This window comes from Lactuca sativa, chromosome 2 (genome assembly GCF_002870075.4).
Source record: "Lactuca sativa cultivar Salinas chromosome 2, Lsat_Salinas_v11, whole genome shotgun sequence".
In the NCBI taxonomy this organism is placed as follows: Eukaryota; Viridiplantae; Streptophyta; class Magnoliopsida; order Asterales; family Asteraceae; genus Lactuca; species Lactuca sativa.
The window spans coordinates 119492165-119564253 of record NC_056624.2 but is presented as its reverse complement, the minus strand read 5'-3'; the positions used below and the strand labels follow the sequence as shown (position 1 = coordinate 119564253).

Genomic DNA, 72089 nt, shown 5'->3' with positions numbered 1-72089 from the left:
AAACCCAATCATTCTGAAATAATGATTGATTGTATATTCTTGAACTAGTATTCTTAACATGTATTTGAACGCTGTATACTCTTTATTAGTTTTGAATCAAACCTCCGTTCTTGTAAAACTGTGTATTCTAGTATTCTTGAATCGTGAATTAATATTCTATGTATCATAAATTATACCTATTATAATATATATTTGACTTTCTGAATTGGTACTAACTGTTCATGAATGCAACCCCTTGCTCAACATGTTACAAAGGGTATGTAAACTGAATGAAATAACTTTTATATTTATATACATATACAATAATACATAAGTAAAATTAAACGACATTCGAACAAATAACTGATACTATAAGCCCACATCCAAACAAGGAAAAGAAACCAAAGTGAGTTACCAGCCCTAAGCCTTCTTATATATATATATATATATATATATATATATATATATATATATATATATATATATATATACATACATACATACATACATACATACATATATATATATATATATATATATATATATATATATATATATATATATATATATATATATGTAATTTTTAGGAAAAACATTAGTTTATAAAATCATTTAAAGAGTTTAATATTCGGAAATACTTTAGATGACTTGATGTCATTTTAACACAATTTGAAACTATTTGATTTAATGATAATTGAAATCCATTTTTGATAAAATAATTGAAATCCATTTATTTGTAACACAAAATCCTTGTGTTAGATTTGTATCCCCCCCCCCTTCAAAACAGTAAAAGCTATGAAAATACGGGGGTATGAACTCACCTTTTGGAGTGTGATTCAACTGATGATTTGGTGTAGGATGTTTAGTTCCACGAGTGAAATCCTGCAACAAAACATGTCCTATATAATAATTTGTATAACATATTTGCATCCAATTAACTAAAACAATCATAGGAATGATTGGACATTGGATTAATTTGTAAGTGTAACTTACAAAATTGGAGTGTTAGAAGCTAAATGGGAAGCTGATAGGTGTTCACGGCCAGGAGAGGGGTGTTCACAACCCAAGAGTATGAAGGGTTCACGGCCCTAAAGGTGTTCACAGCCAGAAGTTCTTGAGGAATGAAGAACACTTGATGATCTTAAACAAATTCTAAGAAGATTCAAAGGTTTTGAGGTGCTTGTTCTCCGTGTTTTTCTCGTGTTCTTCGTGAAAAATAGATGAAATTAACGGGTTTGAGTCTAATATAAGAAGATTGAAAGATGTTCTTGGAGTGTTAACAATATCAAGAAATGATACCTATTAGATATTGTGAAGAACTAGTGATTATTACTTGAATATGATGAGAAGGGATGGTTATAGCATGCTCTTGAGGAGAGAGGTTGTTCTTCGTGTTATTGGCTGATGAAACTTGAGAGAAAATAGCTTGGATTTGTGTTTGAATGTGTAAAAAGTGAGGAAAAATCGGCTAAAATGAATATATATATATATATATATATATATATATATATATATATATATATATATGCGAGGGTTCACGGTCTGAGGGGTTCACGGTCGTGAACCTCGTATACGGTCCAAGCTGATTACGGTCGAAGTCGTTTACGGTCCGAGGTCGGCTAGTGTTTACGGTCCGAAGGCGGTTTGCGACCAAGAAGGTGCCCCAATGCGATAAGGTTTGGTTTTCGAGACGATAAGATTTTGAGGTGTTTGCGGCTGTGACGGTTCACGGTCCGAGGAGTTTACGGTAGTGAACCTTTTGCGGCCCGAAGGTTTGCGGTCCGAAGCGAAGGAATAAGATGCATAATATATCGGTTTTTAAGCCTTTTCCTTCTAAATTCAATTGTAATTATTTTAAGGATTTTTAACAAGTAAAGGTTAGTATTATAACCTAAATAAAACCCAAACAATAAAAAGGACCTTAGTTGACCCTCATTTGACTTTGGTTGACTGGTGTTGATTTTACAAACAGAAAATAACGGGATGTTATAGTTTTAAGTGCTTTGGGTGTTTTTGGTGCATCTTGGAGTAGAAGGAGCTCATTTGAGAAGTTATGGTTGCATTGGAACTTGTAGATCCAAACTTTTTTCACATTGATCTTTTTTCTAGAGGTATAAAGCTTGAATCTTGATGATGAATTTGTTAAATCTAGCTAGTTTTGGGTGTTATGAGCTTTTGGTCACTTTAGTGCATAAAGTTTAGATCTTGAAAGTTTGTGACCTTGTTACGGATAAATTTGGAAACTTTATCCATCTAAACATCATATTGATTCAGATCTAAAGGTTGAAGACTTGGACTAAATGGATTAAGTTGAAAAAGATGAACTTTTGGTCGTTTGGACCATTCTAATGGATAAAGTTGGAAAATTTATCCATTATGGAGTTATTAGGAACCATTAAATTAAATGTCATCTTGATTGTTAGTTACCTCCCATGCATGAGTTACAAGGTCTTAATGGGTTAAGTAGTTAGGGTTTTGGTGTTTGGGCACTTAATGGCCATGCTAGATCATAAAGTTGGAAACTCTATGGTTAAGGACGTTATTCTAAGACTAGATCTGGATTATGGGTAAAATATATTAAGGATTAAGATCTTATCAAGAAAAAGGAACTCAACCGCGTATGTTGGGCATCCCCAGGAACGTTGGGCGTTCGCAGCCATGTTGAACAACTTTGACTTTTGGAATTTTTGACATAGACCTGGATATGACCAAGTTTGACCTAAGGATATTTTGAGTATTTTGAGTTGTATTTGAGTTTGGTCACTGTTTGATGAATAGGTAAAGGGTAGAGCTGATATTCGGAGTCAGGACCTATTCAATTATTTGTTCAGACTGAGAGGTAAGTCTCTTCACTGTACCCGTAGGTTGAAGGGACCAATATCGGCCCATTAGGATCTATTATATGCTAGTTGTCTTTGTGACTGTTGCATGTTATGTTGGGCTAGGCCTATTGTATGACGGGCTAGGCCCATTTTATGATGGGTTGGGCCCATGGATCAAGAAGGGCTAGGCCGAATGTATGTTATGTAGGATGCTAATTGTCTCTGTGACTCTTGCATTGTATGTCGGCCTAGGCCCAAATGTATGATGGGTTGGGCCTAATGTTTAGAAAGGGCTAGGCCCATTATTATAAGTTAGGCCCAATGTGTGGGCTACGCCCGATGATATGTATGGTATTTGGTATTTCAGGGAACTCACTAAGCTTTGTGCTTACAATTTATGTTTATGGTTTTAGGTACTTCCGATTCGGAAGGGAAGGTCCTGGCGTGACTGCATAGCATCCCCCAGAGTTTATTCCCCATTTGATTAATTAAGATTTTACTCTGATGTTTAATCACTATTTTCTATAATGAATGATTGATAAACGGAATGTTATTAGTACTTAAAAAATGAAAATTTTTCCTTATGATTTTCGGGACGTTACAAGTTGGTATCAGAGTCTTGGTTTGATGGATTCGGGCACACTCTCGAGTGTGACTGAACTCAAATTGAGGAGTTGGTAATCTTTTAAAAGAAAATATATTTCTTAGAAGACTATTATGAAGAAAAAGGGGGTGTGGTGTGTGTAATCAACCGAGCTCAAGTAAGTGATTCCCAGAATACCCATACATGTTGATATGTTATATGATATGAATGTTTGCAAGCTAGAATAAGGCTAGGGATACCTTCAGGAATTGCATGATAGAATGGCTTGATATCTGATGCCTTGTAGCCTAGGAAGCATTGAATGCTATGATTGGGAATATTTATTGGTAACAATAATTGCTAGGTGTATGCTTTAAAAATTCTATATGATTAGGATCATATAGCTCTAGAATGACTCAATTGACCTTATTTCCTATTCCTTGTTTAGTTGTGGTCCTTGGGTAAAATCTTTTATTCGACAGTCTATTTGATCCTGTATTATGTATAATTTGAATGCATAAGGCAGCCGTTAGTGAGAGTGGAGGTTCCTAGGATGGATAGTAGTAAGGGAGCTTGGGATGTCCTTTATTTGTTCTGTGGCTTGGAGTGTTACTGTATGAATGTTGCTTGCTTTGTGCTTTGTGGAACAATTTATGATGTGCGTTAACTATTAAGTAAATATGTCTAGTAACATGTTGCAAAGGTTAATTAATTTGAGAATGATGGATTGGACTCTATTACGCATCTCTCATTTGAGTCTAACTGTTGTAGGGTTGAGTTTGTTACTCAAAGGATTATTTAAGCTTTATGTCATGTGATTATATTCATGAAGTAATTAGCTGATATTAGTGGGAGTTATTCAGCAGCTGATGGGAGGGTGAGGTCGGGACCTAGGAGAGCTTAGGAAGTGCTTTAGTGGGTTTTTGTTGTGTTGTTTAGCAAGTACTTTGGGTACCAGTTTGAGAAGGTGACTTAGAGGACTCAGGATAATTCTTGAGGAAAGTATGGATAGGTGTTGAAGGAAGTATTGGGCCTGTACTATTGAAAGCGCGAGATCCATACTCGAATCAAGAAAGGATCACGGAGAATCTAGGAAGCCTGAAGGTTGAGGAATTCCATGGGAATGATCTGATTATTATATGGTTGCTTTTCAGAATGGTGATGATCACAAGTGGAGGAGATTCAGGTTTTGGTTCAGGCTCAGGTGTTGGCACTGAGCCGATAGATGAGCGGATGCGGGAGTTCATTTCGTTATAGATTACCCATTGTATTTTGGAGCAGACTCCTATGATTTTTGGTTCGGTCAAGGAGGGGATCTTGGAGATTATGGAGGAGAGCCAGGAAGTGTATTGTTCTAGGATTATGGAGTTACTGGATGAGCGACTCGAGGTCTTTTGGGCCAAGATCGCGGCAGGACAGTTAGAAACGCGAACTCAATCACTTTGGGAGTTCAAAGCTTGTGGAGCTCCTGAGTTCTTTGGGGCTAAGGAAGCCATTGCTAGCTACCAATGAATCGCTGACATGGAGAATGCTCAGTGGACGAGCTTCTGTCCTAAGGAGGCGAAGGTGGGATTTGTATCTTGTCTTTTGAGGGACTGAGTCTGTGATTGGTGGGAGAAGGTCGGTAGAGCATTGGGATATGTCGCCGTGGTGGCTATGTCTTGGGAGGAGTTTGTCATGAGATTCGAGGAGTATTTTGCACCATCTATTAAGGTGCAACAACTAGTGAGGGAGTTGTAGGACCTTCTCCAATCTACTGAGACTGTGGCAAAGATCACTGCCTAGTTTAGGGAGAGGGCCTTATTGGTTCTGCAGTATGCAACGGATGAGGATATGAAGAAAGCAAGGTACCATGATATGTTGAGGGATGATATTAGAGAGTTTGTGAGCTTGTCACGGTGCAAGACCCTGAATAATATGATTTCTAGAGCCCGTGAGCGGGAGATTGATTTGGAGCAGCTTGGGAAGAAGAATTCATAACATATTCAAATAGCAGTGGCTAGGCGAAGAAGCCCATGACTGAGGATTCCAGAGTAGGAGTCCATCAGGGTCGGGGCCGTTGTGCCAAGTGTGGGAGGACTCACGAGGGGAGCTTTCGGGAGACAGGAAGAGGATGTTTTAGTTGCGGTCACGCATGTCATTTTAGTAGAGATTGTCCACAGGGTTCAGGTCCGATTTTTTTCATTGCAACCAGGTGGGCCACAAGAAGACGGATTGACTGATATTGATGAGTGGAGCGGTGAGGGCACCCACTCCCGCTACACTGAGGATTATAGATGGACGTGAGGGCAGGAAAGTGGCTCCAGCAGTGTGGGGCCGAACGTTTCAGATGCAAACCGAGGAGAATCGAGTTCCACCGGGTGTTGTAGGAGTATAGTGCATTCATCTTTCTTGTGCTCTTGGTTTTGTACTTATTATCCTGAATTGGTGTATGTGGAATATTATGTTTGATTTTTTGGGAATGGTAGTACTCTTGTGGTTGGTTAATTATTTTTCTTTTATATTTATTTGGAGTTTTATGTTATATCATTTTGCATACCAAAGGTCTTGGTTAGTGTGTGTGCCTGTTTTGTGACAGTTAAATTCTTCTTGTTATCGGATAAGTTTATGTAAGGATTCGGGAAGTGCATTGGATATGTTAACCTTTTCTTCAAAAATTGTGTTGTGGTTATTCCGCTTGAAATAGGAGGTTATGGGTTGTTTACACATGGAATTTTAGTTCTTGCAGACTCTGGTTGGCAGCAGTATTGAGTAGCGAAGGTGTAGATGGATTAGACATTCGAATGGGTACGAGATTGAAAGATTTTAGATGATTCCAAGTGGGGGAGAATCTCTAAGTATTAGTGAAAATGTTCCAATGCGAGTCAACTTGGAATAACATGCCAAGGGCAAGTGGATAGCCAGTTCTAATCTTAGAATAAGCCAAAATTTTGCTAAGAATAAGGTTCGTTGGGCAGTTGTAATAAGAAAAGAAAGGGTGTAAATAAGGTTATCGCATTTGAGGACATGAACCATCAGTAGTGGCGCATTTTGGGTTGTGGTTAGTCTCAAGTTGGGGGTTGTGTAGGATCTCTCTGCCTGTTCTCGTCTAATTAAGGTCTTGAGGTTCAAAGCACGACCCGAACGCCTGTTAGGATCAACATATTAAAGTTTAGATTGGTATTGATTCATGGCGAAGTTTTCTCAAATATAGTTGGCAATAGCATAATTTATAGCCATGGTAGAATAGGAGTGTTGTAAGACTGCAGGGTGGCCCGTAATTTTCACCGAATTTGTAAGCAGTTACGAAAGTGATTGTAAGACCACTGGGTGACCGTAGCATACGCAAGGATCATAGGTTAGCGGGGAAGTGTTGTAGGTGTGCGATATAGTCATAACATTCACCAGAATGATGTAGGCCATTATAGGAATGGTCATCGGGCTGAAGGAGGATTAGCGCTTGCCTGGGTTGAGACGGACTATATTGTCAGAGGATTCTCTTATTTTGGTCTGAGGGTCGTTAGATCCAAGGCAAAGGATAAAGGTTTGTGCAACACTCATTTGGGTGAGAGGCGTGGGCAAGGCCTATTCAATTGTGCAGGCTAAGTGAGATTCGTGGGTGAGGCCCATAGGGTTATGATAGTATGGATGAGACCTGGTAAAAAGCTACTTAAGTAAGGTATGGGATCATATTTAGAATAGGATGACTCAATGATCAAGGGATGGCATCTATGTGGTGTTTAAATTCAAGTAGTTATGTGATCGTGTGTGAGGTTGTTGGACGATTGGGGAAAATCTATATCTTAGTTTAGTAGAAGGTCGCCATGGAAATCGATAGAATTCGGATAAAATACATGTATTGATCTATGGATTTTAATTATGAGATATGTTCTGGTTTGGCTCAAAGGGATGAGACTAACCTTGTGAGTCCCCATTTTTAATATGAGTGGTCTTTTCAACAGCAATATATGGTCAGGAATTCTGTCCGCCAAGGGTATCAGTTGGATAATTTAGCATCAGAAGATGTTTTTTAGTTCAGATTGCAGAGAGAAGTCCTATTGGTTGTGTTTCAGAAAGGTTTTGCCTGTGAGGAGGTCAGGTAAAGTTTTGGATTCCAGAATTATAGCAGTGAAGTGCTAGTTTTTTCCGTATTGAATAAGTTAGTGGACCAATAATTCGATCACCATCGGGGTGTGTGGGTCCTGCTATGTTTGGGTTTTGATGGTAGCATTGGAACGTCGTCGTAAGTATGAGTCAACCTTCTCATCGAAGAAGGGTTAGAGAGGTTTTGGTCAGATCTTCTGGTTTCCTGGAAGGTAGTAAAAAGTGATTTCAGGGACAAAGTCTAATTTAAGTGGGGGAGAATTACAACACTTTGTTTTGAGTCGTTTCATAATACGGGGCCGTGACCAGAAGATAAACTATCATAAGGTTTCAGGCATTGAGGAAAATGAGGTTTAGACCTATTTGGATGTGGATAATGTAGATTATGTGATCCAAGAGTTGGTTTGTGCTTTGGAGCCCAACAGTATAATGGGAAAAGTGGTGTTTCAGACTTCTTTTATGAATTAAGGATTTTAGTTTGAAGTGCTTTAAGTTAAAAGTAATTAGATAAGGTGTAGATAACCTCAATAACTTTTTGTGGATATAAATATCATCGAAATCGGAGTTGAAACGCAGAAGTTATGACCGTTTGAAGTTAGAAAAATTTTAGGTTAGGCCGCATACACTGGGCGTACTAGGTTATCCCTGAGTATGCTAGGCATACAAGGAGTACGTCGGATGTAGGCGATCAGTGTCCAAACCCTATTTTTGTGGTTTCAGCTCTATTTAAGCTCCTTAACTTCTCCAAACCCATTCCATTCTTAGCCTCCACCTCTCCAACACCCTCCCTTGAAACCCTAACCCTAGTTTGATCCTTATGAGAAAAAAGAAGATGTTTTAAGTGCTTTGGGGTGTTCTTGGTGCATCTTGGAGAAGAAGGAACTCATTTGAGAAGTGTTGGTTGCATTCGAGCTTGTAGATCCAGACTTTGTTCACCTTGATCTTTCTTCTATTGGTATAAAGCTTGAATCTTGATGATGAATTTGCTAGATCTAGCTAGTTTTGGGTGTTATGAGCTTTTGGTCACTTTAGTGCATACAGTTTAGATCTTGAAACTTTGTGACCTTGTTATGGATAAATTTGGAAACTTTATCCCTCTAAATATCATATTGATTCAGATCTAAAGGTTGGAGACTTGGATTTAATTGATTAAGTTGAAAAACATGAACTTTTGGTCCCTTTGAGACTTAAAGACTAGATCTTGTTCGTTTGGGCCATTTTAATGAATACAGTTGGAAACTATATCCATTATGGAGTTATTAGGAACCATAAAAATGTGATCTTGATTGTTAGTTTCCACCTATGCATGAGTTACAAGGTCTTAATGGGTTAAGTAGTTAGGGTTTTTGGTATTTGGGCATGTAATGGCCATGCTAGACCATAAATTTGGAAACTTTATGGTTAAGGAAAATATTCTAAGAGTAGATCTGGATTATTGGCAAAATATCTTAAGGATTAAGCTCTTAACAAGAAAAAGGAACTCAGCCACGTACGAAGGGCGTTCACAGCCATGTTGACCATCTTTGACTTTTGGAATTTTTGCCTTTGACCAGGATTTGAAGAAGTTTGACCTAAGGATATTTTGAGTATTTTGATTTGTTTTTGAGGTTGGTCACTATTTGATGAATAGGTGACAGGTAAAGTTGATATTCGGAGCCAGGACCCATTGAGCTATTTGTTCAAACTGAGAGGTGAGTCTCCTCACTGTACCCGGGGGTCAAAGGCACCAATGCCAACTCACTAGGATCTGTTATATGCTAGTTGGTTTTGTGAATCTTGCACGGTATGTTGGGCTAGGCCCATTGTATGACAGGATAGGCCCATTGTATGATGGGTTGGGTCTATGGATCAGGAAGGGCTTGGCCTAATGTATGTTATGTAGGATGCTAGTTGTCTATGTGACTCTTCCATTGTACGTCAGCCTAGGCCCATTGTATGACAGGCTAGGCCCAAATATATGATTGGCTGGACCCAATGTATAGGAAGGACTAGGCCCATTATTTTGGGTTAGGCTCAATGTGCGGGCTAGGCTCAATGATTTGTATCGTATATAGTATTTTACGGAAATCACTAAGCTTTGTGCTTACAGTTTATGTTTATGGTTTCAGGTATTCCCATAAGGGAAGGGCCCGATGTGACTGCACAGCATCGCCCAAAGTTTATTCCACATTTGTTTAATTTAGATTTTACTCTGATGTTTAATTACTATTTTCCACAATGAATGATATGGAAATGGAATGTTATAAGAATTAATACTTTAAAAATGAAAATTTTTCTTATGATTTTCGGAATGTTACACCAACGTTGAGCGAGTTGCTGAATTATAGACGTGAGTTTAATGACTTAAGCTAAGCGTAGTGTATGCTATGCTAAGCATAGCCACTGTTGGCCAAAACCCTACCCCTAATGTTTTGAGCCATATGTAATGGCTCTAACTTCTTGCGATCCTTCCCATGACCAACCTCCATCACCTTATATCATTTTGAAACCTAGCCACCAATTATGAGGTTTGGAGATTTTAGAGAGTTTTATGTGCTATTTGAAGGAAGAAAGTGTTTGTAGAACCAAATGGGAAGCTTCAAGGTGTGTAGATCTGGTATTTGTAAGCCAAAATCTATCTCTGGAATGTATAAAGCTTTCATCTTGATGTTTGCGTATGCTAGATTTAGTATGGTTGTGAGTTTTATGCTTTTGTCCCCATAATATTGGTCCTTATGAGTATGGGTTACTCCAGACCATTTGAATGCCTCCTTCTGATTTTTTTAGGTTATAAAGTCATAAAAGTGAGAGTTTAGGCACTCTCATCCACCCATGCATGTGTTCTTGAGCAAAAGGTGATATTATGGACATAGAATTTGGTTTTGTGCTCTTCTTGACCATGCAAAGGGATAAAGTCAGAGCTTTTATCCATTAAGACATTCATTTAGATCAAATCTGGAAGTTTTAGGGTTTGGCATTCCGTATTATGATCTTAATAGAAGTTTTTGGGAAATAGGGGATCTATGATGAGCGTAGCCATCTATATGCTAATCGTAGCCTTATGTATGCTAAGTGTAGCTCTATGCTGAGCGTAGATTAAAGTGCAACACTAAACGTAAGTCAATTGAGTGTTGGCCGTTGACTTTTTGACCAGTTTGACTTTTGGTCAACCATGTTGGGACTTAGTAGTAGAAGGGAAAAATGGTCTTTTGCCCAAAGTTGGTTTAATTATGACCCTATACCTTTTGGGAGCTAGTTATTACCTTAATCATTATTTAAGGTTTTGTTGTGAATATAATTAGTGAGAGAAGTTCTAGTACATCAACTCGAGTGTGAGATTTTTCTGTCTACAGATTGTGGTGAGTCTTATCACTACATTGTGTAGGATGTTATCTGTCTTTGTGACTCTTGCATATGTAAGTTAGGCTGGGCTCATTTGCATATCCGGTTGGGCTCATTTGTAAGTATGTATACTGGGTTGGGCCCATTTGCATGTTAGGTTGGTCCCATTTGTATGTATGTTGGGTTGGGCCCATTTGTATGGTATGTGGTATTTTAGGGATCTCGCTAAGCTTTATGCTTACGGTTTTGTGGTTTAACATTTTCAGGTACTTCCAGTTCCTAGGGGAATGACCCAACTTGACTGCACAACATCCCTTGATGGCTTTTTCCGGACTGATTATTATTGTTTTACTCTGATGTTTGAAACATATTTTTTTAATCTAATTAATTTTGGAACAAATGGTTATATGGAATTAATGATTTAAAATTGAAAATTTTATTGGAATTTTTGGGATGTTATAGGTTGTGGGTTTCGGGCATCCTCTCGGGTGGGTCTGAACTAAAACTGAGGTATTGATAATCTTTCAAAAAGACAATAAGTTTTCTAAAAAGGTTTTTCAAGAAAGGGTTGCAATGTGTGCAATTAGTCGTGATCTAGTAAGTGATTCCCAAAATAACTATACATGAGTATTATGTTTAGTATGTTATTATGCGAATTGTATGCTAAAGTAGGGCAAAGGATACCTTCAGCAATCATATGATATAATTTCTTGATTTTTGTGATGCCTTGTAGCCTAAGAGGAGCTGGGATGTTAGGTATTACTTGGAATCTATATTGGAAGAGTTAATTGCTAAATGTATGTTTAAAAATTGTATACAATTAGGATCATATAGCCCAAGAATGATTGATTTAGCCTTATTTCATGTTTCTTGTTTGGTAGTGGGCTTAGGGTAGAATCATTTATTCAACCGTCTATCTGGTTCCGTATTGTATACAATTTGCATCCATAGAGCAACTGGCAGTGTTGATAGAAGTTCCTAGTATCACAAAAGCAAGTGAGAGGAGGATTCCTAGGAGAATCCAAGGGACTGCTATTTTGGGATATGTATGTTGTTTAGCACAAGGATTATGTGAGTTTCCATGGTAAAGTGACTTAGAGGATTCAAGATGATTCTTGAGGAAAGTATGGATATGTGTAGAAGGTAGTATTGGACCCATACTACTGAAAGCACAAGATCGGTACTCCAATCAAGGAAGGTCACGAGGATTCTAAGGAGCTGGTTGAGGGTGGAGAGCATGGTTTGGCATCATGATTCTTTGTAGTATTGTGGTATTTATAGGTCTTCGGATATGGCTGTTCAGGATGAAGATGAGTTTGGTATTTTGTTCGGTTCGTAATGGCCATGGCAGTTTCGATCTGAGTTGTACAGTTCTGTACGAGTTAGTTGATCTTAAGGTGTCGAAGACCTTTTCCAAAGTAGTGCCAGTTTGAGTTGTGGGACTCGTGTAGGAGATGATTGTGATGATCGTCCTGAGGGTTGTAGCCTGTGGATGGGTGGTCAACCGATTGATTGGGATGACGTTCTCTATGACAGGGTTATGTTCTTCCATTCTTATGTGTTTAAGGGGAGTAGAGATTAGATGTGTAATAGTCGATATATGGAAGAAAGGGGGTGTTCTCCACATCAGTTTTTGTCGCGAGGGAGTATTGTTCAGTTCATAGTGAATTGTTTCTGTCTTTCAGCGAGCGAATGTTCAAGCCTCGACCGTTCTTTTGGTTCAGTGACGTAGGTGAAGACCTTATTGCAAGTCAGACAGGTGGCATAGTTTTGAAAGGACCGAGATGTTCCTGACTCGGAAAATAGAGTTCTATTGGCATGCTGAGTTTTTCTGAGATATTATTTAAGCATTTGTAAGGGATTCTTGAAGCTTTAGAGGAGGATAAGGTTGTAGGTAAATTCTATAAATGCAAGTTTTGGTTACGCAAAGTGCAGTTCGCATGGTACCTCATCAATCCAATGATATATCGTTCAACTTTTCTAGGAACGAGGCGATGATATTGGGGAGAGTTGTCGAGGTCCCCATCTAAGGTTTAAGGTTTTTTTATGAGTGTTCAGTCATTATTCGAAGGATCATCATAAGCCATATTGCATAACAGGAGTCAAGGTCAGCATGTGCCTGACTGAGCTGGTCTGAGGCTTTGGGATTGCATACGTCAGTTGATAGTGGTTCGAACCCTAAGTAGGGGAGAACTAGTTATTCTTCTTGGAAGCTTATCAGTCTGCTCAATTTTATGGGCTCACTGTAATGGGTTGAAGGAATCTACGATTCAAGTGTATAAGGTTTTGGTGCATGGTGATTGTTGCATGGTGATTGTTGCATAAGAGGACGAAGTTGAGCTACCATTAAAGTACTTGTGGTTACGAAGTTTTCTCGTGGCAATTATCAAGGATTTGGCGAAGTCCTCCATCGTCGCGAATAATTTAAGGATGTGTCAGGCTGTAAGTGTAGAGCAAGTTGCCGTCAGTATTTTGTCTTCAAGAACTCATATGTTATCCTCTCAGCAGGAAGTTGATAGCCAAGAATCTCGTTGTGGTTAGCGGTTCCTTATGGAAGCGCCCGGGTATCTTAAGTGAGGAGCATTTGAACCGTTCACGGTGAGTATCTGTTGTTAAGGGATTGGTTAGCTTGTCATATAGATCGCTATCTATAGTCTAGGTTGGGCAGTCGTTAATCTATCAAGCAGCTTCCGATCAATCGATCATTTCATTCCTCATCGACATCTGAGATTCATTTTGAGGATTTCCAACTAGTAATAGTGGAAGGACGCGTCAACCCTTCGTCAAGTTTTATAAGACGTATATATTGGTCTCTGTGTATGTGTTCTCTTGATTTTTTGGTTGAGGAATCATTTTCTCTAGTAGGATCAAACTTGGAATCTGTCCTTGTTTATTGGAAGTTCGGATATCGAGGCGGTGTTTTTCCGTTTTTTCAGATATGATTTTGGGATCTATGTAGAGTCCAGTTTTGGCAAGTTGTGTCGGCATGGTTGGCATTTGGTTTAGTAGCTTAGGGTTTTGACAACATTCTGGGTCATTTTGGAATCTTCCTCCGATTGGGGAATTTTATTAGAAGAGTTGTGCATTAGTATGATCTATTCAGTTTATCTAAGATTGATATATTGCTTTGAGGTTGGAAGGTTTTATGGTTGGGGGTGCTTATTGATAGGGATTGTAATAACAAGTTGGAACTCTTGGGATCTTTTCATTATGGGTTGTAGTCATACGTTGGAGCTCTTGAGTGTTGATCGACGAATTCATATTCTCTTATGTTTAGTGATGTATGCTAAGAACCAAATAGTGAGGTGGTTGGGTTGTCTTGGATATTAGAGTAGATATGAAGTTGTCAGATTCTATCCAATCCAAGTAGGGGAGAACCGCTTGGGTTAGATGGAGATATTTCCCAAATACATGTCATCCTAGAGACTCATATTCACAGAAAGAAGGATAGTTGGTTTTAGTTGTGTCTGAATTAAAGCTTATGCAAGGAACGATGTTCAATATTCAATTGTAATCGTGAAAATGTTGTAATACTACGATTTGTGTTGTATCATTCTTATGGCTGAAATAGGCCGAAAGTTACTATAAGACTATGCTTGGACCATACCATTCACATATCGAAGACCATGGTTGGACCATGGATGGAAAGAGTACAACTGGGCTGTTGCAACGGAAGTGATTGTAAGACTGTAGGAGGACCACAACGTTCACAGAGGTTGAAACATACCCGCCTTTGTTTGGTTAGTTATATCCTTTGATCAGTCATGGGAGTTGTTAGATCAGAGTGATTATATAGACAAGTTTAGTCTTTTTTGTTCGATTTTTGGTTTAGAGTTCGATCTTGTGTCAGTATGCGAGGTTGGCGTTGACGACGGTTGGCCATGAAATTTGTTGTTCAATTGACTGGTAGGCGGCATGAGGTCGGGAAGATCTTGTAAAATAGATCTAAGAGCTTTTGGTCAAGCATGGTTAATGTGTGGTGTGGAATTGTTTTCTTGGATTATCAGGAATGAACTTTGAGTCTTCTAATTGTGGTTAAAAAAATTATCTCCTCTCGATGAGGATTAGATAGAATGTGTTGGTGTTGCTACTGGTGGCTTAGTGGTCGCAGGTTTGGGTCGGGCATTGGTAGGATGCTGAATTTTTGGAAAAGTCATGGTTATTTATCAGTAGTTCCTTGATAAGTTTCTTCTTTTAGGGTTCTTGTTCATTTTATGAAAATGGTTTTGCATGAGTTAAGACATAATTGATCAAAAGGTTTTGAATTTCCATTCTGCATGGTTTGGGTGGTGTTGCCAGTCAGAAACTAGGTGTAGGTTCGACAAAAGGACGATCATCTGTCTTAGAGTATGGTTTTTATAGTTTACATTGATGGGTTCCCGATTTTGGGTGTATATTTTTAGAATTGGGTTTTAGTTCCAGTTTTGAGTGTTTCCCCGGTTTGAATGGTTTTCGTTGTGAATTTGGTCTTTCAGTTAGGGAGGGGGAGATAGTTGTGTAGTCATGTGTTTTCAAGTTATTGAGTTGTTTGTTGGTAGTTGTGGGGTTCCAGGTGGTCTCTCTAGTTTCTTCATGTATGCCTGAATTCGAAGTAGTGGAGGGAGCTTATGGAATTCCTTGGTGTTGTTTCCGTATATTTTGACCAATACGGATTTCAAGGATGAAATTCAAATTAAGTGGGGGGAGAGTTGTCACACCAAAGTTTCATGATTTTTCTTAAGTCAGGAATGTGGACTGTAATTCAATCATATAAAGGCTTTGGGCTTCAAGGAAATAAATTTTAGACCTTATTGAATGTTGATGATATTGGTTATCAGATCTAAGCCCTTGATTTGTGTGTTGGAACCAAAGGGTAAAATGGAAAAAGTTATATGTCGAGCTCCTTGCATGGATTATGGTTTTATTTCGACATGTATTAAGCCAAAATTAACTAGATATAATTGTAGGGCACGCCAATACCTTTCTATGCATATAAAGAACGCCGAAAACGGAGTTGAAACGAAGAACTTATCGTTGTTTGAAGTTGAACTAGAAATGGGGAATTTTTCCCTACGTTGAGAATAGGAAAGATCTTACGCTGAGCGTAAGTGATGAATTTTGGATGCGAGTTTAATAACCTACACTAAGCGTAGGATATGTTATGTTGAGCGTAGCCGCTGCAGACCAAAACCCTAACCCTTAGGTTTTGAGCCATATTTAAGGGCTCTAACTTCTTGGGATCCTTCCCATGACCAGCCTCCATCACCTCATATTGTTCCTTTGAAACCCTAACTACCAATTGTGATTTTTGGAGCTTTTATAGATTTTTGTGTTCTCTTTGAATGAAGAAAGCATTTGTAGAACCAAGTGTGAAGCTTCAAGGTGTGTAGATCAGGGATTTGCAAGCCAACATCTATCTAGGCATTCTCATCCATCCATGCATGAGTTCTTAAGAAAAAGGTGATAATATGGACTTAGAACTTGGTTTTTTGCTATTCTTGGCCATGCAAATGGATAAAGTCAGAGACTTTATCCATTTAGACATTCATGTAGATCAGATCTGGAAGTTTAAGGGTTTACTTTTTGTATTAAGAGCTTAATAGGAATTTTTAGGAAACAGGGGTTTTACGTAGAGTGTAGCCTTCTGTACGCTAAGCGTAGCTCTATGTTGAGTGTAACTTTCTATATGCTAAGCGTAACTCTATGCTGAGCGTAGATCATTTTGCTATGCTAACTGTAAGTAAACTAAGGGTTGACCGTTGACTTTTTGACCAGTTTGACTTTTGGTCAACCATGTTAGGACTTAGTATTGGAAGGGCAAAATAGTCTTTTTCCCAAAAGAGGTTTAATTTTGAGCTTAAACCTCTTGAGAGTTAGTTATTACCTTAATCGTTAATTAAGGTTTTGTTGTGTATATGATTAGTGGGAGGATTTCTAATATCAACAACTCGAGTGTGAGATTTGTCTGTCTGTGGATTGAGGTGAGACTTCTGACTATACTATGTAGGATGCTAGTTGTCTTGGTGAGTCTTGCATATGTATGTTGGGCTGGTCCTATTTGTAAGTATGTATGTTGGGCTAAGCTTGTTTGCGTGTTGGGTTGGGACAATTTGTATGTATGTTGGGATGGGTTGATTTGTATGGTATGTGGTATTTTGGGGAACTCACTAAGCTTTGTGCTTACAGTTTGGTGGTTTAACATTTTTAGGTACTTCCAGTTCCAAAAGGAATGCCCAGCTTGACTAAACAACATCCCTTGATAGCTTTTCCTGCACTGACTATTATTGTTTTACTCTAATGTTTGAAAGATACATATTACTCTACTTAATATTATGTGACAACCAAAAATGTTTTTCTGTAAGTCAAAATTCAATCAATAAAAGTAAGACTTGTTTCTGCTATCACTTTATTGTGTTCATGGTCAGTTTGAGAGTCTTTAAGCCTAGTGCACTTAAGAGTTGGATGTTGAGAAGTGTTAGCTTGGGATTAGAGGGATGAAATCGAATCAGAAAACTTTTCAAAGGGTGTTCACGGCCGAAAACTAGGTTCACGGTAGTGAACCCATGTTGGGCCGTGAACCCCTCTCCACACACACACACACACACACACACATATATATATATATATATATATCCTTCATTTTTCCTCATTTCTTCTCTCCTTGGCCGAAAACTCCTCAAGATTCTCTCAAGTCTCATCCAGCAAAAGCTCTCTTTTCACCCCCACAAACGTAAGTAATTCATCGCTTTTCACTTGTTATTCATCTTATTCATGTAAAGTGCTTCATATTCATCCATTGATTCATCACTTTCACCACCATCATTATGATCTTGAAGAGTTCACGGTCGAGAACCCTTCATAGGGCCATGAACCCTTCATAGATGGGCCGTAAACCCTTCAAGCCTTCATAGATGGGTCGTAAACCCTTCATGTGTTCACGGGCCATGAACACATCTTGGGTCGTAAACCCATGGTGGTTGGCCGTAAACTCCTTTTTGTCCCTCATTCTTGATTCTAACACTTCATTGTAAGTGTTTTCTAGGCTTGTTAGTCGTTTTAGATACTAATTGTAGGCCTATACATGTTAATATGTGCTTATTAGGACCGTATTGTGCTCGGGACTTCACTTAGAATACCAAGCGTCCTACCTTTGTCATTCATCCAAGTCACTCACAAACAGGTGAGTTCATACCCCTATACCTTTACTGTTTTTAACGTTTTCGGGGGGGGGGGGGGGGGGGGGAATACAAGCTAAATATCAATAACCTTGTGAAATTATACAAAAAGGTTTTCAATACACTTAGAACTGATACAATTATACAATTTCTATGCTTTTACAAAATATTTAGATATTTGATCCCTTTTGTATTACCCACAGCATAAGGGAAGTTTTCAACATAATCGCAGAGTTTTCAATGTAAAACATGATTTGAATACATTAACGAACATATGAACTATAATAGGTATAGTTTATGCAACAATCATTTTATCAGTATACAAAACATAGATTAAATGTGATCAAACATATAAGCTATTTAGAGTATAGTTTATGGAACATATAGACAGTAAGAAAATTCAATGGATTCATTTTATTCTACATCTAATCATTAGAATAGCATTTTATGAGTGAGCATTCTTTGTGTACTTAAGTACTAACAAAAGTCCTGAGATTATAACCAGAGTCTCCTTGCGGGGGAACGTGAGTTTGTGTATAGATCTATACGGGATTGACAATCCCGCACCATAACTGTTAGCTACAGTTAGGCTGGTAGGCCTGGGTGACAAAGTCATTTCGATTCCCACACCTGAAGAACGTCGTTCAAGCAATTCAATGGTCAAGTATGGTTATAGCAACTCATAAATTTGGTACTAAGAATATACGATTAATATATGAATGGTAATAAATTCAATTAGTTTTATTATAAATAATAGAAATACTATACATACTAGAGTTTTCCAAAGTTTCTCCAAACTTACTATACATACTGGTGATAGCCAGGGTTTTCATGAAAAAGGGGATTTTCCATACAAAACAATAAAATAGAACACATCTAGTGGTAACTATGTTTATCAACTAATACATTATGTGATACAGTAACAAACACACTCATATTAGAAAATATTGGATTTTCTTGGACACTTACAAATATTTTCAATGATGCATTAACAATTTTTCCTTACAAAAGCATGCTTATGAAATCACCAGCTTTATGCTGATATTCTTTCAAAACTGCTTGTATTCTCAGGAAACCAGTAGACAGGTACCCCCACAGCTTTTGAGAAGATGGAGCGTATAGAGTCACGTCTTTTACATTTTGTTATACTTTTATTGTATATAAATATAAATGAAACAAATGTAAATATTTTACTTATTTAATGTAATGGTTGTGTTTACTTTGATTACTATGATGTAATTGTTATGATACTATACATGACGTCCTCCACCCCCGAACGATTCCGCCATTACGGTTTGGGGTGTGACATTTTGGAACAAATGATTGTATGGATTTAATGATTTTAAAATGAAAATCTTATTGGCATTTTTGGGACGTTACATCATTCATGTCTTTTCCTTCACATTTTGATGATAATTCTGTTGACCACTGTTTGATTTGTGCTCAATCTAAGCAATTTCGATTACTATTTCCACATATTATTTCTAAAACAAAATCTCCATTTGATTTAATTCATGTGGATGTATGGGGGCCTTATAAACACTTAACACATGATGGTTTAAAATATTTTTAACCATTGTGGATGATCATACACGACATACATGGGTTCATTTACTAAATCACAAAAGTTATGTTTTCTCACTTCTTCAAGCATTTATTGAAATGGTTGAAACTCAATTTCATGTGGTTGTTAAGCGTTTATGTATTGATAGTTCCATGGAACTTGGATCAAGTAATGTTGGCAAACAATATTTTCAAGATCAAACAATTTTACATCAAATTTCTACTGCTTATACTCTTCAACAAAACATATTAGTTGAGAGAAAACGTAGACACATGTTGAATGTTGCAAGAGCATTGTACAACCAAACATGTGTTGGTCATTCTTTTTTTAGGATAGTGTGTAAAAACTACAACTTATTTGATCAATCGTACACAATCTCATGTCTTGCATAATAAGAATCTGTTTGAAGTCTTGTACAAAACTACACCTTTATGGGATACTCTTAAAGCATTTGAATGTTTATGCTTCATTTCCACTATTGCTAATGATCATGATAAAATCATGAGTAACGCTCAACCATGTATCTTTTTAGGATACCCATTTTAGTCAAAGAACATATCAAGTTTACAATTTTATGACCAAAGCCTTTTCTATTTCATGAGAAATGAAATTTTTTGAAGATGTTTTTCCCCTTCATGATCAAAAGAATCCTTCTTTGCATTCCAATCCACTTTCCTACATGCCTTTTAATGCTTCAGATAGTTCTACATCTTCCAGGACTCTGTATCCTTTCACTAATCCTTCAACAAATACCAACACACAAACCTTAAGGAGACCAATTCTAAATCTTGTTCCTCCTACATACTTGTAAGACTATATCTGTAACAATGTTACTTTTGATGCTTTTTGTAACCATACTGTTACAAATCATTACATTAATCCCATAATTCCCAAAACACCCTTTTGTTCCACTTCTTGTAATCCTTCATATGCTTTTCATGTTTCCAATCATCCTACTGAACCTGCCTTTTATCATCAAGCCATGGGGATTCTTAAATGGGAAGATGCTATGAAGCTTAAATTAGATGCCTTACAAGCTAATAGTGCATGGGATATTGTTAACCTACCAAAAGGAAACCGACCAATTGCATGTAGGTGGGTTTACAAAGTGAAATACTGTTATGATGGATCAATTGAACTTCAAAAGGAACATTTATTTGTCAAAGGTTTCACTCAGAAGGAAGGCATTGACTACCATGAGACATTTTCACCGGTAGTCAAGTTAACAACTGTACGTAGACTTGTAGCATTGGTAGTGAAAAATTAGTGGAATATACATCACTTTGGCTAGAATAACGCCTTTTTGCATGGAGAATTACATGAAGAAGTTTACATGAAGATTCCACCTTGATATGAAACTTCATCATCATCTCTTGTTTGTCGATTAAAGAAGTCTCTATACGGTTTGGAGCAAGCTAGTCGGTAATGGTATGCCAAGTTGACTTCTGCCTTATGAATTCAAGGATATTCACATTCTCATAATGATTACTCTCTATTTCTCAAGAAGTTTGGTTCAATAATTGTTATTGTTGCTATATATGTCGATGACATATTAGTATAGGGAATAATCTTGAAGAAATTACAAAGTTAAAAACTTTTCTTGATGAACAGTTCAAAATCAAGGATTTAGGATTCCTTCATTATGTTCTGGGAATTGAATTTGACTCAACTGATAAAGGAATGGTGGTTCATCAAACCAAAACTATTAAAGAGTTGCTAGCTTCATACGAAATGTGGGATTCATCTTCATCAACAACTCCCCTACCATCCAATCTCAGGTTGTTACAAGTCATGGATGATCTCATTTCTGATGCTACTATCTATTGACAACTTATTAATTTTTTTGTTAGACACACGACCTGATCTTGCTTTCACCATTTAGCATTTGAGTCAATTTAAAAAAACACCTTGTCAAGCTCATTATCAAGCTGCTGTTCATGTTCTCAAGTATCTCAAAAGAATAATTGATCAAGCTATTCTCATTAATAATGATTCATCTTATCAATTAGAGGCCTATTATGATTCCGATTAGGTTGTGTGTTTAGTTACTAGATGATCAATCAATTGGTTCTTAATCATGTTTGGTGGATCACCTATCTCTTGGAAGTCTAAAAAGCAAGTCATTATTTCTTTGTCTTCTGTAGAAGTAGAGTATCGCTCTATGAGAAGTGTCACATCAGAGCTTGCATGGATCAATCGTCTTTATGTAGAATTTGAGCTTACCAATATCACTCATGTTCCTTTGAAGTGTTATAATATAGATGCTATATACATTGCAACAAATCCTGTTTTCCATGAGCGAACTAAACACATCGAAGTAGATTGTCATTTTGTTCGTGAGAGAGTACAATTAGGATTAATTCGTTTGTCTCATGTTTCAACTGATGAACAAAGAGCAGATGTTCTCACAAAAACTCTCTCTAGTTCTAAACATATAGATGCAACATCCAAGCTTGGATTTTTTTCTTATGGATCCAAGCTTGCGGGGGGCTGTTAGCTAGAGTGTCATCCTAGCTAATATAATTGTTATAACCGTTTCTAACTACCAAGGGTAGTATTGTCTTTTCAAGTTAGAATTTTGTTTTGGTTAGTTAGTGGTAGTTAGGGTACTTTTTTATGTAATGTTAGTCATATATATATATATATATATATATATATATATATATATATATATATATATATATATATATATATATATATATAATAGTCATAGACTGTAATGAAGTAATGTGAAGAAATATTTCAAATCAATTCATCTTCTTTGTTCATTTTCTCTGTGATCTTAACGATCGTGAGAGGTTGAGTGGAGGATAGTTAGTAGAGCTTTTAAGAGTCAAGATCTAATACCATATTATTAAACGGTATTTCATTCTTTTCAAATAACACATCACACATATTAATACAAAATGCAGTACTCTTTGGTCCATACAACATGAGCCGCTGTCATTTCTTTTAAGACTTAGGTTATACCCATATAATATAAACTGAGAGTATACGGTGTGGGTCACAACGAGAAACGAATCAGGTGATTTGGCACACGAAAACAGCGTCACGACGCGGGGAACACCGCCCCCCAACTCGTTGAAGCTCGTTATGGCGAATCTCATGGACGTTAAGACGGAATGCAACGCATAAATTCGAACGTTTTCTTCACTCGGCCGTTTGAAAACGGTCAAAATTAAATAATAAAAAAATTACCTTTTATCCTTATTATAAAACATATTTATTTTCAAAAAGTTGGTGTTGCATCTTATTATCCATTTTCCCACTTGGTGTTAATACAAATTGCTTATGTGGCATGTGAGATGACACAACTTGATGTTGCACCTTGTTGCCCACATCCAATGCTCTAACACTCAACTATCTAGTTTTTCTATCCATCGTGAACCATAACCACAAAGTTTAAAGTTAAAACACCCTTCTAGTTTTTAAAATCTTTGATATTTATTTTTTCCTATTTAATTTTTGTAATCAACTGTACTCGTATATAATCTAGTTCAAATAATATAAATTTAATCTTTTTTAAAGGTTTCACGGATTGAAACGGCAAGCCCTATGTGATCCTCTAAATATAATTACATAAACTAAAGACTAAAGTGTGCAACAACACTGACTTCATACTGGTAAACAGAACCACCATGAATCACCCACATGTCCTTCTCGTTTCTCAACACGCCTACGGCCATCTCAACCCAACCATTGAGCTCGCCAAGAACCTGCGACGCGCCGGTGCACGTGTCACCATTGCCACCACCGTCAGCGGCTTCAACAACAAGCTCAAATCTCTGTCTTTCTTCCATGACATCTCTTGTGTTTCCTTCTCCGACGGCCATGATGATGACATCAACCCAGACAAGATCCCCGGCTACTTTCAAGACCTAGAGCGCGTGGGCTCCGAGAGCCTTGCATGTGTTATTCAAACTTTGTCAGAAAGCGGCAAGCAGGTAACATTGCTAGTTTACACACTCTTCATACCTTGGGCAGCGGTGGTGGCGCGTGAGCTAAACGTGCCTTCTGCCATCCTCGTCATCCAAAGCGCCACTTGCTTTTCGATTTATAACCATTTCTGCAACAGTCGTGATGGTATTGCTGTTGTAAACAAAGATATCGAAACCTCCATTTCTCTAAAGTTACCAGGATTACCTTTGTTGAAATGGAATGATTTTCCGACGTATCTATTGCCGACAGATCCGACTTTTTCCGAAATGACTTCTCTTTGTCAAGAACACCTTAAGTTTCTTGAGGAAGAACCTAATCCACGTGTGCTGGTGAACACTATGGATGACCTGGAGTCTGATTCCATAAAATCCATCAAGAACGCCGTTATCGTCGGCCCATTGGTTCCTTCTTCTTTCTCCGACAATCATGGCTCATATTTTCGATGGCTAGATTCAAAACCAGAAAACTCGGTGATATACGTGTCATTTGGGAGCAAGGCTGTGCTAAGCAAAGCTCAAAAGGAAGAGATTCTACATGGATTGATAGAATCGAGTCGGCCATTTCTGTTGGTTTTACGTGACAACTGTGAAGATGAAGACGAAGAGATAAAGGAATTGAAGGAGAAAATAGGAGACGATGGGCTGGTAGTGGGGTGGTGTTCACAAATGGAGGTCTTGAGACACGGTGCTGTCGGGTGTTTTGTGACGCATTGTGGGTGGAACTCGACATTGGAGAGTATGGTGGCCGGAGTGGCAGTTGTGGCGTGTCCACAATTTTCCGATCAGCCGACGAATGCAAAGATGGTGGAGGAAGTGTGGGGGAATGGTGTCAGAGCGGTGGTGGATGAGAAAATGGTGGTGAGGAGAGAAGAGATGAAGAGGTGTTTGGAAGCGGTGATGGGAGGCGGCGAGAGGGCGGAAGAAATAAAGAAGAGTGTTGAGAAATGGAAAAAGGTTGCCATGGAATCTCTCAAAGATGGTGGTTCGTCACAGATAAATCTAAAAGTATTTTTGGAAAGCATTTTATAAAGCTAATGAATATTTATAATTTAGTAAATGATTATCAAAAAAAAAAAAAAAAAAAAAGAAAGGTAAATCATTATCAAAACTTTTAATTTGACTAAATTTTTTGCATTTATTATATGTTGAGACTTGAGATATGTATTTTAGGTGGTCGTTCTAATATTCGTTTCTTTGATTTCGTTTCTTACTTGATGCAATATGTTGGTTTTATCATTAAGCTCTTCTGCAACACGACCTGCAGAACTTTTCGATTACAAAGTGTTCGAAAAATCTAGCAACTATTTGCTATAGCATACTTCCTAATATTCGGTATCTAGGTTTCTTCATTTCATTTAAATCGCGTTATTTATTCTTATCATCAAATGGCAATCTAACAATTTCCATTTTGACTTGATTTGTCTTTGACCATCAAAGATTCCAAAGAGTCATCTCCTTCCTCCTAGTTGGCGTCGAACAAACTTAACTTCTACCAACGTTCACCAATTCAAAGCAATATATGAACTTCTACATTGGTAGAATCTTTGTTAACGTATTCGGTGGGTTCTCTTATGTAGTTAGCTTCTCAATTAAGAACATGTCTTCTTAAACTCACATCAGTATCCTTAGTCTTTCTCATGATAGACTCAATTATTTGCGATACTTAACACACTCTAAGTGTCAAAATACTTCTGGCATCAATATTTCTAGCATCATAAATTAGATGGATATTAGATGTTCTCTTCAATAATCCATTTGAACGCCTCCCAGTGAGCCTTCTCCACCACATTAAGTTCATCGGCCAGATCAAGTATAATGCATATCATAATATATATGCGACTTCCATAAACACTCAAATGTGGAACTCTCCACATGCAATCCTTAACCTCATCTATAGACAGTATAGTGCTACGATCATGTTTATAATGTGCCCATAAACGGTACACCAAGTTATGTAGAATCTATATTACTAATGAATATCAACAATCAGAGTATCCCAGCTATTGGAAGTTATGGTAGGCCTAAATGCTGCAAAATAAAAAGAGGACATGGAGAGCGAGATTAAGTCCGTGTATGTTGAAACATGGTTGATCAAGCACGCAGCCTTAACCGTTATGTATAATGGATCTTCAAGAAGAGACAAACATCTATATCAACAAACACATAATCAAACCAATATAGGTTTAAAGGATGTCTAATCTTGAGAGGTTCATTTATGGACCGAAAAGAGCACCTTGTAATTGGAATCTTTATTTTTAATGAGAAAGTTTAAAGAGTTTGAATTTCAAGAGTTGAAGATGAGTCATATATATGTCAAAGCTAGTAGGATTAGAATCTTTATTTCAATGAGAAAATTTAAATAGTTTGAGTTTTGAGAAATGAAGATGGGATATATATATATATATATATATATATATATATATATATATATATATATATATATATATATATATATATATGTGTATATATATATATATATATATATATACACACATATATATATATATATATATATATATATATATATATATATATATATATATATATATATATATATATATATATATATATATATATATTAGATTTGTGCCCGCATAAAGTGACAGTGATAAATAATTTTTGTTTTTGCGAAATAGTTTCGTATGTGGAAATAATTATTACATTTTATTATTAGTCCTTATATAATAAAAAATTACTATTTTTAAATAAAATATTTATGTTTATACATTATGTTTATATTATATGTTTATACTATTGATGTAAATTAATTAATATTGGTGACTAGTTTAAAAAATGCAAATTGATTTATATAAATGAATTTTATATTTTAAAATTTTCATTTTGCTCCAAATTGAAATTTTAATTATTTTCCTTCATTTTAAGTTTTCAAATTTTTGGTAAGTTTTAATGAATTATTTATGTATATTGGATTTGTACAAAAAACTTTATAACTTATACCTCTTAAAATTCAAGATATGACAAATATGCTTTATAATATAGTATAAGATATATATATATATATATATATATATATATATATATATATATATATATATATATATATATATATATATATATATATATATATATATATATATATATATATATATATATCAAAGCTAGTGGGAGCAATTAGAATCCTTGTTTCAATGATAGAATTTAAGAGTATGAATTTCGAGAAACGAGCACGAGCCATAAATACATGTCAATGCTAATATGAGCATTGTTGTCTCTTTTGTAATATACATGGATTATGTACACATTCATAGGAACCTATGTTCTAACTTAGTAAATGTAAAATATGGGCTTGGTAAGGGGATTATTTTGCTATGTTACACATAGGAGATACAACACACGTACAAAATATTAGGACCTATAGTGATCACTAGATTAAGACAAAATACATGAAATATTGAGGAAACTCGACATGTAGAAATCTAAAAGGTTTCATGCTTAATAAAATATGGCATGACACAGAGCGATGCTAGTATCCAAGGTTGTAAAACTCGTTACTCGGTACCTGTTCGACCGACTACCGAGTAACGAGTACTCGGAGAGTAATCGGATTCAGTAATTCATGTAGAAATAATTTTAAAGAAATTATATATGTCAAAATCATAAGTTCAAATCAAAAGTTGATTGAAATATTTAACAAAATAGATACACATGAATACACAAAAACATAAAAACGCATAATGGTCTCTCTTCGTAAATAATTGCTGATTTAAGATACATATGTAGTAATAATCACAAGTGTGTTTGTTAAATAATAAATCATTAAGTATATTATACATATTAATCACCAAGTTGATCGGGTTTTACAACACCGCTCAGTTCAGTAAGGGGTCGATCGGGGAGTACTTGGGATTCTGCAACTCGCCTCGGAAAAGGGCCGAGTAGCGAGTACTCAGAGGAATAGTTAGACAACTTGGCGAGTTTTAAAACACTGCTAATATCCTAGTTATACTATTGAGCTAGATGAAATGATTCGTATCCCAAATGTTTCTATTATGGGATCAATTATATATGTCATGACATGTACTATATCTGACGACTCGTATGCCTTGGAATGAATAAACAAATTGAAATCAAGAACATTCCTTAATGTCCTAGGAGGACAAAGGAGATGATCTTATTAGTATGGGAGAGATCAACGTAAAAGTTACATTGATGTTAAGTTCCAGGCTAATATAGACGATTATATCCATAGTCGGAATTGGTCTTTTACTAAATAATGAAGTATTAGCTTCGAAGAGTACCGAGTAATTCACCATAGTGGATCTAACAATAAACTTATAGTATATTGTATCTAGTTAGACTACAAAGAGAAACTATATGACCAAAGGAGATTCATTAAAGAGTAAAGTAATTAGTGTTGAAATTCAATCATTAATGGTCCTTTTGAAGTTTCTTTAAGGCTGAATTTACCTTGAGTATGGATCCCAAGTCATACAAGCTTAATGACACACACTGAGTAAGTACTATCACATTTGATGGATAGTCAAATGTATAGACATCATATCGGACAATAATCTTGCTGATCCATTCCCTAACCTAATGTAAGTAACCTAGTCTGACAATCAGAAAAAGTCAAGAGGCATTAGATTTGCAAATGTATTGGCTTGAACACTTTTAGTTTAGTTTGTTTTAAATTTAAGAACTTAAGTAGTATAATTCTTAATTTGATTTGGAGATTATTAGGTAGAGATATTTGAATTATGGTGGAGATCAATCCTTTCATTTAGCTTATCACCGTGTTCTCTTTTTGTATGTTTGGAACCCATTTCCCAAGTATTAATTTACTCAAACCTCCACAGTTGGTTATACTCTTGGAAGTAAGTAAGCGATTTAAGACTGGCATGAGTATTAGTTGATTGTCCATAGTGATTGGGGATATCACATAGATTCTGATAACACTTGCGAATACTTAAATGAGATTTAATTATTGGAACAACCCATACTTAGAGATTACTTCATGGATATAGTCAAAAGTAATTCTATGATGATAATATCTTCTATTCTTCAAACTGAGATACATATGAGGTTTTTCTCTATAATTCAATTATGCATTGGTTTACTCTAACATTATCTGTAACTGGTAGTAATAAATGCTATTTCCATGTGTGACATGATGAAGTAAATAAAACCTATGTAGTATAAATTTATTTGTTTCTTCAGCCTTAAAAGGAGAAGCGATATATAGGGCCCCACATTAATTTGGTGCTGACATCTAAAGTGCTTGGTTGAGCCCTGAATGAAACTGATGTGTTAAATTTTGTAGTCATATGCAATCTTCACAAATCGATATTAGGAAACATAATCTTGAACACTAAGATTGACCCTTATCCAAGTATCAAATTCATACATATATCTTGTAGAATAAAGGTTTAGTTGATCACTTATCTAAGTAGAGTTCGACTATTGTTTTGGATGGCTAACTCTATGTTGATTATTGAAGAAGTATTGGACTTTGTATAGTTGATGACTGGTCCAAGTAAGAGACTATTGGAAAGAGTGACCAATGATATTAACTATTGGTAATATTTCTAATAATAACATGGTCCTTTTGGATTGCCCTCATGACACATTTGAGTAATTAAGGAGAAAAATAGTTTATTATCTTATTATGTTTAATAAATTAAGTAGAAATTGTTTTAGAATTAATTTGGAATTAATTAATTGAAGGGGATGAATATTAATTAGTTAAAAGAATGACTAACTGGACTATTCGAGAACCCTTAAGGATAAAGCAAAATTCGAAATTCACTCTATCCCACATGGGATGGGAGGTAAAATTTGAAATTTACTCCATCCTACATGGGATGGGAGATGAAACTTGACTAATGATCTAAGGCTATAAATAGGATGCTAAATATTTCATTCTTCCTTGTTCATTGGCTTGATTTTTTGCCAATTCCTTTTTTCCTCTCCTTGGAATGAAATTCTTAACCCTCATTAGGGTTTGTAGAATTTTGATCCGCTTCCTAGTTATATTTTGAGTCTGTCTTTGGTTTCTTGGGTATGATATCATCAGAAGGATTTTGGTTTGGGTCTTCTCTTCCAAGAAAAGTTTTGAAGGACAAGATTTTAAGCATGGAGTTCAATGGCTACGTAAGAGGTATGTAATTGTTCATTCTGTATGTTTTATTAGAATAGCAGTAATAGTATGAAACTTATATCCCTAGGTGTATGACACATAGGTTTGTACGTGTTTGATAAAACACAAACATTTTACAGAGTTTAAACTTTAGAAGGTCCAATTGAATAATCCAACAAAAAAGTTAAAATAGAATCCAATCCTTTTAATCAAAAGTTAAATCATACATTTATTTTCTAATAATTTTGATAATCATTTTAAAATTATTTTATTACAAAGTAGAGCATGTCAAGAAAACATAATCTAAATATTATGCAAGCCAAACTAGGCACCGTTATTTCCATAACCTGCATGAATTGGTAATTGATTTAAAAATATACCCAGTTTGGCATTGTACATTGAAAATACAATGCATCAAAACAAATATCAACTGAACTGAAAGAAAATAATGTGTTATTACTTATTGCGTTCAACCCCTAATTTCCATTTTAGATGTATGTGTACCATTTTTAGATACTTCCATGCAAGAAATAGAAATATACTATAACATCTCGATGATGAGGTAACTTCGAATTAAACCCTATATCTGAATATTACAGTTTAGCCCTTGTATATGAAGAGGATTGCAAAATGGCCCATAGTGACATTTTGGTGATTTTGGCCAAAGACTTAGTATGTTGGGTGTATGCTTCGTACGCATGGCGTAAAACAGCGGGGCCTTGTACGCTGGGCGTACGTTGTAACGTCCACAGATTCGGGCTAATCAATTTAGAGATAATAAGCGTTAAAAATGACTTTTTGATAGAAGATTATTTAGAATAAATAATCTTAACCAAATTATAATATATTTCAAAAGGATTATGTACATATAAAGAACGCTGTAATCCGACTTATAACGAAAACGTTATGACCCGTTGAAGTTTTGCGACAAAACCGGCACGGCTCCACGTAACGTAAAAAGTGAATTTTTGATAAATTACTTTTTATCCTTAGCAATTTAAACAAAAGTCGTAGTATATGTTTAACCGAGAGCGTACAAAAAAAGAACGTCCAAAACTGACTTCGTTTGAGGAATTTATGATTTTTCTAAGATTTAGTATAGTAGTGCACAACCCGGAAATCGAATTTTAGATCGATCGATTTTTAGCCAACACAACCTAAATGAGAAATTGAATATCTTATTAATAGGAGCTCAACAATATAAAGACAGTAAAAAACAGACGTCGAATAAAAAAGTTAATAATTTTTAACAAATTTTAACTGTGTAAGTCTGTTAAAATATAACTTTAAAATTAAATTCAAAATTAGCCTACGAAATCTAAATGAGATTTGTAGATCCTATCTATACCTACACGTGGATACAAAGAACGTTAAAAATGGAGCTCGTATGCGAAAGTTACGAATTTTAGAACATAATTAGTTTTTGGAGTAATCTGCGAGTAACATGTGGCGCGATCTGAGCCACTGCTTCTTCACCATGGCTTTCCAACAGATGATGACACGTGGCATGAGAACACAGAACGTTTAGCTAGGGAATGCCCTACGTTCGTCCGTCAGATAGCCTATAAGTAGAAGGCGCAAATCACTTCATTCTTCACACCTTTCTCACCCATATACCCCCAAACCCTCTAGGCTTTTCCCTAGCACCTCCAAGGTGTTAAAAGCAAGTCCCAAAGCATTAGAAAGCCCCAAGAAAAAGAGATTTCAGCTTAGAAGTTTTGCCCATGCAGAGCCCGGTTCCTCACTAAATCCCCTTGTAAGTGAGTTATGCTTACCCTACTTTAAGTATAGCTTATGTTTAAGTTCAATATCATTGTTATGAACCTATAAACAATACATACATACATACATACATACATACATACATACATATATATATATATATATATATATATATATATATAGTATGCAAAGTGTTATTATAATATCTTTTAACTACTCGAGGTACGGAGAATCTGGTTTGAAAGGCCGCATATGGTTGTTGGATTTCAGAAGTGCTATAATGCCAAAATGGTCCTGCCCTCCAGTGTTTCATGTCTGGCCCCTATCTATACATAGTAGTTGAAAAGTATTGTTTAACACTTTTAAAAAATATCACTCGTAAATAGTCGTGATAAATATTAACTAAAATTTAACGGTAATGATACTAGGTTTAATTTTGTCGAAGGAAAATAGAATTGTTAGAAGCGAAGCGCTGTCCGAGTTTGGAATCATCACTTTAACAAGTGAGTGCATAGTCCTTTTCAGGAACATTATTCTAATACAAGTATTGATTAAATTCTTAAATATATGTTTGTGTGTAAAATATTTGTTTACCTGAAATACGTGTTAAGAGCATATTTTATAATATAAGATAATTTAGGATACAAAATGAACCTAATTTAATTAAGATGAATATCGGGTAGTATATTCTTATGGGTACGAGCGAGATATACACGAAGGGTAGAACTTTAAAAATTGTCATTGATCCAAGAGCATGGATTAGGCATAATAATTTGTCCTTAGTCCGGGAGTATGGAGAGGACATAGTTAATTATCATTAATCCTGTCCGAGAGTACGGAATGGGCATAGTTATTGATCCGAGAGTATGGATTAGACATACCTGATCCAGGAGTATGGATTAGGTAAAAATGTTCATTTTAGATTCAAGAGTATAGATCGTGTCATCGTGAGGATTGACGGGGTGGGGTAAAAATGCTTATATGAGGTGAAATGGTATATATTATGAGTTCTAAGATATATATATATATATATATATATATATATATATATATATATATATATATATATGATATAAAATTGTGGGATTGAAATCCCAATGTACTCACCAGGTTTCCCAACCTAACACACTCAGTTTATTTGTATCACATGTGTCGATAGGAAGCTACATTACACTGAGAGATTAAAGGAGATGTTAATCACTAGTGTAAATGAATGTGAAGTATATTTATTCTTATATTTTTGTATTGACAATGACATCACAAAGTTTTTATATAAACAAAATACATTTATTCGGAAATGCTTTGATAATATATTTATCATGTTTTTTTGGAACAAATTCCGCAATATTATTTTTTAAAATGAATACTCTGATTTTCAAATAAGCATAAATAAAATTTTTGAAATGACCTTTAATTTGGTGATATGACAGTTGGTATCAGAGCATTTGTTTAAGCAAACTAGGAATTGTAGGAAATTTCTAGACTTAAACATAAAATGCTAAGCGATGATTGTGAGATGAGTATCTGCTATATTTTATACACGAGCACTAGCTTATTTTAGGAAAGATGCATGAATTGTTTTTATGTGCTAAATGATTTATATGTTATTATTTGATCGGATCTATGGTCTATTGCCGACTAGATCTGGAAATTTTATTTGTTCAAATTTATAAACATTTAATTATGGTATTAGAAGTGGCATGTAACTTTTTGGAGTGATAATGATATTTATACGTCTATCAATAATAAAGCTTTCCTATCTTAATTCTCGTCACTGCACACCGAACATCTGACTTGGTGTATAAATCGACATGGTGAGAACTCGAAGCGGATTAGGAAACAGATGTCGACAACCTAAACCTAAGCATGTGATGGGTCAAGCAGCGGTCGTTGCACTTGCACCCAAACCTATCACAAAGGAATAAGTTCAAGCAATAATGTGAACCATGTTAGACTGAGCAAATAGAGGAAATGAGAAGGCTTAAGATTGTGAACGATACGTATCGGAAGATATCATAAGAGCAGTATCTTGCCTTTAGAATATGTCTAATAAATAATATGTCTAGTATGGGAGAAGTACACTTTCAATTTACAGAAAGAAATATTTTTGGTATAATCCATGAATATATCCCATCATGTGGCATTTCCACCACCAACCGAGTTGAAGTAGAATTGATGATTGAAGATACGCATGGAAGAAGTCCTAGTAGAGTCTAGGGAAAGTTTTATGATTGTTTGGACACATTTGTATGTTTTAAAATTGTTTTTGTGATAATAACTTGGAGAACTGCGAGACAATACTTGGGATGAGTATGAGTAAGTGTGAAAGGTAGTAGAGGCATATACTACCGGAAGCATAGGACTCACACTTGGATCAGGGAAAGTCACAAGGTTACCAAGGCACTAGTAATTAATTATGTTTTGTTCATGTATGTTTTTACTATTGTTTCGGTAATGACTAAGAAGATGATTATTATTCTGACCCTAGTGTTCATATCAAATCAAGTCTGAATAAAACGAGTATGTTACATGGTTCAGATAACCAAGTTCGACGTAGTATCTTACTTAAGCCAGAAGATTGAAGTGAAAGATAATCGAATCGATCAATAAAAGTATCACGATCGTTGTTAAAGAAAGAAGCTTGTATCTAGAAGTCCTACATGCTAGAAAGTGATTATATCATATTAGAACATGAAAGAAGGTATATTCCATTCTGGAATCTAACTCAAAAAGACTTGGGCCTAAGCGTTGCATCATACAATGAGGGGACATTAGAACATGACCCATCGGTCTGTTACGATAATCGAAGTAAAGAACTTATCTGAATTTAAGTATGTTTAAGAAGGAGCAAGAGTCTCTAATATGCACCTAGTTTGTAACTCAAAGGTTACGATTGAAGTTCCAACATAGTACAAAATAGCAGGTATAAAAATTGAGCACCGCCAACAGTCAAGAAGTCTAAGGGTTAGAAACTCATTACAAAAGACGTAAGAGTTACGGTTATTACCTAGGATGAAAACATAACGTATGGAGTCATTATACAAGCCTTGAATCGTTGATGATTCTAGGACGTAATCATCCTAAAGGGGAGATAATTGTAACGACCGCAGATTCGCTATAGTCAATTTAGAGATGATAAGCGTTAAAAATGACTTTTTAATCGAAAATTATTAAAAAAATAATCTTAACCAGCTTATAGTATATGTCACAAGGATTCTATACATATAAAGAACGCTGAAATCCGACTTATAACAAAGATGTTATGACCCGTTTAAGTTTTACGACAAAACAGGCACAACTCCGCGTAACGTAAAAAGTGAATTTTTAATAATTTACTTTTTAGCCTTAGCGATCTAAATGAAAGTCGTAGTATATATTAAACCAAGAGCATACAAAAAGTGATCGATCGATTTTTAGCCAACACCACCTAAATGAGAAGCTATGATTTTTCTAAGATTTAACATAGTAGTGCACAGCCCGGAAATCGAATTTTAGATCTATCGATTTTTAGCCAACACAAACTAAATGAGAATTGAAGATCTTATTAATAGGAGCTCAACGATATAAAGACAGTTGCAGACGAACGTCGGATGAAAACGTTATGAATTCTTAAAGAATTTTAACTGTTTAAGCCTATTAAAATATAACTTTAAAAAGAAAGTCAAAATTAGCCGACGGAGTCTAAAAGAAAGTTGTAGATACTGTTGATACCTACGCGCGGATATAAAGAACGTCAAAAACGGAGCTCGTATGCAAAAGTCACGAATTTTAGAAGATAAATAGTTTTTGAAGTAATCTGCGAGTGACACGTGTTGCGATCTGAGCCACTGCTTCTTCACCACGACTTGCCACCAGATGGTGACATGTGGCATGTGAACGCCCAATGTTTAGCTAGAGAACACCCTATGTTCGGCTTCAGATAGCCTATAAATATAAGGCACAAATCACTTCATTCTTCACACCTTTCTCACCCATTCTCTCCCAAACACCCTCAAACCCTCTAGACTTTTCCCTAGCACCTCCAAGGTGTTAGAAGCGACTCCCTGAGGGCGGGAAAGCCCCAAGAAGAAGATTTTTCAGCTTAGAAGTTTTGCCCGCGTAAAGCCCGGTTCCTTGCTAAAACCCATTTTAAGTGAGTTATGCTTCCCCTACATTAAGTATAGCTTATGTTAAATTTCAATATCGTTATTATGCACTTATAAATAATATATATTATAAAATATAATATACAAAGTGTTATTATAATATCTTTTAACTATTCGCGGTATGGGGAATCTGGTTTGAAGATCCACATAGGGTTGTTGGATTTCAGAAGTGATATAATGCCAAAATGGTCCGACGCTCCGGTGTTTCATGTCTGGCTTCTATCTGTACATAGTAGTTGAAAAGTATTTTTTAACACTTGTAAAATAATATCGCTCGTAAATAGTCGGGATAAATATTAGACTAAAATCTAGCAGTAGTGATACTAGGTTTCGTCGAAGGAAAATAAAATTGTTAGAAGTGAAGCGTTGTCCGAATTTCGAATCGTCACTTTAACAAGTGAGTTCTAAGTCCCTTTCATAAACATTATTTTAGTACAAGTCTTGATTAAGATGAATATCGGGTAGTATATTCTTATGGGTATGAGTGAGATATACACGGAGGGTAGAACTTTAAAACTTGTCATTGATCCGAGAGCATGAAGTGGGCATAGTCATTTGTCCTTAGTCCAAGAGTATGGAGAGGACATAGTTAATTTTCATTAATCAGGAGCATGGATTAGACATAGTCAACTGTCCCTAGTCCGAGAGCATTGATTGGACGTACCTGATCCGGGAGTATGGATCAGGTAAAGAGGTTAATTTTAGATACGAGAGTATAGATAGTATCGTCATGAGGATCGACGGGGTGGGGTAAAATTGCTTATATGAGGTGAAATTGTATATATTGTGAGTTCTAATATATATATATATATATATATATATATATATATATATATATATATATATATATATATATATATAACATTGTGGGATTGAATGTACTCACCAGGTTTCCCATCTGACCCACTCAGTTTATTTCTATCACCGGTGTCGATATGAAGCTACATTACACTGAGAGATTAAAGGAGATGTAAATCACTAGTGTAAATGAATGTAAAGTTTGTTTAAGCTTATGTATCTATATTGACGATGACATCCAAAAGTTTTGATATAAACAAAATGCATTTCGTCGTAAATGATTTGATAATATATTTATCATGTTTCTGGGAACAACTTCCGTAATATTATTCTTTTAAAAGAATATTCTGATTTTCAAATAAGTATAAATAAAACTTTTGAAATGACCGTGAATTTGGGGATGTCACATACGTGCTTCAAACCCTAAAATTTAGGGTTTGGACCCTATTTAAACATCTTTATGGCCCTAAGACCCTCACCCTAAATTAGCCTCCATCCAAAGTTCGTCCCTCTAGCCAACCCTAAGTGAGAAGAATACATTTTGAACTCATTTGTGAGTTGGTGGTGCTCTTGAAGAAGAAGAAGGTGGTAGAAGGACTTTGGAGCTTTGAAGAAGCTTCGATCTGGGATTACCTACTTGCTAGCAATCTCCAGGAGGTAAAAAGCTCCTAGATTGATCATTATTTCATGTAGATTTAGATATTCCTCCATTTAGGGAATTTTTGGTCTCAACCTTTGTGATTTTTGAGCATGGCATACCCTTGATCAAATAAGTTGTCCTTTCAGACCTGGTGAGGGGTCTTGAGTCATAAAAATGTGATCTTGATGCTTAGTTCTTCCCCATGCATGCTCTAGATGATCTTAAGGTGTTAAGAAGTTGGGATTTTGTGTATTAAGAATTTAATGGGCATGAAAAGTCATAATTTTTGAAGCTTTATGACTCTTAGAGGTATTTTGACCTTGGATCTGCATTTGGACGTAAAAATTCGAATTATTAACCTCTTAAGGGGTTTAGAAGAAAACTTGTGTGTACGTTGGGCATACCATATGGTATGTTGTGCATACGCAGGTTGAGCGTCGATGCCTCAGACACGAGTACACCCTGCATACACCCAAAGAATGCCTGAGTTGACTCGGCAGGGTTGACTAAGTGGACTTTGTTGTTTGACTAGTTTTGACCAATGGTATTTTGGGAAAATTGTTATTAATTTATAATGGGAACTGTTTTGATATTTAGGAGTTGGGTAGAGCCAGTTGTTGGAGTAGGGATTTACTTCAGACTGCATTCAGGCTGAGATGTGAGTTTTCCTCATTGTACCTATGGGTCGAAGGCACCAATGCCATCCCACTAGATTATCTATCCTGGTCAGGATAGGGGTATGATAGTTTATAGTTGTTCAGTAGACAATATGATTATCTATATTTGTTGGTTTTGTATTTATGTTTATTTGTTGCATATGTCGACATCTTGTGTTTGGTTGAGGCGGTATTGTTTTGTGTTGTATGCCAAGACACTCGAGAATGACCTGATAGGTTGTAGGCCTTGCGAGGCAGGCCAGTCATGTCGGCGGCCTGTGGAGCGGTTCGGATAGGTTGTAGGTCTTGCAAGGTAGTACATTCATGTCGATGGCTCGTAGAGTGATCCATATATGCTATAGGCCTTGCAAGGCGATCCAGTCTGGCTGGCTACTCATATTTGTGTGCTTGTTTGTTATATGGTGAGCGGGTTCTTTGGGGGAACTCTGTAAACTTTGGTTACAATTTTTAGTTTATCGTTTTAGGTACTTCTAAAGATTCTTGGAAGGCAAAGGCGTGATCATACACAATTTCCTGTTTTATGGCACCAAGTCTTGGGAAAACTCTAATTTGAAATAACACTATTGAAACAATAAGGTTTTATAAACAATGTTGATTAATGGTTGGTTTTGAAATTTTAAATTTTATCGTGATTGTTGGAGTGTTACAAGTTGGTATCAGATCCTTAGCTTGTTAGAATTGGATGAACAATCGTGTGAATCCTGACTCAAACTAGGGAACTGCAAAAGTTTTTAAACAAATTTTTAGAATTGTTTACAAAAGTAAGGAAGGATGTGTTGTGTATGATCAGCCAAAGCAAGGAAGTATACCCCTAAGTTACCCACATTGTTATTGATATTATGTTTATGTTAGAACAATATGCTAGTGGTAGGCTATGGATCTTCAGGAATGCATGATAGAATTGCCTGATAATTGACGCCTAATAGGCTAGGATTCCTTCTTGTATTGAATTGACATCATTTTCATAGTTGCGTAGTGTATGCATCATAGTTGTACATAACTAAGATTCTATAGCGTGAGATGTGTTTGATTTAGCCTTATTTCCTGTTTTTGTTTGATGAAGGGCTTAGGATAAAATCAAGTATTCGACCGTTTATGGGATCCAGTGTTATGTATGATTAGCATACACAAATGCTGCATGGTTGGTGGAATTTCGCGGATGGGTTATGTGTGAGAAATCAGGCATTTGAGGAATGTGTGGCCTTTCTCTAGGGAGTGAGAATATGATGTACTCATATTCTAGTGTGTGTTGATAAGGTTGTTGTGATGATCTTTAGAGACAAATACAGGTAGGTGTAGAAGGTAGTATGGGCCCGTACTACTGGAAGCACAGGACCCGTACGCATAGCAGGGAAGTCACAACCCCCAGTGTTTGTAGTTTAGAATAGCTCATATGGTGTGAAGTGTGCCTCATCTGATATTTTATTGTTTATTTTTAGTATGGTGGTCAAGTGTACCCTGAACCTTCTAAGGTTAGGGGCGAAGGATTAGTGGATGTTGGTTACTAGATCTTACATTTCATATCAAAGGCTTTTTGTTTCATGGGAGCAGTTCTCTGATATGTTCCACACAAGATATGTTCAATTGGTTGAGAGATAGAGAGAGAGAGAGATTGGCCCAGGAGTACTTGGATTTGAGGCAGGGGACTGAGTCGGTGACGGAGATCACCAAGACGTTTACTGAGAGAGCACTGTTTTGTCATGAGTGTGTTGCTTCTGAGAAAGATCAAATGACCTAGTACTTGAGCATCCTTAAGATGTACATCCTCTAGTTTGTGTCTACTTAGCGTTTATGATACACTTGTGGAGTCATAGGAGGCCGCTAGGAAGTGGGAGATTGAGTTGGAGCTCTAGACGAAGGTGTAGAGGCAAACTCCAGTGCAGTCGCAGCCTACAACAAAGCGATTCAAGGCTGATGATGTGAGATATGGGAGTCAGATGGGCCGCACTTGTGGCAAGTGTGACAATTTTCATGAGGTTTCTTGTCAATCTACATTTGGGTGCCACAAATGTGGCAAGGATGGGCATTATGCCAAGGATTATCTCCTGGAAGTCCCCGAACCGACCACCATGATCTATTATCACTATAAGTTGATTGGCCACCAAGTGTCCTTTGCTCACGATGGGACCGGCTCAGGCTCCAGAGCCAGCTACTTTTAGGATCACCTATGGGCACCAGGGTAGGGAAAAGCCTCCGATTACTCGAGGTTGCGCTTTTCTACTCACAGCAGAAGAGGCCAGGGATGCCCCAGATGTTGTTACTGGTATGTTTCTATTTATCATTTTGTTAGTTATTTTATGGTATGCTTACGTTTATGTTTCAGATAGGTACATTCTTAGTGAATTCTTTTCCTGCTCTTGTGTTATTCGGCTCGGGCGCGATTCGGTTCTTTGTAGCCCAGTCTTTTAGTAGGGATTTCGATATGACCCTTGACGAGTTGGGGTATCCGTTGTGGGTTTCTATCACCAATGAACATAGGATTTCTGCTTCCAGAGTGTATCAGGGTTGTGTACTGGAAGTCTTCAGGGTGTCCTATCCGATTGATTTGATCCATATCCCTATGGGGGATGTATGTGTGATAGTAGGGATTGATTGAATGAGCAAGTTTGGTGCGATGATTGACTACGAGGGTCAGAGAGTAGTAGTTTGAACCTCGAGTAAGGGAGAACTGGTCATCTATAGAGAGGATACCAGGTTTAGATCAGGGTTTTGTTCGACGGCTAGGTCTCGACAGTACATTCAACATGGTTGTATGGGTTAACTCGCCTATGTGGTTGATACGCGGATGGAGGAAAAGGCATCAGTTTCAGATATGCCATTTGTTAGGTAGTTTGCTGATATGTTTCCGGAGGAGTTACCTAGTGTGCCTCCTGAAAGGGTAGGTTGAGTTTTGGATTGGTCTAGTACCAGGTGCGGCTCGGATTGCCAAGGGATCATATCCTTTGGAACCGCCTGAGATGCAAGAGTTATCCTCTTAGGTTCAGGATCTATTAGGCAAGCAGTTTATCAGACAAAGCAGTTCTCTGTGGGGAGCACTGATATTGTTCGTCAAGAAGAAGGATGGTTCACACCAGATGTACATTGATTACCAGAAGTTGAACAAGTTGATGGTGAAGAACTGTTATCCACTTCCTCAGATTGACGATCTCTTTCATCATGTGCAAGGTGTATCTTGGTTCTCCACGATCGATCTGATTTCGGGGTATCATCAGCTGATGGATAGAGAGGAGGATGTGAAGGAGACTACATTTCAGACTTGTTATGGGCTTACAAGTTCATGGTGATGCCATTTGGGCTCACCAATGCGCCTGCGGTGTTAATGGAATTAATGAATTGGGTATGCAGGCCAATGCTCGATCGACCAATTATTGTTTTTAGTGATGACATGTTGTTGTATTCCATGACCAGAGGGCTGCATCAGGAGCAGCTTCAAGAACTTTTGGGAGTGTTGAGGCGAGAATGATTGTATGCGAAGTTCTCGAAATTTGACTTTTGGTTACGAAGGTCCAGTTCCTGGGGTATCTTGTTCAACAGAACGGGATGTTTGTCGATCCAACAAAGATTGAGGTTGTGATGCAGTGGGAGATTCTGATGTCTACCTCAGAGATCAGGAGTTTCTTGGGTTTAGCAAGATATTATCGAAGATTTATCCAGTATTTCTCCAAGATTGTTCTACCCCTCACTCGTCCGACGAGGAAGAGCATGGATTTCCGATGGGTCCCTGAGTAGTAGACGACAGTTTAGACACTACGACAGAGATTATATGAGGCCCAAGTGTTGACCCTTCCAAAGGGTGTTGAGGATTTCACTGTATTTTGTGATGCATCCATCATTTGTTTGGGGGTGATTCTTATGCAGAGGGGGCGAGTGATTGTGTATGTCTCTCAGCAGTTGAAGCCGCATGAGGTACAATATCGTACTCATGATCTAGAGTTGGGGGCAGTTGTGTTTGCCCTCAAGACTTGGAGACATTATCTATATGGGGTCCAGTGTACCGTTTATAGGGATCACAAGAGTTTGCAATCTATTATGGACCAGCCGAACCTAAACATGAGGCAATGCAGGTGGCTAGACATGGTCAAGGATTATTACTGCGAGACCCTTTACCATCCGAGTAAAGTGAATGTGGTCGCGAATGCTTTAAGCCACAAGACGGTTGGATCTTCAGCTAGGGATATGTGTATGAGGATATCCATTGATTCTTGGATTTTGGATTTGATTAGAGGGGCACAGGAAGAAGGATTCAAGAAGGAGAACTCAAAACAGGAGAGGATCAGGGGCGACGTCGGGGATTGTTGACCCGTTGTTGTTGAGTTTGGATTCTAGTTTCTAGCGGGGTCAGACATATAGGTTTGGAGGAGGCACACAAGTCTCGTTTTATTATTCATCTGGGAGCCACCAAGTTGTATCGGGATTTGAGACTAAGTTACTGGTTGATGTGTGTAAAACCAACTAGTTTTAATCCTACTAACTTAAACACAAAGACAAACACACGAAAGGCAGTGTACCTATCGATTAGCAATTTAGTTTAGGTAAGTAGGGTATCGAACACAGGGAATGGTAAACAATTAAAAGAAATGCTAATATTATCTAAATAAAACAAGTAAAAGAAAGGGGGTTTCTCTAGTTTTGCAAGACTAGAAACTTACCAACTAATACTTAGACTACTTAACTAAAAACTAGATAAGCAAAGATTCAACTAAATTCAATAACGAAGGGAACTTCTGTTTAGTTCAACTCAATTGATCCTATGGTTGATATTATGGTAATAGTGCAATGGATTAATTCTTCTATTGGCTACCGATTCAAGTGATTAGATTCACGTTCGCTGCACTAATCCTTAGAGAACAAACTAACTCAAACAGTGGCCAGTTGTCTAATTTAATTCAATTCACTAGGTTATTTATTCGGGTTAATTTAGACTTGTAATGGTTAACTAATTTGGTCCTTTAGTTAACCTCTTGTTGATGGTCATCACACAAGCTCACACATGAATTTACCTATCTTTCTTATTAAATCTAGTTTCACGTTCATTAATCCTAGACATATGACAAAGTGGTCACATAAACATATGAGGTTGATAATCAAAAGATGTTCATACTATTTATTTACCTTCCTATTAACAGAAAATTAATTATCATTCACACACAAGGTTCTTTAGCAAGCTAAAACTAACAAAAATCACCAACATTGAATTAATCCTACCAAATTTCAAACCATAGTCTCAATTTTGTATCCCCAATCAGAAGTTTAAGAGTTTTATCTCATGATTAAAGTAAATAACAACAAATAAACGAATTCTAATTGTCTAGCCATTATGGAAAACAAAAGATTAAGTAGAATGATGAAATTTGCCTAAAATCTCCTTCGGAATTGGATTCTAGCTTGTATCTTCATTCTCTAGGGTTTTTCTGGTTCTTCAATCGCAGCTAATCTCTCCAGAAGGGTTCCAAAAAAAATTTCTGTCGATCTGAGAAGTTATCTTTATATTTGCGAAATGACTCGTCAAGTCAGGTGTCGACTCGCCGAGTCCATCTCTCAATCCCCGTATGCGATAAGCCTATGGGTCTTTGAGTCTTTATCTTCTCAAATATTCGCTAGGACTCGCCGAGTAGACGACCCTACTCGCCGAGTAGGTGTTGTTTTTGGTGTTTTTCTTCTTTGTTCAATTCCCGAGCTCCCAACCGCTTCTCCTGCTTCCTTTTGCTTCCGAGCTTCACTTTTGGACTGAAAACATAATTCAAAAATTTTTAAGTACCTTTTGTCCATGATATGCAGTAATTTAGCTAATAAATGATAAAAAAATCTATACTTAATATGAACTAAATATATATGCACACATCAAAATACCCCACACTTGACTTTTGCTTGCCCCCAAGCAAAACTGAATTTTAACACATTAGAATCACATACGACATCTCCAATCTAACCTAGCCATTATGCCAAGACCGTAACGCATACATTTGTGTCTAAAATTTTCCTAATAACCCCCCACCCTCCAAATACTCACAATCCTCATAAACATTCGCCCACTCACCCCAAACTATGCTCATTTTATGCATCCCTCCGAATCCATCCGCAGAAAACCTCTTACCCTCAAGGTATTTTTAGTTGAGCAACCCAAGCATACATCATCTAGAATTACAATTTATGATACCACTATGAAGCTCTTTTGAATTCTTCAGTTCCTTGATAATTTGATCTTTGATTTCTTTGAATTCACCACCTTTGTTGTTTGATTTTTTGGTATCTTCAATTTTTGAATTTCTTGGAATTTCGATCTTTTGATCTTCGCTTTATTTGCTCCAAAATTCTTCAACTTTTCTTGCAATTCTCTCTCTCTCTCTCTCTCTCTCTCTCTCTCTCTCTCTCTCTTTTCTACATGTACCTCACTTTTTTCACTCAAAACCCTACATGCTTAAGCAGGGGCGCTCAACCTCAACCTTTATTGGCTAACGATAATAATTTTCCTGGATACATTTCTGGTACGCGATGCTAAACATATTGCATCCCTTGGGCTAAGCGAGGTCGTGTTTTTGTCCCATGATTTCACTGGAATAGGGAAGCCACAAATGCACTAGAACGTATATAGGCTCAACTAAACATTTGGGTCTTCATGCAATCATCCACACAACTCTAACATGGAATCCTAATTACTTTTTACCAAAATTTCCTAAATTAGTTCCTAAGTAATATTTTTGGTATGCAAAAATTTTAAATTAGACCTAAATTAAGATTCTAAATTTACTAAGATGACATCAACCCCTACCCCACACTTAATTTATGCAATGCCCTCATTGCATATCATAAAAATGCAAACTATAGAGAGAATTGGAACAAACTCCCCTGGGGTAGCAGTTGATAGGTTGATAACTCTTCTCTTCTGCTCCAACTTCAATTGACTTTAGACATGAAAATAGCTTATCCACATCTTGGGCATCAAATCACATGTGGCTGCTCTAAATAGGCAGGAAAAACAGTGTAAGATCTTCAAGAATCGATATGAAGGAATAAATGGTCAAGTGGTACACCCAATAGTATCGAATCAGCAGTCTTGTTGGTATAAGATTGAGTGACTCGGCGAGTCATATAAACGACTCGTCGAGTATAGTCGCGGACAGCTTCGAATATGCGAGAATACAAGGCGACTCGTCGAGTCAGTTAAGTGCACTCGACGAGTAGACCACTGGGCGGAAAAATTCAGATTCTGCATTCGTTTTAGCTTTTGATAAATCTTCAAAACTCCTCATATCTTCTAGAATCATTCACTCATGTCCCTTAGGACCGTACTCGACACCTTAACTCTAAACTCCGCCATTTCTTGACTCTTTTCCATTCTTTATATTTTTCTTTCTCTCTCAAACTCTAGACCCTTTTATGCAAGCATTCTAACCCAAAATCTGAAAATTATCAAGGCAATTAAACATCAAGCATAAAATAAAAGTCTTAAATTTAAACACACTAGACCCAAACAAAACAAAAACAAATTAAAAATTGTTCAACAAAGCATAAAAGAACTAATCCTCCTCCTCATCATCATGATCATTTGCAGCTCCACTTCCACTAGCGCCACTCCTTCTTGCATTAATCACCTCATCCCAAGATGGAATATATGGGAAGTTACCACCATCGATATGCCGAATATGGAAGTGGTCAAAAAGTAGAATGTTGGAATGGTTGCTAAAATTGAGACTCCTTGACATTTGATCTTGCATTCTCCTCATCTCAACATTATACCAGTCCATTGGGACTTCATCATTGTCCATCGGGATTACCGGCGGTTCCTCCTCCATGTCTTGCTCTCTCTTCAGCCTAACCCTCCTTCATGGCGCCTCGGGACCAACCACCGGATCATCATGTGGGATAGCATAATGACCACCACCATAGTCCTCAATAATCCTAGCCCTCCGAAAAAGAATGGGATTAAATGGAGGGGTAGGAATCACCGTCATCAAATTCCATGCACCACGGGTCATCAACCCAAACGAGTTGGCTAGCCGGGTGACGAACATACCACCATTAATTTTTGAGGTCTTGCGATCCGCACCCTCTACCAAATAGGAAGCCAAACACTATGGAATGTTGCAAAAAGTGTCTGGTGTGATAATGCTCCATAGATAAAAGACATCAAGGTTAGAAACCTTGTCATCATCCTTCCGTTGGTTGATGGTGGTGGAGATAAGGTGGGTGAATGAGACGGTGCGTGGATGACCGAATACTTCCTTCTCTGGCCGAGTTTGGAATGTAAAACTTGTTGGCGATCATGTTCCACCAACCAGTACTCGTAACACCATCGGGGAACACGTTGTGAGAGTGTTCCAAAAAGGCGCGAAAAATAGCAGTCGAGCCCAATGGCCGGTCATAGATTCCCAACCGACAAGCAAGATCAATAACGGAGCACTGATGAAACTCGCCCCCAAGGAAAAAACCGAAACTCGCTGGATGGTAACAATCGTCACCTCCACGGAAAGATACTGTAGAGAAAAATTCCCAGCAAAGTTCCCGGTACACCGGTTCTTGAATCCTAAAGACTCTGTTTCATCAATCACAAATCATCGTCTCCCCCTCGTATGTAAATTCCTTTAAAAGATAAGGTGCTAACTCCTCCTTATACCGAACATTTTGCAACCAATCCCAATCAACCATGTTGGGTACATAAATCTCCTTCTTTCTAACTTCAGGTAACTTTTTCTTCCATCTCGTCATGGTAGAGGCCGATTCAATTTGAGGAAAATTTAATCAAGGAAAATCTCCTTGATGTCCACTTGAGCATTGAATTCTGTGAAACATTGTCCCTTTTGTGATAGAAATCGAAAATCTTGAAGAAAGAGTGAAGAAGTTGATGAATGCTTGAGAGAGAGCACAAATGGAGGCGCACGGCGAGTGAACGGGGGGGGGGGGGGGGGGGAACTGATTTCATTAGGGTTAAAAACCCTAGTTACCATTTGTCAAAATAATTTTAAATTAACTTTAATTTTTTTTTTCTGTAAATGAAACCGACTCGTCGAGTCAGGGTCAGACTCGGCGAGTCTGGTCGCAATTTTTAAACCCATCTGGAATCTAAATCGACTCGTCGAGTCATGGCCAGACTCGGCGAGTCTATTGTAAACAATTCAAAAATTATATAATTGTGCTATTCATTTAGAAAAGAAAATTCCTTCCACCCCACACTTAGTCCATACGCACTCTCAAGCAGACATGTCTGATGATTTGGAAGATTAAAATTCAAACAAAACTAAAAAGATGAAAGAAAGTAAACTCTAATAAAAAACAGGTTGCCTCCCGCCAAGCGCTTCTTTTTAAGGAGTCGTTAGCTGGACTCTTTCCCATCTACGTTTCTTCATCTTCCTGCATCGGGAACGCACACCTAATCTTTTGTGGTTTGTACTTTGTCTTGTAAGCGTGAATCTTCTTTTTGTAGGTCCGTCTTAATCCTTTTCTCTTCTTCCTTATAGCATCATCCTCAGCTGCACTACATTCTCTTTTCTTCAGCTTTTTCTTCTTCACCCCATTCTTTTGCACCTTCTCTTGCACTCCTTTTTCCTTAAACTTAATTACTTCATATTTGGTGAACACTCGTGCTCTAGGTTTGGTAATGAATGGTTGATCTGCATCATCTCTTTTGTCCCTTGCCTTTTCTTCTTCTCTAAAGCTTGCCTCATCTTCAAATGGACTATCTTCCTCTTCTTGCATAATCGTATCAAGGCATGCTACATGAACGTGTTGAAATTTACCATCCATTTCCCCTTTATCTGCTGCTTGTTCTTCTAAAGGGTGAGGGAAAATCTTCATGTCCGGAACATGCCGGGAGCTGGTAACAAACAGATCAAAATCGTCCAAGTTGCTAGAATTTTCGACTGGACTCGTCGAGTCTGGGAAAGCGACTCGGCGAGTTGGGTCGTATTCCATACTTCCTTCTGTGTTTTCCGAGTCGGCTCCTTTCAGCAGCTTTTCTAACTCCTCCGAGTCCTTGTCAAAATCTTCATTTCCTCCAGAGGGTAGCAACAACTTGCTTGGATCTTCTTCTTGCAAAAGTGCAAGTTCTTTTTGTAGTATCTCATCATCCAAATCAATGAATGAGATCTCTTCTTTTCTTTCTTCTTCTTGCTTGATCTCTGGTAAAGCTTTAAACACCGCTGACTCGTCTCCAACCCTCAACGTTAGTGTGGATTCACATACATCAATTAATGCACATGCGGTGTTCAAAAATGATCTCCCTAATATAATTGGAATTTCGGGGTCTTCTTCCATATCAAGCACCACAAAGTCTATGGGAAAAATAAAATTGTCGACCTTAATAAGAAGATCTTCACACACGCCTCTCGGATGAATTGTCGTCTTGTCCGCCAAATGGATCTTCATGTTAACCGGTCTTGGCTTCGGTAAATTCAGCTTCTTGAAGAAAGAGAAGGGAATTAAGTTGATACTTGCACCCGAATCGGTCAACGCATGAGTGGCAAGTACATTTCCAAATTGGCATGGAATTATGATGCTCCCCGGATCACCCTTCTTTTCTGGTAGCTCACTCAATACTATCTCCGCGACTTCAGCTAAATCCTTCCTAGCAGCGAAGAGACCCTTTATCAAGTTAAAGTACTTGGTTGTTTGAAGCATTGTTTCCACAAATGGAATGTTGACTTGAAGGGCTCGAACATGCTCCATGAAATCTTTATATGCTCTAACTTTTTCACTAGGCATGGATGATGAGTTGAATAACTCTTTGATCGGTTAGATCTTAAACAGGTGAATTACAAAAATGTAAACAGAAATATCAAACACAAGAGTGAATCAAAATATGTTGAATGATTAAATAGATTCAAGCCTCAGCAGAGCTCGACAAAGAACTTCCGATGTAGAGGCAACTAGGGTTACAAACGATAAAATTATTTTCTATGAATGATCGACTCCAAAAACTTACGTACTAAGATGCATGCAAGCATCTATAAATACTAAACCCTAGAAAATAACTCACGGATGGATAGGCCCAATCCGGAAACAAAAATGGACTAATGAACGAGCCCAAGACGCAACACATATCGAACCCTACAATCTCCCCCTTTGCGTCAATTGGAGCGAGACTCTACTTCGGCTTGCTAGGTCCAGCTGCAGGAACTTTCTTTGTGGTTTCGAACAGACGAGGAATGAGAGCAAGGATGGTTTGTTTGAAGTGAATGTACCACTGGATCATATCATCGAAGTATTTCTTGTCGTCATCAAAGTTCTGCTTGCATCGATTGATGATCCCCAGAACATGTTCCAAGCACGCAGTGGTGTATAGATGCTTGTCTGCCAAGGCAAAGAGGCATTTTTGGCCTTCGTTCCTTGTGAACATGACTGAGTTCCGCTTTGGGTCAATCCTCCCCATCTGTATTTTTTTCAAATCGCTTGTAGAGCCAACTGGAGAGATGGTGGGCTATTTCTTGAAAATACTTGCGATCTCCTGATCCATCTTGGCGACCTCCATGATGTAGCAAACCAACATCCTTTTGAAGTGATTTATGATTGGCCCATATTCAGCTTCGTTGGTGAGGAGGATGTTGTGCAGGATAATCCAATCCTGTGGATTCAGGTTGGGAAGATCAGCAAGTGAAATAGCATGTTCTATTTTAGTAGACCTCCTCAGCACTTTGAACCGAACATTTGTGAAGTTTCCCTCCCGAAAGGGTTTGAGGACCCGAACGTTTATGATCTTCTGAGCACTCCATGTATGATACTGAGGCTGAGCAGACCTCAGATAGAATTCAACGAGCTCCCTATCAACCTTCGGGTGAGGATGAGGGACATCAGCAACATGGGAGAATGCATGAAATATGAAGGCCTTTCGGGTCAAGGGCATGTCAAACTGAGAATCCACAGAATTGACCCTATCTAAGGAAATCACCAGTTCGAGCCATAGGATGCTGGGAGTATCAATAGCTTCTTTGATAAGCTTCTCGAGGGTCCACGGAGGAAATAGAGTTTTTCGACTCTCAAGGATATCATGAGCCTCCTTCATTTTTCTTTCGTTCGCCTCTGCCTCTCTGGCAACACAAGCACTCATGTCTGAATCCTTTTCCCGGCCTTGTTTCTTCAAGAGATCAGCAATGGTCTCTTTGTCATCATCACCATCACTGTCTTCAAGAATCTTTTTCCCTTTATCTTTAGCACCCAAACCTGAAGCTTGACATGTTGTTGGAGGTTCGGATGCTTTAGTTGATGTACAAGTAGGAGGCGGTTGAGATTGATTTTCAGCCTTAGACACACCTTCTCCCCCTTGTTTTGGATTGGCCACGAACTCAGGAAGCCCTTCAATTTTGCTGAGCAGGTCAAGGGCAGGAGCAAGCTTCTCAGCTAGAGTTCGCCTTACGGAGTAGTTCAGGATTGGATCGTGCACTTCAATAATATTGGAGAGGGCGGCGTGGACATGCGAAACACACGTGAAAATGACCGCTCACTCAGATCGGAGAGACGCAACCTCCTTTTCTGATTGGAAAATTTGAAGACTCTTGACCTTTAGAGCAGTGGTTTTGCGAGCAAGAGCATCCATCACGGAGTTCTTTGAAGCGAGATCTTCTTGTAGCTTTGTCAAGCGCTCCTCAACAGTCGCCTGGAAGGTTTTATTGTCAGCGACAAGAGACTAACGAAGAATGGCAAAGAATTGTTGTTCTGATGCGAATGAAGTGGCCAGCTTCTCGAGAATAGATTCAACCTTCGCTGCATTGGAGTCATCTTGCCCCTGTAAAGACTGTAAAAGATTATTAGCATCGAGACATAGTTTTTTGACTTTTTCGGTCGTAGCAGCACAGGCTTTGGTAGATGCGTCGATAGCAACAGTGGTGGAGTTGATTGAGGCTTCATGTGCCTTGGTGAACGAATAAACTAGCCCCTGAATGGCAGCCTCTGAGATATTGGACCGAGAGGAGGAGGAGGAAGCGATGAGACTGTCGATTTTCTCATGAAGTTCCTTGAGATGCTTTTTAGTGACAGGAGCATCATCATCATCATCACTTTGAACCTGGTACGGACTATAATAGACTGAGTCAAAAGTCATGTCTTCTCCTCCAAGAAAAGTCTCGTCATCTGCTGAGTGATTAGGAGATGAAGGAAAAGGTGGAGGTTCGGTTGTAAGAGTAGGTTCGGGTGTAGAAGTATGTTCAGTGGCGGGTGTATGTTTGGGTGCTAAAGTATGAGCCCCCATATTAGATACGTTGGTTCGAACTCTAGTGGTGGTTATTGTCGTAGCTTCTGAGAAAATAGGAGGTGGTACAGGGATAGAGATGGGTGGTATATGAGTAGTGGAGGTTATGGGGGAATGGAAATAGAGATGGAGATTGGGGGAGGAGAGACAGGTTTAGTTGAAACGGGTACCTCAGGTGAAGGCCAGCGGGGAGGAGTGTCACCACGAAGCGACTCTTCTGAGTCTGAACTCTCATCCTCTGATTCACTAGAGGAAGAGGCAAGAATGAGTTTGCACCTGGGATGGGTTTTCCTCTTCTTTGGTGGAGGTGATTGAGCAGCCTTCGAAGGTTTTCGCTTCTTTGGAGAAGGACCTTTCGCTCCTTTGACAACCTTCTTGTCTTTCCCCTTTTCTGGTTTCTTGCCCCTGGGAGCAGGCTTATCAGCGTCATGGATAGATTGAATCATCTCTGGAGTGAGCTCTCTGGGGCCTGAACGAAGAAAATCCTTGTAAGTCTTGATGATACGACTATCCCTTAGAACACACGCATACATTGACTCAGGGATTGCGCAACGAACTGAAACTTGGAAGGATCAGTCACGATGATCTTCATTGTGTGGAAAACGCTGATCGAGGAGAGTGGAGAATTAACTACTACAGGAACATGATACTTGTCCATTGCCCACATGGTGACCAGCGTCCAGAATCTGGCAAAAGAAATCTCAAAATGGCGAGACGTAGAGGCAAGACTTTGAATCAACTATTGCCATAACACAGAGCCATAGTCAAGATTAATGTCGTGGTATAACCCATAGAGAATCGTCATAAATAGACGGCTAGCCCCGTCAGAACCTGCACTTCTTTCTAACAAACCCTTGAACAACACCGTGAAGAAGCCATTCCACTGTGGAGGAAGACAAGATTTCTTGAACTTTGTAACTGTAGTTAGAATCTCAATGTATCCCATGTTGTAAAACATGGAGAACAACTGTCCTACAAGAATAGACTCAAGGTTAACCCTTGACTCATCAGGTTCGAACCCTAGAAGCGAGCAGAATCGCTGTTTGGAGATGGAGGTTTTGGCATCAAGAATGTCGAAGAATATGCGATCGACAGACTTGTCATAGTGGGCAGTTGAGAAGATCTGCGACAAACACTCCATTGGAACGACCTCAACCTTGGTTAATGCTAGAACCAATGGAGAGTGTTTGAGACACTCCACAATTGGGAACATGAAGGCATCATAGGCATGTGGGGTGAGATCAATGATCAGGCTTTGCTGAGGTCAGATGGGGAGAATGTGGGAGGTTTCGTGAACAGAAGAAGAATCCATCATTGAAGAGTGTTTCGGAGAAGAAGATGAACAGTGGGAGAAAATAATCGTTTCTTGCTCTCTGAATTTTGGTGCAATAAAGAGGTAAAAGACCTTAGGGTTTACTCTTTATACCGTGTGTAGAGGAGAGAGAAAAATCCGGCCCCAAATCTTCTTGAAAATCGAAGTGTTTCCTGAGTTGATTGACGCGTGACAGTTTAGCAACCCCGATGATTACGCATGAGAGAGAAAAACTCTTCCGTTTTGCACGCCTTCCCATCGAATGCCTTTTTGAATTCCTAAACCGATAAACTCCCGGCTGAGTCATCATGTTATCCTTAAAATTAGTTGTCTTCACTAAATAAAAGCGAACACGTGTCGAATTAACAACAACATCCCGTTGAGAATATAGCATTAAAACCCGGAGCCAAGAAAATAGCTTGTAATGAATGAAACCAGATTTTTAGAAAATCAAAAAGATTTTTGTGCATAGAGTGTCAAAGATATAGAAATAAAGCAACATATATGTGGGAATTTGTGATGTCAATAGAGACACGAAACTATGGATCCCGGGTACGAATCTCTTCCTTCAAAGTCAAGAGAGACTTTAAAGTGTTTGTGTGGTTTCTCATTGAATTACGATCAATCACTTGTTAAGAAGGTTGAAAGGCATCTTTTAATAAGGCTTATTTGGGAGGCTTTCGCTTCAGTTCAGAATTCCTGATCTTGACATAAGACAGAAATCGAATGAAGTATTTATTAGACCAATGTGGTCTGTTGAGCAAGTAGGGTTGAACAATGTGTCAGTGACTCATTGGAAATACTAGGTGTGAAATCTCAAGAAAATTTAAAACTGGATTCTAAGGGAAGAAATGTTATGGTATGTAACAATTTCATAAGAATCACACAAAGAGAAAATTAGAGATTTCATGGTACAACCACTCGGGTGGATTCGTTAATTCATGAGTGAAAACTAGAGCAGATTTAATTGTTCACCGTCAATGCATAGTAGGTATTGAATTGTGGGTTTCACTTAGCACGTAGTGACACGAAGCTAAGATCACAAACACAGAGATTGTGTAACCATAAACCTCAGTGGTAATTTCTGAGAGTCTCAAGGGTTACATGTATGAAGCGAATATGATGGAGAAAAATATTTGAGGTGGTGTAAGGAAACCAAAGTACCTCTGCTATGAAAATAATGACTATGCAGAAAACTCTTATCTCATATGAGAAAAGTGTAAGGTAGCTCATGATTAGAATAAATGTAGTAGCCTAATTGGGAAGACAAGGTTTGTATATACCAAGTCAGTAAGGCTTTATTCAACAGCATGCAGGGTTTGGACAACATGCAGCAGCATGCTTCTAGGGACACTTAACTAAGAAAAAGGTGTGAGAGTGATACCTGCCCCATCGATAATCCATAAACTGTGAATACAAACAGAAGTAGAGACAAAAAGAAAAATAAAATATTTTTGGAGTTTTTGATAATTTGGTAAAGAGAAAAACAAAAACAAAACAAACAAAAAAAAATTTGGAATCGAACCCGAAATGGACCGAACGCTCGGTTCATTTCGGTTCCTTAAAAAAATTATTTTTGGATTTTAATTTTTGGAAAAGGTTTTGTACAAAAGTATACATTCAAAGATATCACCTTTTTAAGATAAGCGAAAATAAGTGCAATGGGACCGAACCCGAAATAGACCGAGCGTTCGGTTCATTTCGGTTCCCATGTGAACCGAACCTGAAATAGACCGAGTGTTCGGTTCATTTCGCTTCCAACTTTTAGTTTTGAGAAGGTGTTTTTGGTACTGACTCCAATTCCATCATACCTAGTCCTTGTAGAATTTTATTGAAACTTGCTTCAGGAAGGCCTTTGGTGAAGATGTCGGCCAGTTGATCAGTGGTTCGAACAAAGTGAATCTCTATGTTTCCGTCCTCCACATGATCCTTAATAAAGTGATACCTCAGTGCAATATGTTTGGTCTTGGAGTGTTGCACTGGATTATGAAAGATCCTAATTGTACTTTCTGAGTTGCAATATAGAGGGATCTTTTTCATATTGAGTCCATAGTCTCGGAGTTGGCTTTGGATCCAAATCACTTGAGATGTGCAGGAGGCGGCTGCAATGTACTCTGCTTCGGCTGTAGACAGAGAAACACATGTTTGTTTCTTAGATTGCCAGCTCACCAACTTCCCGTTGAGGAATTGACAGCCTCCTGTAGTGCTTTTCCTGTCTAAACCACATCCTCCTAGGTCTGCATCTGAGTACGCTTGAACAAAGAAACCTGAGTTTGAGGGATACCAGAGACCGAGAGAGGTGGTTCGCTTCAAATACCGGAATATATTCTTCATTGCCAGCATGTGTGGTTCACGAGGATTTGCATGAAACTTGGCACAATATCACACAAAAAACATTATATCAGGCCTGCTAGCTGTGAGGTACATCAGGGAACCAATTATTTGTCGATAAAGCGTTATGTCGACTGCCGGTTTTTCCAAAGATGGTGTGAGCTTGGTACCGAATGCCATAGGGACTTTGACCTTTGAATCTCCCATCATGCCAAACTTGGCAAGAAAAGTCTTGGTATATGCTTCCTGGTTGATAAAGATGCCTTCGGGTCCCTGTCTAATATTTAAACCAAGGAAAAAGTTAATCCGACCCATTGAGCTCATTTCAAATTTTGTCTCCATCAACTTTCTGAATTCAGCTGTTAGGCTAGGATTCGTTGAGCCAAAGATGATATCATCGACATAGATTTGAACTATCATAAGGTGGTTACCTTCCTTTTTACGAAAGAAGGTTGGGTCAACCGAACCTTGTTTGAATTTAGACATCTTTAAAAACTTAGTTAATGTTTCATACCATGCCCTTGGAGCTTGTTTCAGACCGTAAACCGCCTTATCCAAGATGTAGCAGTGATTTGGATACTTTTCATTCATGAAGCCAAGAGGTTTCTCCACGTACACAGTTTTTGAAGTTCTCCATTCAGAAAAGCACACTTCACATCCATTTGGAAGACCTCAAAATTCTTATGTGCAGCATAGGCTAGAAATATTCGAATAGATTCCAGCCTTGCTACCGGAGCAAATGTCTCTTTGTAATCAATTCCTTTTTCCTGGCAGTATCCTTTTACCACTAGCCGAGCCTTATTTCGGATTACATTCCCCTCCTTTTCCATTTTGTTCCTCAACACCCATTTGAGACCGACAACCGAGGCATGTTTTGGTGTTGGAATGAGTCTCCAGACTTTATTTCTTTCAAACTCATTGTGTTCGTCTTGCATTTCCTGGACCCAATCAGAATGATCAAGAGCAATATTGACGGTCTTCGGCTCAATCTTGGAGACGAAAGAATTAAACATGCAGAATTCTACTTTGGAGAATAAAGCATTTTGCTTCGCCTTCAGTTGTGAACGAGTTAGAACTTTTTCTGATGCGTCACCCACTATTTGAGATATAGGATGATCTCTGGTCCATTTGGTGAGAGGAGGATATTTTGGGTCATAGGACGGATCCAATTCAGCATTCACCATTTCTTCTAATTCTGATTGAATATCATCGTTATAGAGCATATCAGAATCCTCCCCCTCGACAGATGACGAATCATTTGGATTTGACCCAAAAATTCTTTCTTCAACTGAGCTTTCGGGCTGATCCAGACTTTCGGGTGTAGCTGGGCTTTCGGGTGCTACAGGACTTTTGGGTGTAGTTGGGCTTTCGGGTGCTACAAGACTTTCGGGTGTAGCTGGGCTTTCGAGTGCTACAAGAATTTCGAGTCCGTCAAAGATTGGATTCTCCCCCTGAATATGTGAGTCCTGTTGATTTGAAGAGAATTGATTCTCCCCCTCGACAGAAGTACTGCTCTGGGGAGGTTCGTTTCGAACTGGTTCTCCTTCTCCCATTTGTTTAGCTGCATCTTTGATAATATGCTTAAGGTGATCGATTTTGTTGTCTGCTGCCTTGGCTTTCTCAGGTTCATCAAATAAGTCTATGAACTGGTCAAATAAATTAGTGATTGAGGCTGTGACTTGACCTGTTTGAGAGAAAATCTCTCCAATTGCTCCTTCGGTAGACTTTAACTTCTTGACGTAATTGTCATCGAACGTCACATAATAGGTTTCTTCAATTCTTTTAGAATGCTTATTCAAAACCCTATATGCCTTTGAAGTAATAGAATATCCCAGAAAGATACCTTGATCAGCTTTGACATCAAACTTGTTGCGATGTCCTTTGGAGTTGAAGATGAAGCACCTAGAACCAAACACGTGAAAGAACTTGACATTTGGCTTCCTGTTGTTAATAATCTCATAAGGAGTGAGAGAGAAACGCTTGTTGAGATAAGACCTGTTCTAAGTAAAACATGCTGCAACAATAGCGTCAGCCCAGAAATATAAGGGAAGAGAAGCAAAACTTAGCATGGTTCGGGCCGCCTCACACAGGGATCGGTTTCTCCTTTCGACAATTTCATTCTGTTGAGGTGTATAGGGGATTGAGAAATTGTGACTGGTTCCTTTTTCTGTCAAGAAATCTTCAAATTCTTTGTTCTTGAATTCCAGTCCATTGTCGCTCCTGATGTTTCGAACGACTTTCCTCGGTTGCACTTCTACTTGCTTGATTGTTGGGCTGAAGTTCTATTAGATGTTGCGTCTTTTGGGCTCGTAGATTAGCCTTGTATTCTCCGGTTTGGGCCTGTCCAACCGAGAGCCTTTTATGTATTGTATATAAGTTTAATGCTTGCATGCATATTAGGTTAAGATTCTAGAAATTATCGATATAGCGATTGATCAAGAGTATTATATTTTTTCAAGTAATCGTTCTTGTAATCTTCTAATCCTTTACAGTTGATGTTCTTAATCGAGCTCTTCTAAGGATTTTATTTAATCATTCGACACGATTGATTCAAGCTGTTTTGTTCTTGATATTGCTTTCTGGTTTGCTATTATTATTGCGTTCTTGCTGTTTCTTATTCATATACTTGTTCAAGATCTAATCGATCTTCATAGATTAAAAGTTGTTTTAATCCCATCAATTGGTATCAGAGCAGGAGGCTGTGTAATCGATACACATCTTTTCTGTGAAAAAGATTTCCATTAGGGTTTTTCCGCAATCATCGATATTTATTGAGCCGTCATCTTAATTGACGTATCTTAATATTTATTGTTTTGCCCTAATCTGCTTTATTACAAGTCTGATCTTTGAACAGGTTTTTACGATCATAATGGACGCGACGCAATCAAACCCCATTAATATTTCCAACAGCATCGGTTCGACGACAAAGATTCCAATCTTGTACACCCATGACTATGAAGTATGGGCACATCACTTTGAAGACTATGTGATTGGATCGGAAGACAATGGTTTTCTCATATGGGAAGCTATCATCAACGGACCATTTTCTCATTCCGCGACATCCAGAGTTATTAAGACGCAAAAGGAGTACAACGATCTGCTTAAGGACGTGACGAATATTGCGCAAGATGAAAAAGACAAATTCCAGTGCAATATTAAGGCACTAGGGTTGATCAGATTCGCCCTTCAGTCCGACACATTCAGACTGGTCAGCTCATGCACTACGGCGAAGGAAGTGTGGGATAGACTTCGCGAACTGTATTCCACAGACGAAGATCTTGAACATTCCATCCAAACCTTGCTTCTATCTGAGTTTGGTGAATTCAGGCAAGGGGCCGAAGAAACAGTGACCCAGACGTTTGATCGCTTCAATCATCTTCTTAGCAAGATGATTAAACACGACATTGAAAGGAAGCTCATCGAACAAAAGGTTACTTTCTTGAACGGACTGAGATCTGAATGGAGAGCAGTTGTTTCCACCGTCAAAGCCCATGAACAGTTTAAATCCTACTCTTTGGCGAAACTGGTAGGCATTCTAAAGTCCCAAGAGAAGATTGTGGTTCAAGAGAAGAATGTTGTTTCCAGTCTTGGTTCGTTGGCCCTCCTATCTAAAAGTAAAGCTGTGATGGAAGATGAAGAGCTCAACTTGGAAGAATATGACCTCTCAACTGAGGATTATGCCATGATGGTATCCAATCCTAAGAGGTTCATAAAGAAGAGATTCCCTAGCAACAAAAACCGAAACTGGCAGGGGAGTTATAGCTCCGAAAAAGCAAACAATGAACCGAAGGCTGAGGAGTCCAAGAAGGAACCGAAGGTAGATGGCGATTCCGGAGTAAGCTGTTTTTACTGTGGTGGCAAGAACCACTATGCTAAGGACTGTGTTCTTAAAAAGATGGCTGAAAAGGATGACGGAAAGGATGAGGAAGCCGTGCTGCAGAAGAGATTGGATGAGTTGAGAAAGAAGAAATCTACCGCTAATCCTTCTATTAATGCTCTTATTGTGCAGGGTTCGGTTAATGACGATGAGTTCGGTAGCACCGAAGTTTGGTCTACTGACTCAGAAGACGAAGAAGTGAGGAAGCCTACTCATGGAAAGGCTTATATGGCTAAGGAGGAAAGCAGTGGTGGAAAATGCTTCATGGTGTCTGGAGTATCTCAGATGAGGGGATACAATACCGATGGAGGAAGCAATGGACCGAAGGTGCAGGAAGATATGTGCTTTACGGCCAAACCACTCAGCCAACATTTCAATGAGCTTGATGAACTAATAAAGAAGGTACAATCTGCTTTTATTTCATCTAAAGTACCATCATCCTCATATGAGAAAGAACTAAAAAACGTTAACACAAGAATTTCTCATTTAGATAGTAGCTTAACTCAAACTCGAGTCACCAATTCTAACCTGACTGATCAATTAAGCAGGGTGGCGTCGAAGAGTGAGGAGCGGCGTATGTGGATTGAGTTAAAAGAGTCGGAATTAGTTAAAGTTAAAGACGAAAACATTTATTTACAGAGAGACAATTTGAAATTGTTGAAACAACGAAATGTTTTTTGTTTAATAGCTAAACGTTTATATTCCAATATTACTCAACTTCACTTGGACTGTGAGATAGGCCAAAAGATCCATCGTATGATTTTGCCCTTCCTAGAATTTAAGGAGGATGAAATCGATGCCGAAGCTTACAATTGTGAGAGTGTGATATCGTCTGATGATGTCAACCCAACTTATAAAATTGGACTGGACAAAATTGAGTCCTTCATTAAATCCAAAGACCACAAGGTCATGCTCAAAAATCTTTTGGATGAAAATGACAGACTTAAACTGAGAACCGAAACCATACAAAAGTTTGACTCTCTAAACGCCAAAGTAAGCTCAGAAAATAAAATCGATGTTGAAAATGCATCTGAGCTTAACGAGGACGAAAACATGAGTGAAATTTCTGTAGAGGATACGGTTGACTGCTCAGAATTTGTTAAAAGCGAAACTGAAAACCACAAAAATCTTATTTCTGAAAATTCTGTGGAATTTGCTAGATTGTCCCAACAAAAGTCCCCGAAATTAGTAGAAAAAGCTGTTGTGTATCAAAAGGTCAGGACCACTCCGAATCAGGTATACAAAGTGACTAGAGTAACCGAACATCAAACAGCTGAACTCACGGCTATTGTTAACGAAGACAATGCTGATGGCTGTGATGAGTTCTTCTGGGAAGCTCCTATTGACAATGGAAACGAAACCGTTGGCCTATCTGAAAGAACCTCCTGGATGAAGAAAGGGAGATACATACCTGAACCCTTGAACAAGCCTGATAATTTCAGTGAACCAAGCACATGTGGTACAAAAGATACTCCTCAAGAGGTTGATCGTTCAGCAAAAGAAGACATTCCTTCAACGCCAACAGCTCGAAGTGAAACTTCATCAGATACTCCTTCCACTTCCTCAGGGCAAACTGAATCTTCTTCAGATATTCCCTCTGCTCCCTCGGCTCAAAGAAAAACTCCTAAAGTTCAAAAGGAACCAGCCAAGGTGACATCAAAAGCGAAAGCGAACATTCATCATCAACCTAAACAGATGAGGGATAAAAAGATAGAAAGGAACCTAAGATACAGGAAAAACCTTTCTGAAAGGAAACAATTCTGGCACTCCCAGAATGCATACTATTCACACAAGGACAAGAATCTGAAGTATGAAAATAATCCCGTAAGAAAGCCTGATAATTCCAACAACCGAAAGCCAAGGTTCGGTTCGCAAGAAAACAACAACCGAAAGTCAAGGTTCGGTTCGCAAGAAAACAACAACCGAAAGTCAAGGTTCGGTTCACAAGAAGATACCAACCGAAAGTCAAGGTTCGGTTCACAAGAGGATTTCAACCGAAACCAAAGGTTCGGTTCCAAGAACAACTCCAACCGAACGCAGAGGTTCGGCTCTAAAGTCAAAAGAGAACAAGACTCGAAGGTCAGCCCCTCTAATGATCAAAAGCAAAAGGGACACCTTGAGTTATCAGCCAGGAAGTCCTCCCCATCCAAATTCTCTCGTTCTAATTCTTCTCGTTCTTCTACTTCTACTCATTCATCCCCATCTTGCTCTAAAGCTAATCCCGCTTTTCCTCAAAAACCTCATTCATCAGCTGAACAGAAGGGAAAGCAAAAGGTCGATGAATCCAAACCTGAGCCCAAAGCAAACCAACCCAATCTTAACAAAATAAAAGTCTTCACCATTAAAAAGAAAGATGAAACAACTCTAATTAAAAGAACATATCTTGTTGACATCTCTCTAACTATTCCCGTTCCCATGAAAACCTCACATGGACCCAAGAAACTTTGGGTTCCTAAATCTGCTTAATTTTTGCAGGTTATAAGTGACGAGCAGTTTGACGAAGAATGGTACATCGACAGTGGCTGCTCGCGTCACATGACAGGGAGGAAAGAGGAGCTCAGGGAATACAGATCTCTTGCAAATGGTGGCAACGTTAAGTTTGGAAATAACTCTTTCGGCACCATAAAGGGATATGGGATGATAACGAATGGTGATTTTACCATAAGGAAGGTGGCCTATGTGGAAGGACTTCAACACAACCTCATCAGTGTATCTCAGCTTGTTGGAGGTTCAGGTCTCAAAGTTTCATTCGATGATGAAGGTTCTGAAATCATAGAGAAAAAGACAAAGAAAGTGATTCTGAAGTCAGAGCGAAAGGGTGAAATGTTTCCTCTGAACATGAAACCCATCAAAGGAAACCCAGCCATATGTCTGCTATCAAAAGCACAATCCGACGAAAGCTGGTTGTGGCACCGAAGACTCTCTCATCTCAATTTCAAAGATATCAACCGACTTGTCACTGGAGGTCATGTTAGGGGCCTTCCACTGCTAAAGTTTGACAGAGAGCATTTGTGTGCTGCATGCGAAATGGGAAAGCAGAGTCGTCAAAGTCACCCATCCATAATTAACACAAAAGTTGTTGAACCACTCGAATTGCTTCATATCGATTTGTGTGGTCCTTCATCTATTGAAAGCATCGGTGGTAGCAAGTACATTCTTGTTATCGTTGATGACTTCTCTCGATTTACATGGGTGTTCTTTCTAAAGCTCAAATCTGAAGCGACTCAAAAGCTGAAAGTGTTTATCAAGCAAATTGAAGTCCAACTCAAGAAGGTCGTTCGCAACATCAGGAGCGACAATGGTCTCGAATTCAAGAACAGGGAGTTTGAAGAGTTTCTTGCAGAAAAGGGAATTAGCCATAATTTCTCAGCTCCCTACACACCACAACAGAACGGAATAGTCGAAAGATGAAACCGATCCTTGTGTGAAGCTGCACGAACTATGTTAAGTTTCGCTTCCTTACCTCTTTATTTTTGGGCTGACGCTATTGCTGCTACTTGTTATACACAGAACAGGTCCTATCTCAACAAGCGATTCACGCTCACACCATATGAGATAATAAATAACAGAAAACCCAACGTGAAATTTTTCCATGTGTTTGGCTCAAGGTGTTTCATCTTTAACTCTAAAGAACACCGCAACAAGTTTGATGTCAAAGCTGACGAGGGAATCTTTCTGGGTTACTCACTCACTTCAAAGGCGTACAGGGTCCTAAACAAACGATCAAGAAGGATTGAAGAGACATACTATGTGACCTTCGACGATAGCTATGTCAAGAAGCTACAGGCCATAGATGACACTGCCAGGGAAATCTTTCCTCAAACTGGTCAAGTCACAGTCTCAATCGCCAATATGTACGAGAATTTTCTGGATCTCTTTGACGAACCGGAAAAAGCTTCTCTCTCAGAAACAGGTGCAGCCGACAACAAAATAGATCATATGAAGCAGATGGTCGAAGATGCTGCAAGAAGAATGCATGAAGGAGAATCGCCCACTGATGAATCTCCAACCAACAATGCTTCAGTCGAGGGGGAGCCAAGCTCACAAGTCCAGGGGGAGCCAAGCTCTAGTACTTCAACCGAAGGTCCTTCAACAACCGAAGGTACCTCTCCAGCCGAAGATCCCTCTCCAAGCGAAGGTGCTTCAACGCCTAAAAATCCAGCACCACAAGAAACCCCTGAACCTCATGTTTCTCAAGACTCATCAATTGAGGGGGAACATGATGATATGACGCTTGATTTCGATAGCCAATCTGAGCCAGAAGAGATGATCAACGCTGAACTAGATCCAACCTTCGATCCAAATTACCCTCCTCTTACCAAATGGACCAGAGATCATCCCATCTCTCAAGTAGTTGGTGATGTATCTGAAAAGGTTCTGACCCGATCTCAACTGAAGGCAAAACAGACATCCTTATTCTCAAAGGTTGAGTTTTGTATGTTTAACTCATTTGTATCAAAAGTTGAACCGAAGACAGTGAACTCTGCCCTCGATCACTCTGATTGGGTTCAAGCAATGCAAGACGGACTGAACGAGTTTGAAAGGAACAAAGTCTGGCGCCTCATTCCAACGCCTCCAGATGCTTCAGTTGTTGGTCTTAAATGGGTTTTCAGAAATAAAATGGACAAGGAAGGTAATGTCATAAGGAACAAGGCTCGTCTGGTGGTCAAGGGATACTGTCAGGAGGAAGGAATAGATTACGAAGAGACGTTCACTCCAGTAGCTAGGCTAGAATCTGTTAGAATATTTCTGGCTTATGCTGCTCACAAAAACTTTGAGGTTTTCCAAATGGACGTCAAGTGTGCGTTTCTCAATGGAGAACTTGAAGAAACTGTGTATGTGGAGCAACCTCCTGGGTTCGTGAATGAAAAGCATCCAAATCATTGCTACATTCTGGATAAAGTTGTGTACGGCCTCAAACAAGCTCCGAGAGCCTGGTATGAAACGCTTACAAAATTTTTAAAGATGTCCAAATTCAAACAAGGTTCGGTTGACCCAACCTTCTTTCGCAAAAAGGAAGGTAACCACCTTATGATAGTTCAAATTTATGTCGATGACATCATCTTTGGCTCCACGAATCCCAGCTTAACAGCTGAATTCAGAAAGTTGATGGAGACTAAGTTTGAAATGAGCTCAATGGGTCCTATTAACTTTTTCCTTGGTTTAAACATAAGACAGGGACCCGAAGGCATCTTTATCAATCAGGAAGCTTACACAAAGACTCTCCTAGCGAAGTTTGGAATGATGGGAGACTCAAAAGTCAAAGTCCCAATGGCATTCGGCACCAAGCTGACCCCTTCACTAGATAAACCGACTGTTGACATCACGCTCTATCGTCAATTGATAGGCTCATTGATATATCTAACTACTAGCAGGCCTGATATCATGTTTTCTGTGTGTTATTGTGCTCGATTTCAGGCTAACCCACGCGAACCTCACATGCTGGCTGTAAAGAACATCCTACGCTATCTTAAGCGAACCACCTCCTTAGGTCTGTGGTATCCATCCAATTCTGGCTTCTTCGTTCAAGCCTATTCTGATGCTGACCTTGGAGGATGTGGACTCGACCGCAAAAGCACAACTGGTGGCTGTCAATTTCTTGATGGGAAATTGGTCAGTTGGCAATCCAAGAAACAAACATGTGTGTCGCTGTCCACTGCTGAAGCGGAATATATTGCTGCTGCATCCTGCACATCACAAGTGATTTGGATCCAGAGTCAACTTCGAGACTATGGACTCAATATGAAGAAGATCCCACTATATTGTGACTCTGAAAGTGCAATTAGGATCTGTCATAACCCAGTGCAACACTCTAAAACCAAACACATAGCACTGAGGTATCACTTCATCAAAGATCATGTGGAAGATGGTAATGTCGAAGTTCACTTCGTAAGAACCACTGATCAACTGGCTGACATCTTTACCAAAGCTCTTCCAGAAGCATCATTCAATAAAATATTGCAAGGGCTAGGAATGATGGAATCAGAGTCAGTTCCTCACACTACCTATCAATCTCAACCGTAAGAAGCGAAACCAACCGAACGTTCGGGTTCGGTTCAATCATCTGACTCGCTCATCACCTCAAAGGTAGTCTTTCTATGTTGTATATTTCTTGTACCATTTTGGTTTTCTCTATGTTAAAAGTATTTATTTCTTTTGTATCTAAATTTCTTAGTTTCTCAAAATTTTGTGGAACCGAAACCAACCGAAGGTTCGGGTTCGGTTTTTCAAATTTTTGTGGAACCGAAACCAACCGAAGGTTCGGGTTCGGTTTTTCAACATTTTGTGAAACCGAAACCAACCGCAGGTTCGGGTTCGGTTTTTCAAAATTTTCCTGAACCAAAACCAACCGAACGCTCGGGTTCGGTTTTTCAATCCTTTTCCAAGTTTTTTTTTAATTATTTTGTTTACTCTTTTATAATTTTTTTTAGGTCTTAATTTTAATTTTTTTTATTATTATTTATTTTTTATTTTTTTTATATAAATTTCAAAAACTCCAAAAATATTTTCTTTCATTTTTCTTTTTGTGCTCGTTTGTTCATGAGGATATATTTGATAAATTACTTAAGTGTCCCTAGAAGCATGCTGCTGTATGTGTCCCAAGCCTCATAAGATTTTGAATAATTGCCTTCATGACCTGGTATACACAAACCTTGTCTTCCCAATAAGGCTAACTCATTTATTCTAATCGTGAGCTACCTCACACTCTTCTCACATGAGTTAAGAGTCTCCTGCTTGGTCCTTACTTTCGCAGCAGAGGTATTATGTTTTCTTTCACCATCCCCATTACACTTCTCCATAACATTCGTTTCATCACTGTAACCCTTGAGACTCTCAGCATCTACCACTGAGGTTTATGGTTACACAACATCTGTGTTTATGATCTTAGTTTCGTGCCACTACGAGCTAAGTGAAACCCAAAATCCAACACCAACGAATTGACGGTGACCAATTAACTTGATCAAGTTTTCACCACTGAATTGACGAATGTACCTTCATGAAATCTCAATTTCTTTTCTTTTTGCGTGATCCCAATGAAATTGTTACACACCATAACATTTCTTCCCAAGGGATCCAGTTTTTAAAATATTTATTTGAGATTTCATATTAATCCAAGCCACTACTAAATCAACTCCAACCTACTTGTTCAACAGACTACACTGGTCTCACAAGTACTTTGTTCACGTTCGTTCTTATATCAAGAATTGAACTGTTGAATCAAAGCGAAACCACCCTTAATTTGCCTTATTAAAAGAAGCCTTTCAACATTTATTAATGAATGTTTGATCGTAATTCAACGGGATTCCACACTAACACTTTGAGGTCTTTCTTGACCTTGAAGGAAGAGATTCGTGCCCGGGATCATCAGTTTCGTGTCATTATTGACATCACAGATTATCCTAAAAAGAGTTGCTTTACTTCTTTATTTTTTCTACACTCTTTGCATGAAAATCCAAGATTTTCAAAAATTCCGTTACTAATTATTTTTACAGGCTGGATATTTACTGGATGGTTACAAATGAAGTTGTGGTCAAAAAAATTAGCCACGTGGATCATTAATTGGAAACAGCCGTTTAAAAGAGGATAAGACAAAAAGTTGCTGACTCGGCGGGAGTTAAAAGGATAGAAATTCAAACGACGGTAAAAAGGAGGGCGCGTGAATTTGAAACGGCCGCGCTTTTTCTGACACTTGAGGACGCGTGTGCAATGTCGAAGCGTCATATCTCTAAAGTTACAGGCGCGTGTGGAAATGGAAACGATTTCTTTCTCTGAACCGGCGCTTATTGGGCGGCGTGATCCTAGGAATCTGACACTCTCTCTCCTACGTGATCATCGCACGTCCCAACTGTCACCAATCAGTCACTCCAAAATAACCCGTTTCGTATTTCCATAAGAGATTTGAAACGATTTTTCTCTCTCCTATCACCTACTATAAAAACCCATCAACACCACCTTTTACCTCTTTACTGCCCCCATAATTCCCAAAGCAAAATTACTCCCAAAACACTCTCCCGTTCTTCTTCTTCTCCACACCTGCAACAATGGCTGAATCTTCATCTGTTCATGCCACCTCTCAGATTCTTCCCATCAGACCTCAACAATGCCTCGTCATTGATCTGAACCCACTGGCCTATGATACCTACATGTCGCCGGTTATCGAATGCCTCAAGTACTCCCAGCTTGCTCCGGCATTGTCCAGAATTGAAACGGTGCCACTGGTGGCTCTATCTCAGGTCTATGCGACGGCCTACTACGACAAGGGCGTCGACCGGGTATTCTTTGAAGTGGGAGATCACAAGACTTCCATTTCTCGCTCCCGTTTCTGCACGTTGTTAGGGTTTGCCACTGACTCATCGCGAGTTAACCCGGACACGATTCCGGTTGGAATGTTCTACAGCATGTTCTACAACATGGGCTACACGGAAGTTCTCACCTCCGTCGCCAGGTTCAAGAAGTCATGCCTACCGCCCCAGTGGAATGGGTTATTTACAGTTCTCTTCAAGGGACTGTCAGAGAGGAGCTCAGGATCTGACGGTGCAAGTCGTCTTTTTCTTTCTATCATGTACAGAGTGTACAACGGGATAAACCTGGATTATGGGTTTGTCCTATGGCAACAGCTGCTTCAGAGCCTCTCTTCTACTTCTCGACACTCCGAGGTGTCGCTGGCCCGGTTCTGGATCTTGATCACAAGATGGGCTATGGACAGGTTTGATGTCCCAACTGCTGATGGTGCATCGATGTCTTCTATTGGTACGTTCCATACCAAGAAGATCATCGTCTCGGATGCATCAAAATTCTCCTTCATTGGCTCCATCCCGGAGACTATGTATGGAAGTGTGCCTTCAGACAGCAGTATGATCAAGGCGATCAAGGAGTTAGGGCCATCTGGTCCGAGGGAACTGACACCGGACATGCTGCGCTCGATTCATGATGCCGACAAACCGGTGGCCAGGGGTAAGAAGGCAGACAAGGGGAAGAAACCATCCAAAGCCCCAAAACCTTCTCCCAAGAAGCGCAAACAACCGAAGGCTGCTTCATCCCCACAACCGAAAAGGAGGAAGACCCAACAAAAGCGAAGCTCGTCATTCCCTCCTCCTCAAGTGAATCCGAAGGTGGGAGTTCGGACTCTGAGGGATCCCAAGGAGACGAATCTCCACAACGAGGCAACACACCCTTTCGGTCCCCAACCCCGGATATGGAACTTCACCAATCACCAGTTCCTTCCCCTCCACCCACAATACCTATTTCCATTCCCACCATAAACCCTACTATACCACCAACCTCATTCCCTATACCTCCACCCATATTCACCACATCAACCGAAACACCACCTGTTACCGAAACCCCAACAGTAACCGAACCTCCTCAAACCCATACACAACCACCCCCCGAAACAAACCCCCCACCCACTCAACCAGAACCAACCAAACCCACAACACCACCAGCTTCACCACCACCTCAATCTCCAGAAGACGCCTCCGATGGCGATGATCAATATCTTGGTGGTGATCACATGAACTTTGATTCGGTCTACTATAGTCCGTTTCAAGTTCAGAGTGATGAGGAGGATGATGCTCCAGTGACAAAGAAGCATCTCCGCGAGCTTAACGAGAAGGTTGATCAACTTCTCGCCTCCTCTTCCAACCAGCAGTCATCCTTATCTGAAGCTGCCCTTCAGAAAATAGTTGATGCCTTCTCCCGGGCTCAACATGATTCAATGGCCTCAGCAACTGCTGCGATAGACGCGTCCACCCGAGCCTGTGAGGCAGCGACCGAAAAAGTCGATAAACTATTCAATGACGCTACAATCCTGCTGCAGTCTATGCAGGAAAGCGCCGAAGCCACGAAAACAACTCTGGAACCAGTTGTTCATCAATTGGCCCAGTTTGTAAAGACGGAGTTATCCTCGTTCGCTACCCTCAGACAGAACCTTAGCGACGACAACTCGGCACTTCGTGCCTCCATCGATGCCCGCTTGGCAAAGCTACAAGAGGATCTTGCGGCTGAAAATTCACTGATGGACGTCCTGGCGAGTAAGACTACCGCCCTTAAGGTCAAGAGCACCCAACTTTCCAACTCCGAACAACAATTGGAAGCTCTTCGATCCGAGAGGGAAGTCATAAAGACGTGTGTTTCGGATGTCCACGCCGCTCTCTCAAACATCCTGGAAGCACACGACCCCATCCTTAATCACTCAGTGAGGCGTACCCTCGCTGAGAAACTCTCTCCGGCCATGGACCTCTTGAGTAAAATTGAAGGCCTACCCAGTTTCGTGTCCATTCCGAAACAAGGGGGAGATGAGAAGAAAGGATCGAAACCCCCTCCTTCCTCCAAAGCTACTCACACAACCGAACCACCCCCAACTGGTCATGCCTCGGGTTCGGGTGTGAAGAACAAAGGCAAAAACATAGCAGAGGGAGGAGATGAAGATGAAGATGAAGATGAAGACAAGGAGACTATTGCGGACATGTTAAAGAGAAAGAACAGTCGCAATACTGATGACGATGTCAGTCGTGTGGCACGTGAAGCTGAAGAAGCCGAACGTAAACAAAAAGAAGCCCACGATCTCCTTGAGAGCCGAAAGCTGCTCTTCCCTGCCTGGACCAGGGATCGCATGATAAAAGAGGCCATAGAGACTCCAAGCATACTATGGCTCGAGCCGGTGATATCATTCGACTGCAACAACTCGGTCGATTCGCAGTTTGATATGCCGCTGACTCGAAAGGCGTTCATCTTCCACGCCTTCTCTAACATTTTCGAAGTTCCGCATCCGAACGATGAGCTTGACAGGGAGCTCATTGACTTCTACCTGGAGGCCGCTCGCCCTCAATACCTTACATGGAGCGCCCAGAAGATTCTCAATGTTCGGGTGATGAAGCCTTTTGCCGTGGGGAGATTCACAAACGTCAAGTTCAAGCTTATCCGAGGATCTGCAAGAACTGCTCACATGATCTCTCTGGCGGATCTGCCCAATCTGAACCCTCATGACTGGATAGTCTTGTACAATATCCTGCTGACAAACGAAGCCGAATATGGTCCCATCTTAGACCATGTCAAAAGGATGCTGGCATGCTATATCATGGAGGTGGCCCTAATGGATCAGGAGGTTGCCACAGTTTTTAAGAAGAAACCGAAAGTCAAGCCTGTGGGATCGGCCAGTGATCTGAATCAAATGCAAATGGGCAAGATAGATTCGAGGCGAAACTCTGTGATGTTCACTAGAGCCGAAGGACAGAAATGTCTCTTCGCTTTAGCTGACAAACATCTTTACACTACAACTTGCTTGGAGCACATCTTATTCATCATCAAAAAGTGTAAAGACAATTCGGCTGATGATATCAAGTACTTCAATGATATGATCAATTGGTACATCCGGTTTAGACAGACCATCCTTTCCATAACCAAGTGTCTGTTTAGTACTGTGAAGAAGAAGGTACCAGCTTCAGCCGCCGGCCCAAGCAAGAAGTGAAGGTCTCGCTCCAAATTGACGCAAAAGGGGAGATTGTTGGGCTGAAGTTCTATTAGATGTTGCGTCTTTTGGGCTCGTAGATTAGCCTTGTATTCTCCGGTTTGGGCCTGTCCAACCGAGAGCCTTTTATGTATTGTATATAAGTTTAATGCTTGCATGCATATTAGGTTAAGATTCTAGAAATTATCGATATAGCGATTGATCAAGAGTATTATATTTTTTCAAGTAATCGTTCTTGTAATCTTCTAATCCTTTACAGTTGATGTTCTTAATCGAGCTCTTCTAAGGATTTTATTTAATCATTCGACATGATTGATTCAAGCTGTTTTGTTCTTGATATTGCTTTCTGGTTTGCTATTATTATTGCGTTCTTGCTGTTTCTTATTCATATACTTGTTCAAGATCTAATCGATCTTCATAGATTAAAAGTTGTTTTAATCCCATCATTGATAAAGATCTTCAGCTTGGGAGTCGCCTCATATTTGTGCTTTAGAAAGAATACCCAAGTAAAACATGAGAAGTCATCAACAATAACAAGGATATACTTGTTACTGCCAATGCTCTCGATTGATGATGGACCACATAAGTCGATGTGAAGCAACTCAAGTGGTTCAACAACTTTGGTGTTTATGATGGTTGGGTGGCTTTGACGACTTTGTTTCCCCCATTTCACATGCAGCACATAAGTGTTCTCGATCGAACTTAAGCAATGGAAGACCCCGAACATCACCACCGGTGACAAGCTTGTTGATGTCTTTGAAGTTGAGATGTGAAAGCCTTCGGTGCCACAACGAACTTTCGTCTGAATGAGCTTTGGACAAAAGACATATGGCTGGATTCCCTTTGATTGGTCTGAGATTCAGAGGGAACATTTCAACTTTTCGATCTAACTTGAGAATGACTTTGTTGGTTTTCTTCTCTATAATTTCTGAACCTTCGTCGTCGAACGAGACTTTGAGACCTGTACCTCCCACCAGTTGAGATACACTGATGAGGTGATGCTGCAACCCTTCTACATACACCACCTTCTTTATTGTAAAGTCTCCATTGGTTAACATCCCATAACCCTTTATTGTTCCATAAGAGTTGTTACCGAACTTGACATTGCCACCGTTTTGAAGCGACCGAAACTCCCTTAGCTCTTCCTTCCTTCCTGTCATGTGACGTGAGCAGCCACTGTCTATGTACCATTCATCGTCAAACTGCTCGTCATTAATAACATGCAAAAATTAAGCAGATTTAGGAACCCAAAGTTTCTTGGGTCTACGTGAGCCTTTTTTTACAGAAACAGGAATAGTAATAGAAACATCAACAAGATATGTTCGTTTGATTAAGGTTGTTTCATCTTTTCTCTTAATAGTAAACACTTTGATTTTATTGGAGTTAGATGCAGCTATTCTTGATTCAGGTTCTGGCGTTTGGACTTTAGCCTGCTTTCGGTCTTCATTAGCTGAGGAAATCTTCCTTTTTCCTTTCAACTCCTTTTACGATTGTGAGTTTGGTGTAGGACTAGAATTAGGCTTAGAGGAAGAATGAGAACGAGAAGAATTAGAGGAAAAGAAATTAGAATGAGAATCTTTCCTGACTTGACGTTCGAAATGACCCTTTCGGTTGTGGTCATTTGAGGGACCGAACCTGGACCTTCGGTTGCTGTTTGGTGATGGACCGAAGCTGGATTTTCGGTTGTTGTAGGTTGCTGGCCCGAAACTGGGTCTTTTACTATAAAAGCTTGACGGACTGAACTCTAGTCTTTGCCTGTTTTTGTTTGGTGGACCGAAACCAGCTTTTCAGTCGTTGCTTTCGGGACCGAACCTATCCTTTCGGTTTTGTTCTTCCTGTGACCCGAAAGTCTTTCTCTGGTTCTTTTGAATTGATGGATCGGAGCTCCTTTTACTCTTGTTTTCTTCTCCTTTTGGCTTAGAGTTTCTGTCAAAGTGAGTGTAGTGAGGATTTTTGGAGCGCCAAAACTACTTTCGCTCTGAGAGATTTTTCTTGTATCTAAAGTTTCTCTGCTGCTTTTGATTTTTCACCTGTTTCGGTTGTCTGTGAATATTTGCCTTCTGTTTCGGCTTCTTAGCAGCAGGTTCACTTTTCATGGAAGACGTTTCGCTAGTTGAGGTGACATCTTCCACTGGAATCTATTTTGTGCTGCTGGAACTTGGTACATCAAAGTTGGTAGGTTTATTCAGAGGTTCTGACACATATCTACCTTTGGCCTTCCATGATGTTCGCTCCGACAAACCAACTGTTTCATCTGCGTTGTCTATCGGTGCAGACCAGAAAAACTCATCACAGCCATCTGCATTATCTTCATTCACAATGGCAGTGAGTTCGGCTGTCTGGTGTTCGGTTACTCCTGTGACCTTATAAACCTGATTGGGAGTTGTTCTAACGTTTTG

General features: G+C 38.8%; 1 protein-coding gene across 1 annotated transcript; it reads left to right on the top strand.

Moving 5' to 3' along the window:
* Positions 1 to 23043: 23043 nt before the first annotated feature.
* On the top strand, positions 23044 to 24629 carry LOC111905156 (UDP-glycosyltransferase 75C1). The gene has a single exon (XM_023900827.3). It carries the CDS (start codon positions 23145 to 23147, stop codon positions 24471 to 24473), a length of 1329 nt encoding a protein of 442 aa, XP_023756595.1. The 5' UTR covers positions 23044 to 23144; the 3' UTR covers positions 24474 to 24629.
* Positions 24630 to 72089: the final 47460 nt, after the last annotated feature.

Bases quoted from the DNA above. Each gene is read 5' to 3' on its own strand.
- LOC111905156 (XM_023900827.3), top strand. From the start codon at position 23,145: ATGAATCACCCACATGTCCTTCTCGTTTCTCAACACGCCTACGGCCAT.